The sequence below is a fragment of the Crinia signifera genome, chromosome 3 (genome assembly GCF_055691185.1).
Source record: "Crinia signifera chromosome 3, ASM5569118v1, whole genome shotgun sequence".
Taxonomy (NCBI): domain Eukaryota; kingdom Metazoa; phylum Chordata; class Amphibia; order Anura; family Myobatrachidae; genus Crinia; species Crinia signifera.
The window spans coordinates 186,428,517-186,500,605 of NC_139219.1; the positions used below are offsets into that span (position 1 = coordinate 186,428,517).

The window sequence follows — 72,089 nt, forward strand, 5'->3', positions numbered from 1 at the left end:
TTTTGAGAGCGTACCTCACTTACATTTGCATATGGGTGAAAAACACATGTAAAGGTTTCTTTTATCAAAGGGTGTACCCTCACTCACGATGTAATCTGGGGTTTTCAAACCTATCAAGGTTTCTTTACATGTACCTTTCACCGATGAATCAAATCGTGACGATCAGGTATATATCTATGTGGTTAATGACCTGATGACTCCAATGATCCAAGGTGCATAAAACATAAAAGATTTCCAAATGTAATTGGATGTAACAAAATTTGAACACCATAGATGGTTCAGACACCATAAACAATGGCGTACCTTACTCACCCCTTCTATTTAGGGGTAAATGCCCATAGCAGTTTCTTTTCCAACAGGTTATCACCAATGGGCGATGTTACCGGCCAAATTCAGAAAGCCAAGTTTGATAAAAAGTATTTAGGGGGATATTCAATCTCCGGCGAGCACCTCCCATCGTCGAGATGCCCACCTTGCCCTATTCAATGCTGTCTTCCCCGACAGCATTGAGCAGGGTATCTCGGCAGAACGAGCCCGACATCACTAGCTGTCGGGCTCGTTCTGCCGAGAACAGCCGGGAAGTGACGAGCTGCCGGCTGCAGCTCGCCTCTTCCCGGCCGCAACTCGCGGCCACGCCCCCTTTTCGCTCCCCGGCAGGCGGGACATTGAATCCCGCCTGCGTGTTCTCGGTCGAGCTGACCGAGAACGGGACTGGGTCACGGCGGCCGAGCAAGCTCGACTGCCGTGACCCTGACATTGAATACCCCCCATAGACTATATTTAATCCATAAACAATTTTCTGTACATGTCCCATATAAAAATCATGTAATTAAAATTAAAATTCAACTATTTGCATTTTCATTTAATTTTAGAAGTAGGTTTATAAAATGATTACTACAGGTGTATATGCCTTGCACTACAATATGGCATTATATAACTAGTGCAATAAAATTCATTGATGTCGTATAAAAAGTTCAGAATGGACATTCAGAGGGACAAATATTGACATTCTTAATTTCACACTGACATAATATCCACATTATGAATAACTGGACGTCAATATTAAAAATTTCTACATTCTGACAATGTCAATATTCCAGCCAAATATTGAAATGAGTAATTTTGACAATCTGTTCATGATGATAGTCAGACCATATTGATTATCTGAAAGTTATAATTATGATCACATACTGTATTCATCGGGGGAAATTTACTAAAGGAACTTTGTAAAAAAAATAGGTGTATTTGTATCCAGAAATACACTCATTTTTGACATTTACTATCCCAAGAATACGGCAATTCGTATTCGTATTGATGTATTTCTGGATACAAATACACCTATTTTTACAAATTACCTTTAGTAAACCATATTTACTTCTACATAACTAAAATAAGAAATATGTGCTACTGCTAGACAACTGCGAGCACGGTAAAAATACATTTATTTTTTTCTATAGATAATTTCAGAGCTCAAAACATATAGGCCCTTATTCTGGTTCACTCACAAAGGCAAATTCCTTCTCAAATGGACAAAACCATGTGCACTGCCGGGGGTAGGCAGATGTAACATATGCAGAGAGATTTAGGTTTGGGTGAGTTATTAGTTTCTGTGCATGGAAAATACTGACTGATTTATTTGTACACTGCAATATATATTTCACTTTGAAGTAAAACCCCGCCCAAATCTAATTCTCTCTGCACAAGTTACATCTGCCCCCCCCCCCCCTGTAATGCACATGGTTTTGTCCATATGAGAAGGAATTTGCCTTTGGGAGTGAACCAGAATAAGGGCCGTAGATCTAAGGCAGAAAGCTACAGCTTACATTCCAATAATGATACCACAAACCGTCACATTTCAAATTGATATTAAGGTTTTCTGTCAAGTATGCTCATTATCTGCGACAGGGTTGAATTTCTGACATGTAAACAACAAGTATAAGGCCTATTTTCTTCTATACACAACTCAACACTATTTCCTGAAGTGCCGAGTATTATAACCTGTCGTTTCTAATCAGTATTTCTGGATAAGGGATGATATAATTAAAATCTCTGATCAAACATACTGACACAAAGTATTTGTTATGCCCTCACAGTTTTCGTTCTGGAAGAAAGGAGAAGTGACCCATGGTTTATAGTTGTGAGTGAAGTGTTTCCTTTGATTTTCATGCAAATGACTGTAAAAGCCATTGTTTGTCCCAGATAAGTACTACTTACCGACACATCAATGGAGTCTGCCAAATCTGCAAAATAAGTATCTGACAACTATACAGAATAAGAGAAACAGGCTCACTAACAACGTGCGCAAGTTTCATTATCAGGGGGAAATAGAAGCCCCCTACTAAGCAAAACTCTATATTCGAATTGTTAGGAATATTGCAAACATTGAGCCTGATTCAGGCTTGTGCAGATGGCCCCATTTCTGATGGTGGGGGTCTGCGCATGTGCAAATATGCGCATGTGCAGATCCCCTTTGCTAATGCCTTCAGCGAGTATCACAGTCGCCGAGGCGTTCGCACTGACATGGGGGGGGGGGAGCAGGGGGACGACAGTAGAAGAATTTCCAGCTCGGGGTGGTGGCTGATGTCACATGATGTTAACTGACTTTTATTACTGAACCCGAGGGAATGTGTTCTCGTGCACATCCCCTTACATGCTAGCGAGAGGATCCGGGCGGCGTGGGCGGCTCAGGAGGCAGGGGCTGTGCATTCGGCAGGGTGGCGGGTGGCATGACCTGTTTGCTAGGCTGCGAGCCTAGCAAACAGGTCTGAATCAGGCCCATAGTTTCATAAAAATGTACTCCTAAAAATATTTTATATTTATAACTAACCCCAGAATCAGAATCAGCTTTATTGGCCAGGTATACTTACATATACTAGGAATTTGGTTTGGATTGCTGTGCAACAGCCAGGGTGGGAACACATGTAAAAAAACGTCACAGTACAGATGAATATAACACGTACAGATATGCACTAGATGTATCCTGATGAGGGACACGGACACATGAGGAACATACATTTACTGAGCTGCACAGCACCCAGGCAGCCTTTTAGTGGCGCCACTTGGTGATTGCACCAGCCAGATGGGTAGCCAGTAACAGTATAGATATAGGAGACATACAGATATGCACTAAATGCATCCTGATGGGGGACACGGACATGGGGACATATAGTTACTGAGCTGTACAGCACCCAGGCAGCCATTCAGCAGCACCACCTGGTGATTGCAACAGCCAGATAGGTAGACAGTAAAACAGTACTGATATGGGACACAACAGGGGTGATACGGGGTACATATTTGGCTAGTGGCACAGATCCTAGGCAGCCATCAGCGGTGCTATCTTTATGTTGCTGCTCAGCAGGCCAGCGTGGGTGGTAGTGGAAAGGGGAAGGAAGGGGGGAAGAGTCAGTGAGGCCGGGGGGAGAGTCTGTGATGCCAGGGGCCGGAGTTGGGCCCTCTCTGTGCTACCCATGATAGTATAGTAGTACCTCCGCCCTTGGAGGCCGCTGCTGCTGGGTTCACCGGAGCATCAGTGGGGGTAGACAGGCTCCAGCAGTCTGCTGCAGCACAGTGGCCTGGGGGCCTGCAGGCCTGAGGACGGCTTGTGCCATGGCCAGGGGATCTTGCTGGTGTGACTGGGGGATCCTGCTGTGCAAGGTGGACATCTCTTTCCTCATTGCCAGAGGCCGAGCTGATGCCAGCGTGTGTTGTCGCCGCAGCCGGGTGACGCGCACTCTGTCTCCATCTCCCGTCCTCCTCCTCTGTCTCTGCCTCCCTCCTCTCCCGTCTGCACGGCTCCTCTTCTCCAGGGGCTGGGAATGAAGGCTCCGGTGGATAAAAGCTGACATGCGTGCAACCATCCCCGGCGCCACCGGAAGCAGTAATATGTCCCCTTCCATAGGTGGTGGGCCTACATTTTTGGGACCCTGGAGCTTGAACTGGTATGGAGACCCCTTCGCAATTAGCAACAATATCGCAACATCCAACAAGGTCCAAATGTCTACCTCTCACAGTGCCCGTCCTCCTTCAATCACTCACATAACAGCGCCCTCGTTTATACAGTCTCCTCACAGCCACCTTCCTAAGATAGGCCCTCTCAGGCTCTGCCATCCCTGAGAATGTCAGAAAGAGCAGTTATGCAGGCTGTTGGGAATTGTAGTTTAAAACAGATACTCATTGCACGCCATTTACAGGGTGCAAATCACAGAGATAGTCTCCAGCTCCCAGCAGCTCCTGCGGTACTAAGCAACACATATCCAAGCTATAATAGCAGCTATGCTAGAAGCCTGGTTGTCATGGTGTTATTGGTGACGAGCTACAGTACAACAATACAGTACATAGGGCCTTATTCTGGTCTGTGCGTCCGGAGCCGAATATGCGGCCAGGACGTGCGTCCTAAACCCCGCCTTCCGTACGGATCGCTCACTCCGTCCGAATGCGGTAAGCCGCTGACCGCACGGAGCACGAGTGGATTTCTCATGTATACACCTCCTCCATCTCTGGGAACCCCTCCCCCCCATCATTCGATGGTCGCAGACCATCAAATGCAGGACCGAGTGGTCAGGCAGCTCCCGCGAGCTCAGACCACTCGGGCATTTCTCCGTGCAAAACCAGGGATCTGGGCGGGCAGCTGACATCCGGCAATGTCATATGTCCGCCCCCTACACGTGCGTCACGGCCGCATTACCATACGTACGCCCAGCGTTTTCATGGGAACGCCCATGAATCGCGGGGCGTATGCATATGTTAATGAGGCCAAACAGCCCTTCACGCCCCTCTCCTCCCCCTGTTCGTAGTGTAAACAATTCATGCGGAATTTGGACGTATGTCCCTTTCGCATATGCGCAGATATGCCTCAGCACATGCGCAAACACAAAACATCGGCGGAACGAACGCACGCGGACATATCCGCACCAACCAGAATAAGGGCCATAAACACAGGAGATAAAAATATGATTTTTGTGTTAAAATGCACAAGCGAGACAAATGACGATTCTATCATTAAAATAACATAATTTTAGTATCACACACTTAAATAACGCCATTGATTTTGTTGAAAAATTCACTCATTAAAAAAAATTCCCAGAGGGGCTGTGAGGCTTAGGGGGGTATTCAAAGTTGGTTCCCGGCTGTCGAGCTGGCCCGACAGCCATGACTCTGTCCCATTCTTGGTCGGCTCGACCCAAGATTCAATGTACCACCTGCCGCGGGACGATAAGGGGGCATGAATTCTCGGCCTTGTGAAGTCGGGCTCGTTCTGCCGAGATCCGATGTTCAATGCTGTCAGGGAAGACAGCATTGAAAAGGGCCCCGCAGCCATCTTCCCCATCGGGAGAGGGCTGTAGGAGATTGAATACCCCCCTTAAGCTTCATTAGTTATAGTAGATCAAACCCTGCTTCCATCAGGTACAGAATGCTCTGCACCAGGACTTATCTCTATACTTCTAACTGAATCATTATTTGGATATGGAATCCAGACAGTCAGAATTCCAATAATCAGAATTCCAGCAGCAGGATCCTGATGGTGAAAATGCTGCCAATTTGTTGTACATATTGTAAGATTAAACATAACACTAATACACACACAGTCCAGGGATTTGTCAAAAACACTGTGGGTGTATATGAGAGGATACTGTATGCTACACTTTATTACTGTATTCATTTTACAATCCAAGTGAGAAAATTTGTTAAGATTTCCATTGGGATTGTGTGTGTTAAAGCTGCTATAAATAGCCTTGCTCTATTTGTATTTATAGTATATGAACATATAAGAGAGAACAATGACCTAACCAGTTATCTTTGCTTAGGTTACACAGTATCACTGTATCAATATATTGGCCATCAAATTATTAATGAAGACTATCCATAAAGTTGTGTAACTTTGTCTGCTTATACCTCTATTTACTACAATTGTCATGTAAGTAGCATATACAAATATTCCTAAATTCACTGTTATATTAGTTTTAAGCAAATTAAAGTCCTCGGAACACATGTATGATATACTGTATATACACTACCATTCTAAAGTTTGGGGGCATAGGTGTATAGAAGCCCATTTCCAGCAACCATCACGCCAGGGTTCTAATTGGACATTGTGTTTGCTAATCGCCATAGAAGACTAATTGATGAAAATTATGTTAGCACAGCTGAAAATCAGTTTGCTCATTAGAGAAGCTATAAAACTGGCCTTTCTTTGAGCTAGTTGAGGATTTGTGGGTCTGATTATACTCTCAAAATGGCCATAAGAAGAAAACTTTCATGTGAAAATGGACAGTCTATACTTGTTCTTCAAACTAAAGGCAAGTCCATGCAAGAAATTGCCAAGAAAGTGAACATTTCCTACAAAGGTGTGTACTACTCCCCTCAGAGAACAGCACAAACAGGCTCTAACCAGAGTACAAAGAGAAGTGGGAGGCTCGGGTGCCCAACTGAGCAAGAAGACAAGTACATTAGAGTATCTAGCTTCAGCAAATGGTACCAGCAAAACGCCAGTGTCAACGTCGAGAGTGAAGAGGTGACTCCGGGATGCTGGCCTTCTAGGCAGAGTGGCAAATAAAAAGCCATATCTGAGACTGGCCAATAAAAGGAAAAGATTAATTTGGGCAAAAGAACACAGACATTCGACAGGGGGGAAGATTGGAAAAGGTGTTATGGACAGACAATTCAAAGTTTGAGCTGTTTGGATCACAAATAGTATGTACTTGGTGGGTGTGCGCCAGGGCAGCGGTGTTGCGGCATACAGTGCTGGACGGGGCACCTGGGTGGCTGCAGGCTGCGGGTAACAGAGGAGAACGGGGCAGAGGTGGGAGCGCCATGTAAAGTGCGAGGCGTTGTTGCACACAGCAACACCCCTTGGAGCCGGGCTGCGCCGTACAGCGCTGGACGAGGCACCTTGGCGGCTACAGGTTGTGGGTTAACATAGGAATGCGGGGCAGCGGCAGGAGCTTCATGTGTGAGAGCCGCAATATCGCATACATACATACATACAAACATACTCAGGGTGTGTATGTATGTATATATATTTATTGATTCATGACCAACCACCACCTTTCTGAAGTTTTGCATGTATCATTTGTAAAATCGGCGGCCAACAAAATACCTGTTGTATTGCACTTAAACCTACAATACCCCCAAAAATGTTTTGGCTTTCAGGGATCTATCACCTCCATTCCTACCAGAGGATCTAGTGCCCCTAGATATTTATTCATTGTTGAATTTATTCATTGTTGAATTTTCAAGGAGAAATATCTCTTATATAATAGCCCAGAACTGTCACTGTGACTGTGTAACGCTGGGCGGAGTCTTAGAGTGACAGATTGGTACCTGATAGGCTATTAACTCTATGACTCCGCCCAGCGTTATACACACACTCACAGAGTGACAGTTCTGGGCTATTATATAAGAGATATTTCTCCTTGAAAATTCAACACAGAGAAATAGATGATGCCGCAGAGAGAACCATGTTATCTACAAGTGATCTGTTCTTTCATTAACCGATGACAAAATCTCTTTATATATCATACACTGCATGTATATAAACAGCAATGTGTAGAGCAGTTTTGACCTATGAGCTACTCTTACAGTTCTATGTCTATAACATTTCTCACCACAGGGAATACATTTTATGTGATGAAACTTTCAGTAGCTAGCAACTCCCTTTGAAGATGGTGATGTTTCATCAAACAGCACTTCCTATACTCAATGGTAACTTGTTATTTCTAATACAATAATCATCACATTTTACTTGTCAAGTAACATTCACCCGCCAATTAACACTCACCCATGACACATTATCATTAAACATCACTCATAATTCCTCACATATCATTTGTCAATTATCCATCATAACTTGTACCTCATCATTCATTCCTCATGGCTTAACACTTAGGACCTAAATCATATTTGTAAGGAAAGCAGAAAAGCAAGTGCCGTAACTGTGTCTGGAACAAATCATGTTGACATGCTTGAGGAGCAAATACTTTTTTTTTTTTATATGTAGCTCACAAATGTTAGAGAGCATTATATTTACATGCAATTTAGATTTCAAATGTAAACATCTGCACTGGTTACATCTGCATGCCTCCCAGCATGCGCACAGTGTCTATTCATTGCAGAAAGGGGATAGGGGCATGGCCAGCAGCTCTCACAGCGCTGGCCATGCCCCCAACAGCATCTGCCCCACTTGCAGTGCTGCATAGTTTTGCCCAGGTGCTTGCATGAATAAGGGCCATAGTACACACATCAAGCTTGTTTGAGTCTCGCAAATTGTATTTACCATCTGATAATGACATTTGCTAGAGATTACAGACAGTATATCATGAAATGGATATTGTATTAAAGTGGCCATACATCAGAAAGATATTGTACCCAATCATACAATCTCAATTGATTGTAAGATGGATTGTATGCAGATTGTATGCACATCATGTGTACACAATCATACAATCACACAGTCTCAAAGCCCCAGGAGATTGGAGTATTGGTCCTCTGATCTGACGTGCTGCATGTCAGATCAATTGGGATCACTTGGGATTGGGAGCAGATTGCATGTGCTTTTAAGCACATGCAATCTGTCTTTAGATGGCTCATACAACCAGAGTCATGTGACACTCCCTCCCTGACTAGCAGAGAAGAGAGGTACAGCTTCCGGGCGGCCCGTGGCAGTGAAGATGCTGGGAGCCGCAGAGGTTTCCAAGCGGCAGATGGGCGGGCAGCTGAAGAGAGCGGTGGACGTCCTTTTGCTCAATTCGGTCACAACTCTGAAAACAGATTTCAGTGGATTGCTTCATTAGGGCTATTTAATAATGGCATAACACAGCGGATGTGAGCAGATTGGTAGTTGCTGGCAACCTGTAAATTAAAAAAAAAATGAAAAATGGATTTTTGGTACTCGTATCCTTTTGATCCTAGTAGGCCAGCCCCTATTTAAATGAAGCTTCAATCATACAATCATGCAGCAGATGGATTGTATGATGGATTGTATGACAGATTGTGAGTACATTGTGTGTCCAAAAACCACCAAGGACTGCCAGGGAATTGAAGAGAAATTGGACACAATCATGATTGTAAGACCGGTCTTTCTGATGTATGGCCACCTTTAGAATTTCAATTCAATAATATCCTCCTGGTTATTGTGCCACATTTTTTGTTTAATATCACACATTATTTTACTTGCTCTCACACTGATTGTACATATTGAGATCACTCTATTGAATTTATGTTGAACTTAATTGCTTGGTTTATTGTCTTATGGGAAAAACTATATCATTTTAGACAGACCATCCTTTTGCGATATCCTGGTCTACTATTCAACACCTATTCTACATGACTTCATTCCATATCTTGGACCAACTCAAGGACTGGGGTAGATGTAAGATTAGTCAACTAGGAGGAGACAGATGCTAGAGTTCCTACTATTGTCGATGGATCCTAATAGCACCGCTGGGAAAAGCTGCAAAAAAGCTGCTTATTCTGCCATGAAACCACTGACAATGAGCATGAGAGCCCTGACAATGAGCATGAAACCCCCTGATAATGAGCATGAGTTCCCTGACAATGAGCATGAAACCCCTGATAATGAGCATGAAACCCCTGACAGTGAGCAGATAATTTAAAAGTAATTAGAAGCCTTAATGTTAAGCATAAGTTGTAAAGGCCATTATTGTGTGTTGAGCATAAAATGGTGTCAGGGACATAACTGTGCGGAGCAGATGTGTAATGGGCAAAACTGTGTGTGACATCATGTGTAATAGGCATAACTGTGTGTAGCATAATGTATAATGGGCACAATGTGTAATGGGAATAATGGTGTGTGATATAATGTGCACAATGTGTAATGGGGATGACACAAAATTAAATAGAAGCCTTACTGTGGTGCATAATTTGTTAGCGGCATTATTGTATGTGGGGTAAAAAATTGTGTCCGGGTCATAACTGTGTGTGGCATAATGTGTAATGGGCATTACGGTGTGTAGCATATTTTCTAATGGGCATTACTGTGTGTGGCTTAAGAGGCATTACTAAAAGGTGGACAAATGACAAATAATGTAAGGTGCATGAATCAGGATTTTTTATATGCCTGTGGTGGCCAATGTCTGGGCATGCAGTTTCCATAACTGGGTTATAAGGTAGTCTTTTCCTTGCAGCAAGGTCACACACCCTTTTTCAGAATTTTTTATTTTTAAGATGTCTATGGGAGTGCATTTTAAACTGTTCACACTGGGAGCCAAATTACATTACATTAAATGGCTCTGTTTTTAGGCAAAATGTCATGAGGGGTAGAAACTTATTTAGTAGAGGGGAGCAAAATTTGGTATCAACACATGGTCAGTGTTACTGTTTCTCACCCATTTATTAACCCCTTCATGACAGAGCCAGTTTGTGCCTTCATGACAGAGCCCTTTTTTTCAAATCTGACATGTCTCACTTAAGTGGGGATAACTTTTTTTTGCTTTTACTTATCCCAGTGATTTTGAGATTGTTTTCTCGTGACACATTGTACTTCAAGTTAGTGGTAAATTTTCGTCGATACAGTCTGTGTTTTTTTGTGAAAAATACCAAAATATCGTGAAAAAATGGAAAATTTTGCAATTTGCAAAATGTTAAATTTTCTGCTTGTGAGACAAATAATCATACCACTCAAAATAGTTAATAACTAACATAGACCATATGTCTACTTTATGTTTCCATCATTATTTCAACTTCCTTTTAATTTTTTTGGACACTAGGAGGCTTACAATATGAATAGCAAATTCTCAAATTTTCAAGAAAATTTCAAACACTGATTTTTTTAGGGACCAGTTCAGTTCTGATGTGACTTTGAGGGACTTGTATGTGAGACACCCCCATAAATGATGCCATTTCAAAAACTGCACCCCTCACAGTATTCAAAACAGCATTTTGGAAGTTTGTTAACCCTTTAGGTGTTTCACAGGAATTAAAACAAAGTGTAGGTGAAATTTCAAAATTTCTTTTTTTTTGCAGAGTTTCAATTTTAATACATTTTTCTAACGAATACAGTAGATTTTACTAGAGAAATGTGACTAAAAATTGATTCCCCCAATTCTTTTGTTTTCAAAAATATCCTATATGTGGCCCTAGTGTGCACGTTGACCAAACCACAGGCTTCATAATAGAAGGAGCACCTACTTGATTTTGGAGCCTCCTTTTTATGAGATTTTTTTTTAGGCACCATGTAGGTTTCTAGGCACCATAAGTGCTAAAAGTTAGGAACCTCCCCCACAAGTCACCCCATTTTGCAATCTACACCCCTCAGGGAATTCATCTAGGGGTATAGTGTACATTTCAAACCCCCAGGGGTTTCACCAATTTTGGTACAACTGGGATGTGAAAATGAAAAATTACATTTTTTTACACAAACATGCAGTTCTGGCTCAAAATTTTTCATTTTCACAAGGAATGAAGGAGACAAAGCACCCCAAAATCTGTGCCCCAATTTCTCCCGAGTACGGCAATGCCTCACATGTGACCAAAAAATACCAGTTGGGTGCATGGCAGGACTCAGAAGGGAAGGAGTGATTTTTGGATTTTGCAGCACAGATTTTGGTGGAATGAATGGTGGGTGCTATGTTGCACCAATACAGTGGAACCCCCCCACAAGTCACCCCATTTTGCAAAGTACACCCCTCAGGGAATTCATCTAGGGGTATAGTGTACATTTCAAACCCCCAGGGGTTTCACCAATTTTGGTACAACTGGGATGTGAAAATGGAAAATTACATTTTTTTACACAAACATGCAGTTCTGGCTCAAAATTTTTCATTTTCACAAGGAATGAAGGAGACAAAGCACCCCAAAATCTGTGCCCCAATTTCTCCCGAGTACGGCAATGCCTCACATGTGACCAAAAAATACCAGTTGGGTGCATGGCAGGACTCAGAAGGGAAGGAGTGATTTTTGGATTTTGCAGCAAAGATTTCGGTGGAATGAATGGTGGGTGCTATGTTGCATTAGCAAGACTCCCAAAGCACCAATACAGTGGAACCCCCCCACAAGTCACCCCATTTTGCAAAGTACACCCCTCAGGGAATTCATCTAGGGGTATAGTGTACATTTCAAACCCCCAGGGGTTTCACCAATTTTGGTACAACTGGGATGTGAAAATGGAAAATTACATTTTTTTACACAAACATGCAGTTCTGGCTCAAAATTTTTCATTTTCACAAGGAATGAAGGAGACAATGCACCCCAAAATCTGTGCCCCAATTTCTCCAGAGTACGGCAATGCCTCACATGTGACCAAAAAATACCAGTTGGGTGCATGGCAGGACTTAGAAGGGAAGGAGTGATTTTTAGATTTTGCAGCTCAGATTCTGGTGGTTTTTTGGTGGGTGCTATGTCGCATTAGCAAGACCCCCCAAGCACCAATACAGTGGAACCCCCCCACAAGTCACCCCATTTTGCAAAGTACACCCCTCAGGGAATTCATCTAGGGGTATAGTGTACATTTCAAACCCCCAGGGGTTTCACCAATTTTGGTACAACTGGGATGTGAAAATGGAAAATTACATTTTTTTACACAAACATGCAGTTCTGGCTCAAAATTTTTCATTTTCACAAGGAATGAAGGAGACAATGCACCCCAAAATCTGTGCCCCAATTTCTCCCGAGTACGGCAATGCCTCACATGTGACCAAAAAATACCAGTTGGGTGCATGGCAGGACTCAGAAGGGAAGGAGTGATTTTTGGATTTTGCAGCAAAGATTTTGGTGGAATGAATGGTGGGTGCTATGTTGCATTAGCAAGACTCCCAAAGCACCAATACAGTGGAACCCCCCCACAAGTCACCCCATTTTGCAAAGTACACCCCTCAGGGAATTCATCTAGGGGTATAGTGTACATTTCAAACCCCCAGGGGTTTCACCAATTTTGGTACAACTGGGATGTGAAAATGGAAAATTACATTTTTTTACACAAACATGCAGTTCTGGCTCAAAATTTTTCATTTTCACAAGGAATGAAGGAGACAATGCACCCCAAAATCTGTGCCCCAATTTCTCCAGAGTACGGCAATGCCTCACATGTGACCAAAAAATACCAGTTGGGTGCATGGCAGGACTTAGAAGGGAAGGAGTGATTTTTAGATTTTGCAGCTCAGATTCTGGTGGTTTTTTGGTGGGTGCTATGTCGCATTAGCAAGACCCCCCAAGCACCAATACAGTGGAACCCCCCCACAAGTCACCCCATTTTGCAAAGTACACCCCTCAGGGAATTCATCTAGGGGTATAGTGTACATTTCAAACCCCCAGGGGTTTCACCAATTTTGGTACAACTGGGATGTGAAAATGGAAAATTACATTTTTTTACACAAACATGCAGTTCTGGCTCAAAATTTTTCATTTTCACAAGGAATGAAGGAGACAATGCACCCCAAAATCTGTGCCCCAATTTCTCCCGAGTACGGCAATGCCTCACATGTGACCAAAAAATACCAGTTGGGTGCATGGCAGGACTTAGAAGGGAAGGAGTGATTTTTAGATTTTGCAGCTCAGATTCTGGTGTTTTTTTGGTGGGTGCTATGTCGCATTAGCAAGACCCCCCAAGCACCAATACAGTGGAACCCCCCCACAAGTGACCCCATTTTGCAAACTACACCCCTCAGGGAATTCATCTAGGGGTATAGTGTACATTTCAAACCCCCAGGGGTTTCACCAATTTTGGTACAACTGGGATGTGAAAATGGAAAATTACATTTTTTTACACAAACATGCAGTTCTGGCTCAAAATTTTTCATTTTCACAAGGAATGAAGGAGACAAAGCACCCCAAAATCTGTGCCCCAATTTCTCCCGAGTACGGCAATGCCTCACATGTGACCAAAAAATACCAGTTGGGTGCATGGCAGGACTTAGAAGGGAAGGAGTGATTTTTGGATTTTGCAGCTCAGATTCTGGTGGAATTTTGGTGGGTGCTATGTCGCATTAGCAAGACCCCCCAAGCACCAATACAGTGGAACCCCCCCACAAGTGACCCCATTTTGCAAACTACACCCCTCAGGGAATTCATCTAGGGGTATAGTGTACATTTCAAACCCCCAGGGGTTTCACCAATTTTGGTATAACTGGGATGTGAAAATGGAAAATTACATTTTTTTACACAAACATGCAGTTCTGGCTCAAAATTTATCATTTTCACAAGGAATGAAGGAGACAAAGCACCCCAAAATCTGTGCCCCAATTTCTCCCGAGTACGGCAATGCCTCACATGTGACCAAAAAATACCAGTTGGGTGCATGGCAGGACTCAGAAGGGAAGGAGTGATTTTTGGATTTTGGAGCACAGATTTTGGTGGAATGAATGGTGGGTGCTATGTTGCATTACCAATACAGTGGAACCCCCCCACAAGTCACCCCATTTTGCAAACTACACCCCTCAGGGAATTCATCTAGGGGTATAGTGTACATTTCAAACCCCCAGGGGTTTCATCAATTTTGGTACAACTGGGCAGTGAAAATGAAAAAAATACATTTTTTTACACAAAAATGTACTTCTGGCTCAAAATTTTTCATTTTCACAAGGAATGAAGGAGACAAAGCACCCCAAAATCTGTGCCCCCATTTCTCCAGAGTACGGCAATGCCTCACATGTGACCAAAAAATTCCAGTTGGGTGCATGGCAGGACTCAGAAGGGAAGGAGTGATTTTTGGATTTTGCAGCAAAGATTTTGGTGGAATGAATGGTGGGTGCTATGTTGCATTACCAATACAGTGGAACCCCCCCACAAGTCACCCCATTTTGCAAACTACACCCCTCAGGGAATTCATCTAGGGGTATAGTGTACATTTCAAACCCCCAGGGGTTTCATCAATTTTGGTACAACTGGGCAGTGAAAATGAAAAAAATACATTTTTTTACACAAAAATGTACTTCTGGCTCAAAATTTTTCATTTTCACAAGGAATGAAGGAGACAAAGCACCCCAAAATCTGTGCCCCCATTTCTCCAGAGTACGGCAATGCCTCACATGTGACCAAAAAATACCAGTTGGGTGCATGGCAGGACTCAGAAGGGAAGGAGTGATTTTTGGATTTTGCAGCTCAGATTCTGGTGGAATGAATGGTGGGTGCTATGTGGCATTAGCAAGACCCCCGAAGCACGGTGAAATGATGAACCTAATAATCCATAGATGTGTGGTATATTTTAAAGCACTCCTTTATACATAGGCCGGGTTTGTCGGGGCAAGTTTCACAGTGGAAAATAGTTTCCTTTCTTATTCCCTTTTTATAACAAACTTTGCACCTTTTTTGTGTCCTGCCCTTTCTTGCAGTGGAGGGGATTTCGTTGGGAAAATGCTGCCCTGGTACAATACGGGGGCCAGTACTAGAAGTACTGGGGCCCTCTGCCTGCTGATTCCCAAATGTTAGGCTCTTTATGACTTCCTCTTGAAAGTGCATAAATGTCCCCCTCTGGCCGGTAGAACGGAATAGCACGTAAGCGTTATACAGTGCCATCTGGATGATATACACGGCCAGCTTCTTGTACCAGATATTTGTTTTCCGCAGGGCACTGTACGGCTTTAGTACCTGATCTGAAAGATCCACTCCGCCCATGTACTTATTGTAATCTAGGATACAATTTGGTTTGGAGGTGTGGGTACTGGTACCTCGTACAGGGATGGAGGTGGTACTGTCTCCATGAATTGTTGTCAGTATAAGGACATCCCTCTTGTCCTTATATTTGACCAACAACATATTTTCGGTGCATATTCCCCTGCTTTCACCCCTTCTCATTACTTGGGCAATGTGCGTTTTGGGGAGGCCTCTTTGGTTCTTGCGCACAGTACCGCAAGCTGCTGTACCTCTTGAACCAAGGGCCTTAAACAGGGGGATGCTGGTGTAAAAGTTATCCACATAGAGGTGATAACCCTTATCCAGGAAGGGGTGCATTAAATCCCAGACAATTTTTCCACTAACACCTACGAGGGAGGGGGGGCATTCTGGTGGTTCAATTCTTGAATCCTTCCCTTCATATACCCTAAACTTGTGGGTGTACCCTGTGGTGCTTTCACACAGCTTATACATTTTTATGCCATACCTTGCCCTCTTACTGGGAAGGTACTGGCGGAATTTAACCCTTCCTTTAAAATGTATAAGGGACTCGTCGATACTAATACATTTATCAGGGATGTATAGCTCTGCAAATTTGGCACTGAAATGATCAATGACCGGCCTGACTTTGAATAGCCTGTCAAAGGTGGGATCATCTCTGGGTGGGCACTGTGCATTATCGGTGTAATGTATAAATTTATGGATTGCCTCAAAACGAGCCCGGGGCATGGCCATACGGTGAAATGGGGTGCTGTACAGAACATCTGTACTCCAATATTGCCTAATTTGTGGCTTTTTTACTATGCCCATATGTAACACCAGACCCCAAAACGTCATCATCTCTACTGCATCTACAGGGGTCCACCTAGCAAATGATGACGTGGGGTTTTGAGCAATAAACTGCTGGGCATATAAATTAGTTTGGTCCACCATTAAATTTATAAAATCATCAGAGAAAAATAATTTGAAAAAGTCAATTTCTCTGAGACCTGTTGAATCAAATTGGATTCCTGGGATGGCCAAAAACTCAGGAACCTGGGGCTCAAAATTGTCTGGTGGTGGGGTCCATACGAGATCAATTATTGGGGGGGGGGTCTCAGCTGCTCTACGGGGGCGTCTTTGAGGGGGTCCCTCATCATCAGAGGAGGAAGAGGAGCTTAAGACAAATCCTTCAAATTCCCCGCTTGCCTCACTGGCTGTGTCAGAGTCAGATGCAAGCATGGCATATGCCTCCTCCACCGAATACATTCTCCTGGATGACTGGGACGACATTTGGGATGACATTTGGGATGCCATTTATATTTTTGTGTTACTGGTAGTGAAATGTTTCAACACGTGTATAGTGTAGGGGGGGGTACAAACTTTATTTCAACCCAGGGGGTATGTAGTGTGTATTGTGTATGTAGTGCAGAAAAAAAAAATACAAAAAAAAAAAAATTGAAGGGTTCAAAAAAAAAAAAATGGAAGGGGTTAAAAAAAAAAAAAATGGAAGGGGTTAAAAAAAAAAAATGGAAGGGGTTAAAAAAAAAAAAAAAGGTCCTGCGCCAAAAATTGAGCACAGATGTTGGTCAGTAACGTCCGTCACTGAACAGCGCTCAAAGGCAACAGGAATTTGATCAAAAAAAAAAAAAAATAGATCAACCCTGTGCCGAAAAAGCTGATCAGTGATGTACGTCACTGATCAGTGCACAGTGGCCACAGGACACACACAAAATCACAGTGTGTGTAAAAAAAAAATGTAAAAAAGACCCCACAGCACTCACAAAAAATAAAAAAAGGTGATCAGTGATGCGACACTGATTACCAGTGAGGGGCAGCAGGTGCACAACCTTTGGTGGTACTGACAGGTATATATAAAAAAAAAAAACCTCTGTACCCCCAAAAAGTTGCTGATCACCTCAGATATAGTGATCAGCACAAAAAGGCGGGGGCAGCCGACACAAAATTTAGCACTCTATCACTATCTCTCTCTATCTCTCACTATCTATCACTCTATGACACTGCAGCAGTTATATAAAAAATATATAGCACAATCTGTCACTATCTCTCTATCTCTCTCTCTCTATCTCTCTCTATCTATCTATAGCTCTATCACACTGCAGCAGCACAAAATATAGCACTAGGCCTCTCTATCTCTCTCTATCTCTTTCAGTTATATAAAAAATATATAGCACAATCTGTCACTATCTCTCTCTCTATCTCTCTCTCTCTATCTCTCTCTATCACACTGCAGCAGCACAAAATATAGCACTAGGCCTCTCTATCTCTCTCTATCTCTCTCTATCTCTTTCAGTTATATAAAAAATATATAGCACAATCTGTCACTATCTCTCTCTCTATCTCTCTCTCTCTATCTCTCTCTATCTCTCTATCTATAGCTCTATCACACTGCAGCAGCACAAAATATAGCACTAGGCCTCTCTATCTCTCTCTATCTCTCTCTCTCTAACTCTCTCTAACTCTCTATCTATCTAATAAATCGCAGCAGCACAAGATGCAGCACAAGATGCAGCACAGGATGTCACAAAATGTCACAATATCAATGATCAATGATCAGGTAAGGGTTCTGGTCAGTATAGGCGGCAGGTGGGGCACGGTGACCGCACTGCACGCTTTTCCAGACCGGAATGGCGTCTGCAGTGCAGTCACCGTTAGTTTAAACCCCCCTCCACGGCTGTGATTGGTCCGTCGGTCCGACGGACCAATCACGGCCTTTGGGGGCGGGCGGGGTGAGGTGGGGTGACACCAGTGTCACCCTTACACCCCGCGGTGATTGGTGCTGTACTTTACAGCACCAATCACCTCCGATCCCGTGTCACCGGCGAACGTTATTCGCCGGTGACACAGGAAAACGCTGTGAATGGCTGTTCACACTGAACAGCCAATCACAGCGATCGGCGACGGGGGGGCGGCATCGCAGCCCCCCCTGGGCATGCAGGGACATGTCTGCTGTCAGGGACAGCAGACATCGTCCCTCTGTCACTGCGTCTCTAGACGCAGTGACAGTTTTAAGCCATGACGTATATATACGTCAACGGTCGGGAAGTACTTCCCGGCCATGACGTATATATACGTCAATTGTCGTGAAGGGGTTAATGTGCCAGTGAGTGGTATAGGACAGGGACACTATGGGTCCCTTAATTTCCACAGTGCTATCTTTCAGATAGCATGCTGCTATGTTGGTCAGTGGCACTTTTTGACAGCTTCAGATGCTGATGCCCATTCACCATAGCAGGGACAGCTCTGTCCCTGGCTGCAGCAGCTGATGCATTATGGGTGTCTGGCATAATAATAATAACCAGATGGGGGGTTTCACTCCCCCATTCCAAGATGTTCATACATTTTGCTGTTTCACCACCAGTGATTCAGAAAAGTGGAACATTCCTTAAGAATGTTGTAAGTACAGTAGTTCTCTCCATCTCCTGTTATTTGGGTTCGCAATTCAGACAAGTAAAGCTTTTTTATGTAGTATAATAAAAACATACCTCATGTGATACCACATTAAAGACTCAAGTCTCCTTCCTAAATAAAGGGACTCAGGTACCGTGTCTTTTCTGCGTTTGGGATCCTATGTGCACTCATCATTCTCTCCTTCCCCTGTAGAAGTATAACCTAACCTCACAACTTTTTGGGAACTGATTATGGAGCATTTGGGTTGCGCTCAGAATGCTGTATACTTAATGATATTGGCACTTTGAATTTACTCCTGAAAACCACCAAGAAGTGTAGGCTTGGAAAACCAACACTTCATAAATACAGCCCATAGCCTCTTGTATCCGCCCCTAACTGAGGGACACACGGAGCATATGTAATAGGGGTTTTTTTTTCATGTGAAGGGGGTGTGGTCACATCAGTGTGGTTAGGCCACACCCCCTGAAATACTGGTGCCCGGACAGGGTGTCTAGAGCCCTTATTGTGGCATGCAATTACATGCCCATTTCCCAGTTTATTTAGAAAGTTCAGTATACTGTACACTAGTGTGACCATTTATTATTTTGTACCACATAATTCCAAGTATCTACACCATATATGTGACTGCAACACGCAATACTAGCTACATTTTTAATGCTGCACACATTGCAAAAACAATAAAACACCAAACGATTTACATAAACACATTGCAGATTACATTTGACAAGATCAGTAATTTTATGAGCTTAAAGAGAAAATCAAGTATATGCATTGGTGTATAACTAGGGAACATAAAATTCAAAGACATCTTGTCTACCTTAAATAAACATTTCAAATGAAATAGTCTGAATGCGTTTTTAGGATTTATTCAGCTTTAAATTTAGAAATATAATTTGCATACCATTAAACAGAGTTAAAAAAAACATTTTGCAGGGTTTCTTTATTATATGATCACAACAAACAATACATATTTGTTTCTGTTGACTGAAGGCATCTTCTCCGATCTTCTTGATAAATTTCCAGGTTTTCTAGAGTGTAACGAAGACTTGGTAACATGACTAGCATTGCATAACTGCCATAGGATGCCTGAAATATGTTGTGTTTTAAACAATCTAGTCCTTTATTCAATGTTGATGACAATAATAAGCTATAAGATCTTAATACATAAAACTCTAATTGATCATATAAAAGGCCAGCAAAAAGTTAATTCATTTATCTTTGCTTCACAAATGAGAACATTAAGTTTTAATCCACTCTTGGCATTTAGAGTTCAAGGATGTGGAGATAACAAAATTGTAAACTATAATGAAATATATATTTTTGAGCTGTAAGATGAGCGTAACTGTAGTCTAGATTCTGAGGCTGACATTTTGTTTTATCCTTACGTCTTGACATTCTTGGATATTCTTACAGTATATTGGAAAGTGATAGTTATTACAAATATGTGTTGTATTGTAAATGTGATCTCAGAATGGCAATTGTTACATTTTACAGTGCTGAAAACTATAGTTATCTGTATTATTGCTTATTATCTGACAGTGTTCCGCAGTGGTCCCTCTTGCATACAAATCCTAAATGATTAAATCTAAAATTAATAAAACTGAGCCCAAAACATTCATCTATTTATACTATAGGTATAAAAATGATGGAGTCAGACTGTGTCTATGGGCAAGACCACAAATTACACGCCACCCCCTGTCAGAACCTCTGATCAAACAAGAATTTTTCTTCCAGCCTAAATCCCAATGTTTCATGTGCAAGCGCCTTCAGAAAAAGACCAGTGTGTTTTCCGCATTCCTTCTTAATATATATTGCATTTATAGTGGTTCATATGGAAAGTATGATTTAATGTTACAATTTATGTGTCAAATATAAAATCTAAATAAATGTACTGGGGTTCCGACATGTTAGGATAAGCATCATGTTTGATTAAAAGATAAAATAGGATAGCTGATTATAATTTGATTTGCACATAAGATATGTTTGACATTTAGGATTTGTGGTAGAGGCATGTACTGCAATGGCATGCTGTATGATTTTCAATCTTCAAAGTACCCATTAAAGTGATCTGTAAAACATAAAATTGTCATACACTTGTCAAAACAATAACAAATTACAGATGGTTAAATCAAACGGTATTTGTTTCCTAGCACGGCGCCCATCGCATCGTATACCATAAGCCTTACAATGGTATGCGATGCGATGTGACAATGGCACCTGATGTTATACAATTTAAAATCATATACCATGTATATGGCATACAATGGCATATAATGCGATGGTATACGATTTTAAATTGTATAAGCAACCTAATGGGTGTGTTCAATGTTAAATGGCCCCCTTATAAGATTATTAATTCTATAAGCACCGTAATGGGTGCTTACAATGTTAAAAGCTCCCCCACGCCACCCCCAGTATCAACGCCAACCCGAAGCGTGGCGAGGGGCGGTGGTACGCGTCCACCGACCTTTTCATACCCCCACTATCCACGTCGGCATGGAGTTGACTCTATATAGTGTGGCGAGCGCAGCAAGCCACCAAGCCCGAAGCGTGGCGAGCGCTGCGAGCCCCGCGAGGGGACGTGGAATACATGTAAAGTAATATACGGGAGCTCCATGTTGGCGTTCTTAGTGGGGGTGGCGTGGGGGTGGCGTGGAGGTGCATTTAACCTTGTAAGCACCCATTAGGGTGCTTATACAATTAAAAACCGTACAGGGGGGGGGGGGCAAAAATCGCATTGCATCGCATGCGGCTATATTGCATGCAATGCGATACAAGGCATAAGATGCCATACGATTGAAAATCGTGGGCGCCGTGCTAGGAAACAAGTACCAATCAAACTACGGGCTAATGCCGCCCAAACACGGAGCGATGTTAGGGTGCGATGCGATGTGGGCTCCCATGCACATCACATCGCACAGCACATAAAGTATACACTGCACGTACTGTAGCACACACTGCTGTAGCACATCGCATGTTTTGTGTGCTAGACGCAATGCGATCTAGTACAAAAAGTACGGAGTACATCGCTCTGTGTAAGGGCATCTTCAGTCCTGCTATTTCGTAGAAACATTATTGATACTGGGCAAATTGTTTGTTTAACAAAATAGGGGCAACACTTGGAGAGAGATAAACTGAAGAAAGATAAAGGGGCATATGTGCTTTGGCATGTACCCAATAAGATGCAATCATTATTTGATTGAGAAATATGGGCTATATTAATTGAATATAGTAAATTCTGCTTTTTAATCAAGGTGTCAAATATACATTTGTACAGGAAAGTGCTGGCTATATATACCTAGATAGGGATATACTGTAACATAGAGCCACCACCTGTGTCATGGTATAGTGATAAGCAGGGCTGGCATCAGTAAAGGTAAATACTACAGATGAAATATACAGGGCCTCCCACATCCTCCCCCTAGTGTCCAACCTGATGTATGTAGAGGTCTAACAAGGATAGATATATATATATATATATATATATATATATATATATATAGATAGATAGATAGATAGATAGATAGATAGATAGATAGAAAACAGCAAGGGCCGTCACTCAGGACTGAAATGAGCTGGAGTAGTAGATAGCTTGCCCCGGTGCCAGCTTACAGAAGGCAGCAGCATAGAACTGCCCACAGAATATATCAGAGCAATGAATGGGCACTCAGGGACTCCAAGATGCTGGTGAAATACGTATTATACCTTGTCTGCATCTTGTCCTGACGACGGGGGTCCGGCCCCCGAAACATTGACGCCTGTGAGACCACATATGGAATAAACTTGGTCTTTTTTGATTTCACCAGCATCTTGGAGTCCCTGAGTGCCCATTCATTGCTTATATATATATATATATATATATATATATATATATATATATATACACGAGGCGAACAGCTGGCACTTGCTTTCAAAGCTTGCTGGGGCGGGGGTCCGGCCCCCGAAACATTGACGCCTGTGAGACCACATATGGAATAAACTTGGTCTTTTTTGATTTCACCAGCATCTTGGAGTCCCTGAGTGCCCATTCATTGCTTATATATATATATATATATATATATATATATATATATATTGGAGAAAAAGGGCACTCACCAATTTGATAAAAAGTCCAAACGGTTTTTATTCCATATGATAATTAGATGCTGACATATCGACGTGACGTTTCGGTCCAAACCGGACCATCATCAGGATATAAAGCAGCCAAGAACAGAATTCTCTTCAGACAACCAACCTGGCATCCATCCTCAGGAGAGGATGCCAGGTTGGTTGTCTGAAGAGAATTCTGTTCTTGGCTGCTTTATATCCTGATGATGGTCCGGTTTGGACCGAAACGTCACGTCGATATGTCAGCATCTAATTATCATATGGAATAAAAACCGTTTGGACTTTTTATCAAATTGGTGAGTGCCCTTTTTCTCCAATATATACTCTGATGTTCATTCATCTGTAGGAGCACCCCCCAGTCAACCAGATACTAACTAGAGTGCGGACTTTACATAAAAATTATATATATATATATATATATATATATATACACGAGGCGAACAGCTGGCACTTGCTTTCAAAGCTTGCTGGGGCGGTGCGCGAACGGAGCAGGATACATACAGAAGAGTATCGGCACTCACCCACACTGGAACAAATCTCAGAGACTTAAAGGTGCGTTTGCAACGTTTTGGGTCTTTTTATTAAACCCGTCGTCAGGCAGTACAATATCAGATATTGTACTGCCTGACGACGGGTTTAATAAAAAGACCCAAAACGTTGTTCCAGTGTGGGTGAGTGCCGATACCCTTCTGTATATATATATATTGACGTTTCGGTCTAGTGCAGGACCTTTTTCAAGACCCCTTTCCTGCTCTCTCCACTGGAGAGAGCAGGAAGGGGGTCTTTAAAAAGGTCCTGCACTGGACGGAAACGACGACCTGTACCCACTATAATGCACTAATGTACTGGTGAGATTAAAATAAGCTTCAAGCAAGCCCGGTGAGTGTCTCCATTTTTCTCTGCATATACTTGGAAGTACCTGAACCTTTGGGACTTTCTGGATTATGGCACCCTGGCAGATGTTGATACATTTAGAGAGTGCTATCCCCAACATATGGATAGAAATATATATATATATATATATATATATATACCGTATATACTTGAGTATAAGTCGACCCGAATATAAGCCGAGGCACCTAATTTTACAACAAAAAACTGGGAAAATGTATTGACTCAAGTGGGACCCTCACTGGAATATAAGCCGAGAGGGGGCTTTTTCAGCATAAAAAATGTTCTGAAAAAGTAGGCTTATACTCGAGTATATATGGTGTATATATATATATATAACATTAAATAGGACATATATCTGCCATTATGACATTAATGAAGATTGTGGTTAAATAAATATTGGTGTAAGTAACTGAAGGTGCACAAATCCTTCTGTACTTATGGGAGTAAGCCTGCCCCATCTCCTGCACATAAGCCACAACTGCCCCTAACTGAATCAAAAGACATATTGGGGGAAATTTACTAAAGGAAATTTGTAAAAAAAAAATAGGTGTATTTGTATCCAGAAATACACTTATTTTTAACATTTACTATCCCGAAAATACGGCAATTCGTATTCGTATTGATATGCTATCAATACGAATACGAATTGCCATATTTTTGGGATAGTAAATGTCAAAAATAAGTGTATTTCTTGATACAAATACACCTATTTTTTTTACAAATTTCCTTTAGTAAATTTCCCCCAGTAAGTCTGCTTTATGACAGGTTACTCCTGACCTCAAATGATCAAGGAGATAATAAGTGTTTTTTTTTTCACCGATTGCGGCTCAAGATAGCAGCTCTGAACACTCACTTCATTAGGCTTCAACACTCATGATATTTTGGGCAGGCCCCTATGAACTAGGGAGCCTGGCGTGCTATCGCACACGCATACATCTCCCGAAGCCGTTGTCAGTTGAACGGTCCAGCAATCTACCATCTAAGGTCCTATTACTAAACCTTACTACTAGTGATGGGCATATTAGTGGTGTATTACCACTGTGCTGTGAATGGGACTAATGATGTGCAACTCCTGATGGTCATATTGATGTAAATCTAGTAAATCTGCATTTTTATTCCTCATGGAATATTAGGGGCATATTACTACTGATATGTACATAATGTTAAATTTATTAATTATGGACATATTACTGCTCATATTTCTGTTGCTGTACATATAAATGAGGACATTTATCCTTTTGCTATTGCACATAGCCTAGGCAGCATATAGGCTGGACTAATACCTGATTATGGTGTATATTGTAGCTGCAACAATAGATACATTTGAGGCTGCATGCTACAAGGGCAGTTGTGACAGCACTTTTTGAAGTTATGTAATATGGGAGTAGGGTGGCCAATCCCAGGATCAGGATTGGGGGGGATCCTGGGATTTGTCCCCCAAAACACCGGGATTTCAATCCCGGGATTGGAGATTCCAATCCCAGGGTTTCAGGATTAGACTGCGGGGCGGCCAGGGTGGTTTTTTTATTAGGAAAGCCAGTCCCGGGAATCCCGGGATTGAGCATGTTTCAATCCCAAATCCCGGGATTGAAAAAATGCCCCGGGATTGGCTTCCCTATATGGGAGCTAGTTGCAGGGTGGACAAAATATGTGAACCCTTGGCTTTAATAGCTGGTTGACCCTCCTTTGGCAGCAATAACCTCAACCAAACATTTCCTATAGTGGCATAACAGAGCTGCACAATGGTCAGGAGGAATTTTGGACCATTACTCTCTACAAAACTGATTCAGTTCAGCATATTCTTGGGATGTCTTGAGGTCCCGCCACAGCATCTCAACCGGGTTGAGGTCAGGACTTTGAACGGACCACTCCAGAAGGTGTATTTTCTATAACCCATCTTCTGTTGAGCTTCAATTGGTGAACAGATGGCCTTAATTTATCCTGCAAAATGTTTTGATAAACTTGGGAATTCGTTTTTCTGTCGATGATAGCAATCTGTCCAGGCCCTGAGGCAGCAAATCAGCCTCAAACCATGATGCCCCTTCCACCATATTTCACAGCTGGAATGAGGTTTTGATGTTTGTGTGCTGTGCCTTTTTTTTCTACACACATAGGCCCTTATTCAGATCTGATTGCAGTACAAATTTGTTTGGAAAATGTGCACTGCAGGTGGGGCAGATGTGCATGTGCAGAGAGAGTTAAATTTGGGTGGGGTGTGTTGAAACTGAAATCTAAATTACAGTATAAAAAATGCAGCCAGTATTTACCCTGCACAGAAACAAAATAACTCACACAAATCTTACTCTCTCTATACATGTTACATCTGCCCCAGCTGCAGTGCACATGGTTTTGCCCATTTTCCAAACAAATTTGTACTGCGATCAGATCTGAATAAAGGCCATAGTGATGTGTGTTCCTTTGAAACAACTCGACTTTGGTTTCATCTGTCCACAGAATATTTTGCCAGAAGTCCTATGGAACATCCAGGTGCTCTTTTGCAAACTTGAAATGTGCAGCAATGTTTTTTGTGGACTGCAGTGGCTTCCTCAGTGGTGTCCTCCCATGAACTCCATTCTTGTTTAGTGTTTTACGTATCGTAGATTTGTCAACAGAGATGTTAGCATGTGCCAGAGATTTCTGTAAGTCTTTATCTGACACTTTAGGATTCTTCAACTCATTTAGCATTCTGCACTGTGCTCTTGCCATCATCTTTACAGTTATAGACAAATTGTCTTACCATGGACTGATAAACATCAAGGCTTTTAGAGACACTTTTGTTACCCTTTCCAGTCAGCAATTCTTAACCGTAGGTCTTCTGAGAGATCTTTTGTGCGATACATGGTTCACATCAGACAATGCTTCATAAGAATAGCAAACTTAAAACTGGTGCATGTTTTTTATAGGGCAGGGCAGCTTTAACCAACACCTCCAATCTCGTCTCATTGATTGGACTCCAGGTTGGCTGACTCCTGACTCCAATTAGCTCTTGAAGAAGTCATAAGCCTAGGGGTTCACATACTTTGTCCACCCAGCACTGTGAATGTTTGCATAGTGTGTTCAATAAAAACATGAGAACATATAATTGTTTGTGTGCTATTAGATTAGGCAGACTGTGTTTGTCTATTGTTGTTACTTAGATGAAGATCAGAACACATTTCATGACCAATTTATGTCTAAATCTAGGTATTTCCAAAGGGTTCACATACTTATTCTTGCAACTATGACCACTGACCACAAGAGATGGGGGAAGGGGAAGTTTTTGTCCACCACTTAGAGATATGCCATCTAAGGCACAGAGGGCATGTTATTAAATCATTGAATGTGCTCCTTACTGCTATCTCACTGTAAAGGTCTCTTTTTTTAACTATCCTAAGCCGCAAAGATGGTAAATGCATTGCTCACACCAGTGGCAACACTGGCAGCTCATGGGGACATGTTGTGATGGGGGCATGATGATGCTAGTCCTCTACTGAGGCCACTGTTATGATCTTAGTGTAATTAGTGGGGGCTGGCTTATGCCTAGGAAAGCTTTGTTTGGGCTTTAGTTTAAAGAACTCATGGGTCTCGAAAGGAATGCACTGGCCCGAGCACATTCTCAAAAGAGTGGGAGTACCTGGAGAGGTTTGTAAGGTCTCTGAATAATTTGGCCAAATGTTTAAATGTAATGCCCCTGGGCCTGTCATCAGGGGCGTAACTCCCAAAGGCAATGGAGACTACTGCCTTCGTGCTCCAAGCCCTAAAGGGACACCTGCTGGTTCACAATGGGTTACTGCAGAGTTAATCATCTCTGTCCCAGGAGCCCTGATAACACCTGCAGTAGGGGAAAGGATGGTTCCTGCCTGGGACTGCGCTGCAGCAAGCAACGGGGCACACATAATTGCTGCTGGACTGTGAAATGAGACCTATTGGTCAAAGCTGATTCATGCTGCAGACAGCTGAACGTGTGAGTTTAACCCTGATCCACCAGCCATTTTCACAGCTGTTTTTTTTTTAAGGAGAGGAGGGCACCAAATGTAGGCCTGCCTCCAGGCCACTAGGATGAACTTATGACTCTTCTTGTCAGTATTCTTTTGGGACGGGGCAGGGCCGTTTCTAGAGGCGGACAAGCCGTGCAGCAGCCCGGGGCGCCGCATGGCTTGTCCACCTCTGAAACAGCCAGGGCGCCCGGCAGTCTCCCCTCCAACACCCCATAGCCGCCGCCGCCGTAGCCGCCGCTGTCTCCCCGGCCGGCCCAACTCCATGCTGGAGAGGGGAGGGGAACGCATCGTGCGTCTCTCCGTCCCCTCGCTCACGTCACTGGGCTGCCGCTGTCAGCCAATCAGAGCTCGGGCGCGAGATATGAATGGCTGACGGCTCAGCTCAGGTATACACACTGAAGGGGAAGGAGAGAGGCACGATGCGCTCCCCTCCCCTCGGAAGCAGCGGAGACAAAGTGAGTTTGGCACTGTGGGGGCATATGTGTAGCACTGTGGGGGCATATGTGTAGCACTGTGGGGGCATATGTGTAGCACTGTGGGGGCATATGTGTAGCACTGTGGGGGCATATATTTGTGGCACTGTGGGGGCATATATTTCTGTCACTGGGGGCATATATTTGTGGCACTGTGGGGGCCTATATTTGTGGCACTGTGGGGGCATATTTGTGTAGCACTGTGGGGGCATATGTGTAGCACTGTGGGGGCATATATTTGTGTCACTGTGGGGGCATATATTTGTGTCACTGTGGGGGCATATATTTGTGTCACTGTGGGGGCATATATTTGTGTCACTGTGGGGGCATATATTTGTGTCACTGTGGGGGCATATATTTGTGTCACTGTGGGGGCATATATTTGTGTCACTGTGGGGGCATATATTTGTGTCACTGTGGGGGCATATGTGTAGCACTGTGGGGGCATATGTGTAGCACTGTGGGGGCATATGTGTAGCACTGTGGGGGCATATATTTGTGGCACTGTGGGGGCATATATTTCTGTCACTGGGGGCATATGTGTGGCACTGTGGGGGCATATCTTTGTGGCACTGTGGGGGCCTATATTTGTGGCACTGTGGGGGCATATGTGTAGCACTGTGGGGGCATATATTTGTGTAGCACTGTGGGGGCATATGTGTAGCACTGTGGGGGCATATATTTGTGGCACTGTGGGGGCATATATTTGTGGCACTGTGGGGGCATATATTTGTGGCACTGTGGGGGCATATATTTGTGGCACTGTGGGGGCATATATTTGTGGCACTGTGGGGGCATATATTTGTGGCACTGTGGGGGCATATATTTGTGGCACTGTGGGGGCATATATTTGTGGCACTGTGGGGGCATATATTTGTGGCACTGTGGGGGCATATATTTGTGGCACTGTGGGGGCATATATTTGTGGCACTGTGGGGGCATATATTTGTGGCACTGTGGGGGCATATATTTGTGGCACTGTGGGGGCATATATTTGTGGCACTGTGGGGACATATATTTGTGGCGCTGTGGGGGCATATGTGTGGCGCTGTGGGGGCATATGTGTGGCGCTGTGGGGGCATATGTGTGGCGCTGTGGGGGCATATTAGCAAACGGCATCAGTTGTGCAGCAGCGGCACATGGGGCATAATGTGTAATGGGCATTACGATGTGGGGAGTATTGTGTAATTGCCATCACAGTGTGGGGTCTAATGGGCATCTTGGTGTGTGGTGTAATGTGTAATTGGCATCACGGATAAATAGTGTATAATGATTTAAGTAGCCTGTCATTGTTTGGCCTTGATCTGTGAGGCGTACTAGGTCACTGTGTGTGGCCTTCAGCCGGCCAACCTAAGTGCGGGAGGACAATAACAATTCCTGCAGCAACCAATGTCTGGTCATGCAGGTTGCAAAAGTGTGATATAAGGTAATTGTTTTCCTGCTAGACCACGCCTTACATTAAGCCACACCACCTTTTAAAATTAAGCCACACCCCCTAGTTCGGCGCGTGCCTTCGGCGCGCGCAATTTCTATGATACCATGTTATGTATTGGGGGGGGCACATTTTTATTTCTTTGCCCTGGGAGCTAAATTGTCTAGAAACGGCCCTGGACAGGGGACATTATAAACCACATTATATAAACTGAAGTAACATAACCAAACATTTACCACTGCAAAAGGTACATAAAACTAAGATAAATCACTGTTAAAGCAGAGTCATATTACGGAGTAAGACATGTATTTAAAAAATACAAAAAAAAATATTTTTTGGAACCCCCTTTCAAAATTCCTTTGTTTGGCCCTGGTGACCCAGCAGGCTACATTAACTATGATTGACTGAACAATACCACCACCACAAAGGAAATACCAAGGTGTGTGGGGGCCCTGGACAAAAAGGTCTGTGGGCTCCCCCCATGATCTACCCCCCCAAAGAGACATCATCTACCACCGTCCTCCGGATGGAGCCATGTGTTTACCTCGGTCTTGCAGGGGCTGGGGTGGCTGTCATAGATGTTGCCACCGCTCAGCACTCTCCCCCAGCCGACTCACGCTGCAGTCGCCACCGTCGCCGCTGCTAACCCCTCCAGCAGCCATTTCAAATATGGCTCCAGTTTGTGAGCCAACTGGAGCTCACTGTGCAGCGCAGGCTTTCTCCGGCTATTTGGAAGCGTCTATTCGGTATGCGGCAACGGGCGCCAGCCAATCAGAACTCATGTTCCGGCAGCCGTGCGGTGATTGGCTGCCGGAACACGCGTTCTGATTGGCTGGCGGCCATTGAGCGCATACCAAGTAGACGCTTCCAAATAGCCGGAGGAAGCCTGCGCTGCACAGTGAGTGGTGCGTAGGGATGGGACATTGAAAGAAAACATCGGTCAAATGATGTTTTTCAACATTGGTTGCAAAACATCATTTAGACTTAAACATTGGTACTGTGAACCCGATGTTAACCGATGTTAACCGATGTTTCAATATTTTTTAAAATAAACTGGTTACCAAAGCATATAATACACTAATAAGCTTCTGAAATGATAAATAATCCCTCTATTAAGTTTATCTTGTTGGAGGCTTACAGTTTATACACACACACAATGGATATATGATTCATGTTTTGTGGTAAATCAAATTTGTTACGGAAGGAAAAAAACATGAAGTATTAACTATTAAAACTTTATTGCAACAACTCACAATCTGCTATTTTTACCTAGATTTTTAACTGTAGCAGCAGGCTAATAACTTATGTTGATCATAGAAAATAGCAAAAAAAACTGTACACACAGTGCAACATATAACATACTACATTGTTGCTTAGAATAACCATCAGAACAAAGACGCTGGAGCCAGTGCAACTGCAAATTAAGGTTTGAAACACGTCTGCATTTGACAAACCAGCCCCCATCCCCTCTCTCAAATAGAAACTACTGTACCTGTCACTCTGTATCTGCATCCGCTGTTACTAATAAATCACTGCACATGTGCAGTGTGACTGACATTGCATGTCAAAGAAATAAACTGTGCAAATGTCTGCATCCACAACTGAATCAGGCCCTTTGTAAGGTGCTGTGATATGCTTTCTGCATAATAATAAATCAATTGATAGATTGTAAGCTTGCGAGCAAGGCCCTCATACCTTTGACTGACAGTAAATACCCAGTTTGTTGTATCACTGTCTCCTATTGTAAAGCGCAAGTGAATATTCTGCGCTATATAAGAAACTATTAATAAATAAATAAATATGAAGGGAGTTCACCACAATGTCACTACTAGTGACTATCGTATTATACTGTTCATTCTATCACCCACTATCTTTGAAAACCCATGCAGTTCCTCTTCCCTGCCTGGAGTGTCACTGTCTGCTGTAGTGCTTCTAGCACAGTGTGGTCTGTATATCAGCACTGATATGCCTGTGCTAGAAACACCACAGCAGACAGCGACAGTGACTCACTAACAGCACCAGTTGCATTGTGGCAGTCCTGTGTGCTGCTGAATGGCTGGCCAGACTGTCTTTCACTGTCAGCTACCACCCACAGCAGCAGCACACAGCCACACACACATATGAAAGCCCAGCCAGCAGTGATACTGTCAGTTTTGTTAATGTTTTTTTTTTTTATCAGTCTCTTAAGTTTTTAATGAATATAAATCAAGGAGAGAGTGAGCTGGCTGCAAAGTATTGAAAGCAGCACACATTGACACACAAAAGAAAAAACATTGGAAGATTGAGAAAAACATCGGGGGAGAAATCTAGCGATGTTGATGAAACATTGGATCCTCAACATTGCAGGGTTGAACATCGAACATTGGAACCATAAATCCGATGTTACCGATGAAACATCATATGATTACCCATCCCTAGTGGTGCGCTTGTATAGTAGTGAGCGCAGGGGGAGGATGGAGGTGACTGCTGTGACTTGAATCAAGTCGATGTGGCAGCGGCCCAAGATACTAGGTAACAGAGTCCCCCCGGCCCAGCCTGCCCCTGCCTGTGGCGTATGTGAAATAAGCAGCAGAGTCCCTGCAGCAGATGGGAACTAGTAACTAGTTCCCATCTGCTGCAGGGACCCCGCCGTTCACTTCACATACGCCGTGGGGACCCCCTGCCCGCCAGCGCTACCCACCCTGCGCTGCAAGACCGCGCTGCCTGCCACCCGTCACCTGCCACCGCAGCAGTGTGGTGGCAGGTGTAGGGGCCCCGGGGCGACTGCCCCTATCGCCCCGTGGTTAATCCGCCACTGCGCTGGACAAAAAAAACCAGTGTGTATGCTCCTTAAGATGCAGATTAGATTTTGCAGCATGTTAAATACTGTAGAATACTTACTTTTGTTGATTTAACAGTCTATCTGTAGTAATGTTGTTTTTTTTATATGTTTCCTTCTGTTTTCCTAGTTTAATGCTGGAGTAATGCTGACACTGATTTTAAACTGCCACAACTAGACATGTCAAATACTAGACACCCTGACATCCTAAAGGACTAACATGTCCTATACTGAATAAGTAATATGGCTACAGAAACATGGTTTCATCCTGATTACTACCCCTATCCCAATATACTAATCCTCCAAGTCCACCAAAAGGTGTTAATAAAACCTAACAATTGTAATATTTTGTCCAGAAAGTTTGTCTTGTGCTTTAAGTTCTTTTCATATAAAAAATATTACAACCATGGTGGACAAGTAAAGAGCCCCCTTTCAGCCTCTGCGGCCCCCAGGCACATGCCCATTTTGTCTTATGCTTCATGCAACCCAGACTATACACCTGTCAGTTTGTATTATTAAGCACCATCTTCAGCTAAGGGAGCAGAATGATTGGTTTACCTTGAATGTAATACACAAGCACTAATCAGCTTTGACCAGGTTACATGAATGTAAACAGCTGTTTGCTGTACATTATAACAGAACTGTACAATTGGAATAAACAAGACAAGACTGGTTACTCATAATGACAAAAATATGCTTATTACTTACATAAATCATATCTTGCTTTGAGTTAAATATGAATTTCCCATAGGGGTATGTAGAAAATGTTATTATGGTATGCATGGCCAGGGGAAGCGGATCTAGAGCCTATCGGGAATATCTAACTCAGCCTTTTGGGCATGTCTATGATTACTGTATGTTATTTAATGCAGTCCTCAGATTGCTTTAAGTACTTTATTGTCTATGGAGGCACTTACAATGTTGTGTCTGCCACACAATATAGATGCAAAGAAAATATATATTAATTATTGCCATATAGCATTTTTTGTGACTGTTCTATAATATAGAACAGATTATTTACACATCATTTAATTCAGTGATCATTTTTGACACTGTCACAAAATTAAAATTCTATTTTTAAGAGTGTCATACAGCACAGAAGAGTTTACTAATTGCCACCATGCAATGTAGACATACTTTTTATGACAGCCAGACAATACGGAGAGCATTCTAGTGACCACTAGACAATATAGGGGGATTTTATTGACCACAGACAATACAGAGAGCATTTTAGTGACCGCCAGACAACACGGAGAGCATTCTAGTGACCACCGGACAAAATATAGAAATTTTAATGACCACAAACAATACAGAGAGTATTTTAGTGACCACCAGACAATACAGAGAGCATTCTAGTGAACGCCAGACATTATAGAGAGCATTCTAGTGACCACCAGACAATATAGAGAGAGTTTAGTGACCACAAACAATACGGAGAGCATTTCAATGACCACCAGACAATACGGAGAGCATTTTAGTGACCACCAGACAATACGGACAGCATTTTAGTGACTACCATACTGACAGGACTTTTGTGACCACCAGACAATATGGAAAGTACTGTACAGTATATTAATGAAGACCGCACTTTTGAGAGAAAAAATATGTTTACATTGTGGCACCCCACTTCCACGATTGAGCCCCTTAGTACCCCTCAATATGGACCCCCTTCAAGATGTGGTGGAGATAAGCAAGGGAGCAATTGCACATGTATATAAATGTGCCAGGGACTCATTGGTGGCAATGGACACTGATGGGTAGATGTATGACCCAGCGATATGAGGGGGATGTAGTATCAGCACAGGTTACTGTATGTACATTGATACCACCTCCACCAGTGTATTATAGGGGTGATGTGTGTTAGATGACAGAGGCGCCATGCATCCCTCTCATTATCTACGCTGCTTTTTTTTAGATATTACACTGATGCGCAGAGCAATATATAACTGGTCAGTTGTACTACTACTGACCATTCTGACACCTGCAGGAGACAATGCCCATACACTGCAGCAGGAAAAGCTCTGTCTCTGTCAGATCCGACAGCCAGTGATTGTGCTACACAAAAACAATAAGGTTTTTGTTTAATAACCGCTGGTGCCACTAAAGGATTTTTCTCCGGTTAAAGCACTTGAAAAGAGAATGTGCACTTCAGAAGATAGGCAGAATTATAATACATACATTTTATTTATAAGGAACAACAAGTGATTTGTAGCACTGTACCAGTGGTGTAACAATAGAGGGTGCAGGGGATGCAGTTGCTATGGGGTCCGGTGGCTGGGGGGGCCCGGGGCCAAGCTAACATTCCCCTGCACCCTTTTAATTTTTTAAATAATGCTGCGGGCAATGACAGGCTGACAGCGCTGCTGTCCTGGGTTCCAGACACAGCGCAGCACTGTATAAGCAAAGCGATAGTCCAGACTCCAACACTAGCAGAGCCGGCCCTAGGCATAGGCCAACTAGGCAATTGCCTAGGGCATTTGGAGTGCATAGGGGCAACAGCAGCTTCTGCTACTTAAAATGATATGCAGCATGCCTATATTCTGTGTTTGAGTGAGGCTGTATCTGCATATGAAATAGTGTATTCATGGAAATCACTGTAACATTGCATTCCGTATGCAGGTCCAGCCACAGTCGCACACAGAATATAGGCATGCCACATATCATTTTAATCATCGGAAGCTCCTTGTGTGTACTGGTCACATAACAATGCAAATAAGACGAATTATTAGCAAAAAAGGCACCCAACTTTAGCAGAACCAAAGTCTGATGAAAGGGCCCAGTGGGGGCCCCGGGCCCCTTCCCCTTAAGTGACAGCAGCAGCTGCAGCTCTTCACCTCTGCCCAGCACACACTGCTTTGTGCTGGTTTGCAGTGTGGCCATGGAGGTGCTTAAAATACAATATTTTCTCAGGATTTTTTCTACGGGTATAATGTGAATAATGTGAGGATGGATTCAGTATGAAATCCCGGCGGTCGGGATCCAGGCGTTCAAAATCCCGACGCCGGAATCCCGACCGCCGAAATCCCAACAAGGGGGGGACGTGGATCGCCCCCCCCCCCCCTTGCGGACTCGCTGCGCTCTCCACGCAGCGGGCCCGGTGCCTCGCTACGCTCGGCATGCTCATTTATTCTCCCTCCAGGTGTGTTGTGGACACCCACGGAGGGAGAAAGTGTCGGGATTTCGGCGGTCGGGATTTCGGCGGTCGGGATTTCGGCCGCCGGGATTTAAACTGCGTCCCGTGAGGAGTAATGTACATACGGTGAAGTGGTACTACTGTGTGATGTAACGTGAATAAGGGACACCATTGCATGATATAATGTGAATAAAGTTGCACTACTGTGCAGCATAATTTGAATTGGGGGTACTATTGTGTGGCCATGCCCCTTCCCAGCAAGAACACACCCCTGTTTGGGCTGCGCACCGAATGTGTGCACTGTTTCTATTTAAAATATTGCGGGCAGGAGCACCAAAATGATGACTGCTATGATGAGGGTTGATGGTGTTGGGAAAGGGGAGCAGGGTCAGAGGCGGAACTAGTGGTGATGCTAGGGGGCACCAGCCAAAATCTTGCCTAGGGCATCATTTAGGCTAGGGCCAGCTCTGAACACTAGTCATGCCTTGGTCTCTCCTCCTCCTTTGTTCTGGGGCTCAGCATCACTCTAGAGTCTAGTGACCAGCCCCAGCGTGTCCTCCAAAAGCGCCTGTGCACTGCACAGTTTCCGGCGCTGATGTGCTGTTTGGAGAGTCCGGCGCGGTGATGCTGACTTGGGAGTCCCAGCACTTGTGCAGCTTCCAGCTCATGATGCAGAGACCCTGCGTGGCGTAGCGGAGACCCAGCAGGGTGAATTGGTGTGCTGTGGAGCCCCCGACGGAGCAGAGACCCGGCAGGGTGAAGTGGTGTGCTGTGGAGCCCCGAGGGAGTGGAGACCCGGCAGGGTGAAGTGGTGTGCTGTGGAGCCCGGATGGAGCGGAGACCCGGCAGGATGAAGACTCGTGCTTTTTGCCAGGAGCTTCATGCTTGTTGACAGGGATTTATTGTGCAATGCCAGGGGTTTCTTGCTTGCAGGAGCGCAAATATTCCCCGAATTTGGCATCTCCAAGCGCCGCCCCCTGTACCGGTGTGCAGTGTAAACGGTGCCGGCATGGGATTATTCCGGGTCGGCACCGCAGTGTAAATGGGAAAATCCCAGATCCGACCCGGAATGGAACCGTGTTTCAAATGCCGGGTCGGATCCCTGTCAACAAGCATGAAGCTCCTGGCAACAAGCATGTACCCCTGGTAATGAGTAAGAAATCCCTGGCAATGAGCATGTAAGCCCTGGTAACGAGCATGTAACCCCTGGTAGCAAGCAAGAAATCCCTGGGAAAGAGCAATTAGGAAAAATAAATACAATTAATGTGCCAGAAAGTTTTTTGGCAGGTGGGTGCAAAATTTCTAGTTATGCCACTGTGTGTGGTGCAGTGTGAACAGCACCAGTGAACAGCAGCAGTGAGTGGCAGCGAGCCCCTGACCAACGGAAAGGTTCAGTGCTGATGCTGAGAGGGCTTTTATGTCCAGCAGAGCTGTGCTGCGTACATCTAAGGAACAGCAGCTGGAATAGGGCGAGCTGGAGGTAGGTATTAAGGTGGCACATGAGCAGCACATATTCAGGTTATATTGTTGTGAAAAGGCTGTCACCTTACAATCAAAATATTCTCACACTCTGGGATAAATGTAATAGGGTGTGAGAACCAGAAAGTGGGAGATTTTGGGAGAGTTTTTCCAAGCGGCATACATTAACACTGCAAAACCAGATTGATTTTGCCATGTAAATGATTGCCGCTTTTAAAAAATGAAACTTTCTCCAAAAATCTCTCACTTTTTGATTCTCACACCCTATTACATTTGACCCTCTATATGTGTCTGCTACCTTAAGCGCCTCCTTTTTGTCTCTTTCACCACATGGGGTAAATGTAATTTCAGGTTGGCGAGTTGGAAATATTTTCAAGTAGCAATCATATAAAAGGAATAACCGTGACTTCCTCATTAATGGTATCTTCCTTTTGTCTCTGTCTTCTACTTTTTAACTTTCTTGTTTGCTGTCTGTCTTCTCCCATCTGACCATACAACCCAAAACCAACAAGCTTAGATAACAGTAACTGATGAAACAGTATGAAAGTATGGCCCTAACTGTGTGGAGTTTGTATATTCTCCTTGTGCTTGAGTGGGTGTCCTCTGGTGGAAGCGGTCATCTATTAGAATGAACTTAGGTCTACAGTCATTAGGTCGACCCCACTAGGTCGACTGGCAGGAAGGTCGACCTGACTTAAGGTCGACATGGGCCAAGGTCGACATGACTTAAGGTCGAATTTGCATAAAGGTCGACATGAGGAAGGTCGACTGGTCATAAGGTCTACATGGGTTTTTCACTGTTTTTTGAGCCAACATGTGCCGACAGGCGGTATTTCATGCCCTACCATCCACTAGGGCGTGGAGGAGGTTATTAAAGCTGTGGCGAGCGAAGCGAGCCACCGTGCCCGAAGCATTGCGAGCGAAGTGAGCAATGCGAGGGTCCGATTCTCACTGCCAACTGTGTCCATGTCGACTGTGTCGACATTCGGGTAAAAAAACAGTGAAAAACCCATGTCGACCTTATGACCAGTCGACCTTCCTCATGTCGACATTTATGCAAATTCGACCTTAAATCATGTCGACTTTGGCCCATGTCGACCTTAAGTCAGGTCGACTTTCCTGCCAGTCGACCTAGTGGGGTCGACCTAATGACTGTAGACCTAAGTGTGGTCTGACAGATGTACCGATTCCCCTCTGGTTACCCTGGTTTCCTCCAACAATCCCAAAAAATAAAGGAAGGTTAACTGGCTTCAACAAAACTATTGATGGGTGAACGTTTGTGTGTGTGTGTGTGTACATGTGGTAGGGAATATTAAGCTTTTAAGGGAGTTGTAAGCTTCACTGGGGCAAGGACTGATGTGAATGGCCAAATGTTATCTGTAAAGCGCTGTGCCATATGTATGATGAGTTATATAAATAATTGGTAATAAGATATAAGAGGTAATAGCTGTCAGCTCAGTTTTCCCCACCCACATACTGCCCCTTTTACATTGTGCAACACATCTTAATGCCCCTTACACTATACAAGACATACTGAATTGCTACTCACAGTATACAACACACACCATAATGCCACTTATAGAATACACACAACACTGTAATGCCCCTTACACATTATATAAAGCTGCAGGGTGTGTATGGTTAGGGTAATAGGCTGCGAGTGTGTATGTATGGTAGGGTTATATACTGCGGGGGGGCTGGGTGGTTAGGGTTATAGGCCGCGGTGGGGTGTCTGTATAGTTAAAGTTATAGGCCGTGGGGTGTATGTGTAGGGTTAGGGTTATAGGCTGCAGGTGTGTGTATGATTAGGGTTATAGGCTGTGGGGTGCATATGGTTATAGGCTGTGGGGTGTGTTTTTGGTTAGAGTTATAAGCTGTGGGGTGTGTGTGTATGGTTAGGGTTATAGACTGCCGGTGTGTTTGTGTGGTTAGGGTTAGGGGCTGCAGGTGGGTGGTGAATGGCTGGGGGTTATAGGCTGTAGGGGGGTGTATAGTAAGGGCTGGGCGACAGGGCAGTGTATAGTTAGTTAGGCTGTGGGGGTGTGGGGTGTATAATTAGTTAGGCTGTGGGGGTGGGGGCTGTATAAATAGTTAGGCTGTGGGGATAGGGGTGTATAGTTAGGCTGTAGGGGTGCGCGGATTATAATTAGGCTGCAGGGAGGTGTATAGTTAGTTACGCTGTGGGGGTGCAGGGTGTATAGCAGGGGCTGGCTGGCAATTTTCAGCCTGGGGGGCAACACAAGCAAGTGGCCCACCACCATCACCATCGTTTCACCACCCTACCCTCTCCCCTCTATCTAGTATGCCACAATCATTAAACAATCATTCCCCCACACACACACGAAAGAGGAACAGCCCATTCCACATAAAACTAACACCGTAATGCCCATTAAACATAATGCCACACACCGTAATGCCAATTAAACATAATGCCATATATATATATATATATATATATATATATATATATATATATATATATGATTTTTTTAATAACAAATAGGAGGCATTATACAGCAAGCACAGCAGCTGGAATACTAAAAACAGTGGGGAAAAAGTCCTTTAGTCCTTAAGTGGGTGATAAGGAGAGGGTAAGGGTAAGGGTGACACAGTGAACGTAAGTGTGACACAGACGGTCTTAAGGTGGGGTTTTGCGCTAAGTAGGGGCTTAGAACACAATTAATAGGAGAAAATGGGGGGGGGATCTCCCTGTGGGAGATTGGGAGGATGGGGGGTGATGATAGAATTTCTTTTACAGACACACAGGGCCAGATTAAGGTGTGTGGGTGCTCCGAGACAACTGCATTGTGGGCCCTTTCAAAAAATGATCCCTTGCCTTGTCTACAGTGCTCAAACACACCCTTCACCACCCCAAAACGTGCCACCTGGGTTTTACCTGCCGGTTGCCGGCGTTTTTGGCCTGGCAATTGGAACAGCGGCTGCCTATGATCAGTTACAGCACACCATAGAACAGCCCTGAGTCCCTTCATCATCGACATGGTAGTGATGTGGCATGTGCTGTTGATGAGGGGAATTGGGAGCTGCCCTGCGCTGTATGCATAGTGAGCTTCAGCAGCCGCTGTTCCAATTGGCAGGCTAGAAACCACAGCAAGTGATACCCAGGTGGCACTGTTTGGGGGGAGGGCGGCAGCTGCTGTCCTAAATACAAAGTCAGATTACCCTGTGTACCCCTGGAGACGACCACCCCTGCCGCCCCCTGCCGCCCCTCCCTTAATCTGGCTATGCAGACACATGCTTACCAACTCAATAAAATGCACCTGGAAGGGACACTGCAACATATATGTCACTCACAATACAGAATTTCCGATGTCCGGGGAGGGGAGGGAGGGAGTAGCTGCAGCCCCCAGCCTGTCACTGTCTCTGGGTTCAGGCAGTCGCAGATCACTGTGCCTGCACCTCCGTGGAGAATCAGATGGCTCCCCCCCGCTGCCGGTAGGACTGCGAGTGCGGACCCATACGCCACTGCTGGCAGCGCTGTCATCCAGGCTCTGACAGACACTAGAGGTACAGCAGTACCTCTAGTGTCTGTCTCCTCCAAGGCGGCGTGCATTTTTGGAGGGGCCGTCGCCATACATGGAGCTCTGTGTGCGGCAGGACCCGGCAGCAGGGCTGTGCAAGATGCACACAGCCGGCCCAGCCACTTCATACCGGCCCAGGGGGCATGTGGCACCCTGCCCCCCGCCCGGCCCAGCCCACCCCTGGTGTATAGTTAGTTAGGCTGCGAGGTGGTGGGGGGTGCATAGTTAGGGATGCACTACAGGGGGGTGTATAGTTAGCTAGGCTGCGGGGATGGTGGGGGTTTATAGATAGAGCTAGGCTGTGGGGGTGTATAGTTATGGTTAGGCTACAGGGGGTGTATAATTAAGTTTAGACTGGGGGGTGTATAGTTTAAATAAGGGTTCTAAGTGGTACTCACAGTGCCAGGGGCTACGGGCTCAATAGGGCCAGGCAGTAGAAGAGAGGGATGTGTGTGAGAGAGAGAGAGGGGTGAGAGAGAGAGAGAGGTGAGAGAGGAGAGAGAGATGGATGTACCTTGCTTCAGCAGCGCAGGGCTGCAGTTACCGGGTGTTCGGCTCTGGCAGCAAAAAGATCTCCAATGCCACAGAAATCACAGGGGCCAGGGCTGCCTCTCCCCAGCTTCACTCGATACCTGGCAACAGGCACTGCAGGCACAGTTGAGGATGCTCTTCCCGCGCGGCGCAAAATACACTAATAAAAAGTGTCACAAGAAAATCACGCCGCTGCCCGTCTGCCGCCTGTGTCTCCCGCTGTCCTGCTGCGCCCCCGCCTATTAGCGTGGTGCTTAGTGCTGGGGACAGCAGCACCTCTCCAGGGCATGTACTGCGGCCCTAGCTCAGGCTGACAGGATGATGCCTGCTGGGGACCTGTGGTCAATAACGTAACAGGAAGTATACCCTTTCCTCCCCTGAGTCCCCTCCCATCTATCATCGTCCTCACTGCGCTGTGGGCTGCAGCAGCAGAGCGCCAGCATGGGCACTGGCAGTGCTCCTGCGCCCCTATGGCAAGGGCCGCCCACCACTGGTCCCACCCCTTCCTCTAATTTCCAGACTGAGGGCCAGATGCACTAAGCTTCAAACATGATAAAATGCAGAGTGATAAACAGCCAGCCAATCAGCTCCTGTCTGACATTTTTCAAACAAAAACTGTGACATGGCAGCTAGGAGCTGATTGGCTGTCTGTTTATAACTCTCCATTTTATCACTTTTGAAGCTTCTGGCCCTGTGCACTCGAATTACACATTTTCACTCTGAGGTGTAAATGTAGCTTTTAAAAATGAAAAGAGGTGATGTTGCCCATAGCAACCAATCAGATTCTGTCATTTATCTATTGCATCCTAAAAAAATGATAGACAAAATCTGATTGGTTGCTATGGGCAACATCACCTTTTCTCATTTTAGGAACTTTAGGGCCAGATGCACTAAGCTTCAAAAGTGATAAAATGGAGAGTGTTAAACAACCAACCAATCAGCTCCTGTCTGACATTTTTCAAACACAGGGCCAGATTCTCTAAGCTTCCAAATTGATAAAATGGCGAGTGATAAAAAGCCAGCCAATCAGCTCCTGTCTGACATTTTTCAAGCACAGGGCCAGAATATCTAAGCTTCAAAAGTGATAAAATAGAGAGTGATAAACAGCCAGCCAATCAGATCCTGCCTGACATTTTTCAAACACAGTCTGTGACATGGCAGGTAGGAGCTGATTGGCTGGCTGTTTATCACTCTCCATTTCATCAATTTTGAAGCTTAGAGAATCTAGCCTACAGTCTGGGACATGGCAGGTAGGAGCTGATTGGTTGGCTGTTTATCACTTAATATTTTATCACTTTTAAAGCCAGAGTAAATTTACCGCTAATAGTCAGTTGAATGGTCTCTAATAGCTGATTAAGCCTCTATTTGGGCTGACCGCAACACCTATTATAACCAACCACATGGCTCAAGCATAGGCACCTACCACTGCATTCCTCCAGTGGGCCTTTCTTGCCCCAGTACAACACTGCTCTCAAGTTATTATAGGATGGTATTTTTTAGATTAAATATACAAACGTGTTTTTTTAAGTGTGGAAACACCCTTTTAAAATTAATTGAGTAAGGAAATATGAATCCATATGATTAGGGTACATTATCAGTGGGGTAACCATCTTGAGTCGGCCATCTTGGATGCAACTCAAATTTTTTAATTGGGAAGGTAGTCATGAGATATATCAAGCAGATGCAGAATTACCTAGGAAAAACAATTATGTTCTTCATTTTTAACCCGTCTTTATTCACTCTCGAGTTTTAACTTTTGCAGGTAGTGACAATAATGACAATGGGGGTTATTCATACCTGATCACACAACTTTGAATTCGCAGGCGGATGATATTTAAATGACTGCGCATGAGTACGGCTCATTGTATGCATGCGCTAAGCCATCCTGCAATAAAATCCTGCTACTTTTTTTACGCAATTTGATTGACAGAAACCCAACGCTTGTGGGTGGTAACCAGACGTTTTCGCGGGTGTCAGGGTAAACGCAGATGTGCCCAGGCATTTGGAGGGAAGTTGTGTGACTTTACCTCTGTCCCCGATCAGCCTGCTTCTATGTCACCCATTGAGTAAGTCCTGGGCTACGCACAGACTGCACACAGTGGAAATCTTATTCAATGGTGAGTAATTGTGAATGGATTTGCAGTTAATCGTAGGCTTATTATAGCCTTGCACACAATAGGATTTCACTCTGGCTGGGCGGCATATACCTGATTGCTGGGCTCTGCAAAGTAGCAGCCAAGAGATTATGGCCCTTATTCTAATCGGATCGGTACGGCCCGCGTGCGGCCGTACCGCCGATGTTTTTACTCTGCACATGCGCAGAGGTGAATCTGCGCATGTGCAGCCCCCTTCGCCGCAGACGGATTTCGTCCGCCGCAAAGGGGGCGTATAGGGGCGTGAGAGGCATCATGCCCTCATTTCCCTATGTGTACGCCCCGCGTTTCATGGGCTTTCCCATGCAAACGCGGGGCGTACGCATGGTAATGAGGCCATGACGTAACTCATGGGGGCGGAAAGCTGACGTCGCCGGATGTCAGCTTTCAGCCCCCATACAAGCTACCACACGGACGATTGTCCGTGTGGTCTCAGCTTGCGGGAGCTGCCGCGGCGTGCGGACCTGCCTTCGATGGTCGACGACCATCGAATGCAGGGGGCAGCTCCCACCATGGTGGAGGTAGCCTCCACCATTTTTATGCGGTTCGCCAGCCGTCCGTGTACGGACGGCCGTGGCGAACCGTAGGGTGGGCGGGGATTCGTCTGGTGCGGTCGGAGCCGCATATGCGGCTCGACCGCACCAACCAGAATAAGGGCCCAGGTCTGAATAAACCCCCTATGTTTTTAGAATATTTTTCAAAATCAGATTACTATTTTTAATCCTTACCCTGTTTTGTTTTTTTGCCACACAGCACTTTGCTTCAGATGTAATGTTCTTAGGCACCAACATTGTCTTCTTTGATCTCATTGGTGTAGGGTATGCCCTAGAAAAGCAGCACCCATTGCACTGAAAAATTGGGCCTTTTCCCGAATTTGAAAAAGCTGTATTTTCCTTCAGTCTGCACTCAGGACACCCTATGTACAAAAATAAATAACATTTATTAATAGAGCAAGTAAAGTTTATACAGTATTACCCGTTTCACATCGCAAAAACATGTCCGACATGTTAAACCCTTCTTATAACCTGAGCTGAAATGCCGGGTTGGTGGACCTGGGATAAAAGGTTTGATGCTTTGACACCGAACCTCGACCCGGGTTGACCCGGCAACAACCCTGCTCTGACCCAGGTTATTTTGGCAATGGAAAAGAGGTCTATATGACTTAAACACATATACAAACCGTACACCACTGATATGAATAATATACATGGAATAACTGAAGTGTTTTGCTCTTTTATAAATGTTGTCTCTGCCATGCTGTTTAAGTGCTCACAGTGTTTTGCCATGTTAGGGTAAATATCTGCCAACCAACTACAAATTTCGGACAAAGGTACAAATTGGCTGGATAGTCCCCCCATTATGTTATGCAACTCTGCAATATCTTGCATTCCTGATCTACTTTGTGTAGTGGCCATGAATCTAATCTGGACTTAATCAATGTCCTCTACCTCTATTATGTTATGCAACTTTGCCATATGTTGCTTCCCTGACCCACTTTGTGTAGTGGCATGACCCCTTTTTGGGCCCCCAGCGGGGTCAGGATTTGGAGTCTAAGTACTCAATCAATGTCCTCTACCCCCTCAATGTTATGCAATTTTGCCATATCTTGCTTCCCTGACCCACTTTGTGTAGTGGCTAGGGCCAAATTAAACCTTCGGGGGCCCGGGTCACTTTAGACAGGGGGGGCCCCTTGCACTTGTCATTACTGCCCGCAAACTGAACACGGGAGAATATTACACTGTCAAAACATAGAGTAAAGGTGGTAAAAACTTGTTCAATGGGTAACTGCAGGGGGGATTAATCTTTTATATATATATATGGCTGTGCGATGGGGTCGAATGTGGCCCCATCGTACGCCAACGCCTACATGTATATAGTTGAAGATGACATTCTATTTAGCAGCCGTTTATTTGTTGACAACACCATCTTATACACTAGATATATAGATGACCTGTTCATCGTCTGGTCTGGTGAACAGGAGGGCCTTGAGAATTTTGTGAAAATTCATAATGCCACTGGACACCCTGTCCAGTTCACTTATAATATCAGTCAATTAGCTGTTAATTATCTTGACGTTAATGTCAGCATATCAGGTAATCTGCTGCATACTGAATTGTATCGTAAAATAACAGATAGAAACACCACACTTCATGCAGCCAGCTTTCATCCCAAGAAATTGAAATACTCACTCCCCTATTCACAGTTTTTGCGGGCTGTAAGAATATGCTCCGAGAAAGATCAAGCAGTCAGACACATCGACAGGATGATTGTCGACTTTTTGGATAGGGGTTATAATAGCACTCAACTTCAGTTAGCTAAAAACAGAGCCCTCGAACGCTCACGTGAGGAGTTACTTGGACCTTCTTCCAAAGCGGCTCGCATGAAGTGTATGCCTTGGGTCAACCATTTTAATGCCAAAAGTCCTACTATTCAGAGGATAACCAAGAATGCCTGGCCAATAGTCAGTACTGATCCAGCCCTTAAACTTCATGACACACGAATTATGCTGTGTTACACCCGCGGTAAAAGCATACGTGATTGGGTAATGAAGACTGACATTTCAGGTTTGAGACAGTCTGACTCTGAACAGAATACCTTTTTGAAATTAAGAGTTGGATGTTTCAGGTGCCTAAATTGCATAGTGTGTAGGTCCATGAACACCGGTAGTGACTTCCCACATCCCCACACGGGCGCACGTATCCCCATCAAACATCGGGTGTCATGTACCACCAAATTCATTATTTATTTAATTACGTGTCCGTGTATGTTATGTTATGTCGGCAAAACCGACAGGACATTAAGGGAAAGAATTGCCGGCCATAAATCTGTTCTGCGGGCGGCGATAGCCAGTGGCTCCAGTGACCAACCCGTGGCTCGCCACTGGGTGACTAAGAAGCACACTATTGCTATGCTAAAATATATCATCATAGACCATGAACCCGCGACCTTGCGGGGAGGCGACAGATCTCTGCGCCTACTCCGTAGGGAAGCTCGTTGGATACATTCCCTTGGCACGCAGGCACCTCACGGGCTTAACGAGTCTGCAGGATTGCATTGTTTCCTGTGAGATGTAGCAGAGCTTGTCTACTCAGTAGGTCGACACATTCAATGTCGACACTTGTTTTTTCATATGACCGTTTTTTCTTATGACCTCTTTTTCCAGGGTTGCGTCTTTGATTTCTGCTGATGTGTAGTCTATTTTCTTACTACTTAGTATCTACATTAAACATATATAGTGCAACTGTTGCACTTCATTAGTATATAGTTAGATGTTATCTACATAGTATCTTACGTGGAGTTGTTTATATGTTTTTAATTCACTACATTCATGTATCTGTTTTTGTAATGTATTTCTGCACTGTTTATAGTTGGTTGCCATAACCACCGTCTCCTGCTGATTGCGTCATAATTAGATGCGTCAATTAGGAGCTGTTGGCGGGCAACCTCACGTGATGGGGGATGTCTTTATAAGGTGTGTGTTTAAGTTTGTTCACTTATCCTGATGACGATGTTTGTATAACATTGAAAACGTTTGATCACGAATCTACCTGCGTGTATTCTTCATTTTTTTGACTCCGAGTGCCGCTTCCTCTCTACTCCATATTTGGGACCGCCGAGTCCGTACCTGAGGGCACCGGGGCACGGTAAAATCACCGGAAAGGTGTGCTGTCCTTCAACTACCTTTGTATATATATATATATATATATATATATATATATATATATACCACACAATAGTGTCTTCAGCGCCCTATTTCTGTAATGTCCATATACCATATACAATAAAACAATAATACAATAATAAAATTGAATACACTTCCGAAGTAGTTCTTTTGAAGAAATTTTTCTTTTTATTTTGAAGACGTGATCAAATACCCAACGCGTTTCGCCTCGATAAGAAGCTTCATCTGGGGTTTGTGATCTTTTTATTAAGAATGCAACATTTAATACCCTTCAAAGTCAGGTCCTATTTGATAGTGGACGGATAGGATTTATCTGTGTTGGCCCAATGGGTTTTTGACCCAAATAGAGCCTTATTTGTACATAGAAATTAAATGGGATTGTAAATTTCTTTCAGAAGAACATCTTTAAAATATGGTGGACTTTCTCCTAGAACTTAGTAGGAAGCATGTCCAATGTTAAAATCAAATCGTATTAGATCCATAAAATAATTCGATCCATAGGTTTAGATTTCCCAACTATAAATTTCTGAGGTCATAAACTTTTTTATGGAATAAATCTGCTTGGATCCCTAGGAGAGCACACATCCCCCACACCTAAGGGATTTATTCCACAAAAAAGTTTATGACCTCAGAAATTTATAGTTGGGAAATCTAAACCTGTAGGAGACCTAAAGGACTGTAGGAGACCTTACAGGCTCTGTGCTGCCTCTGATTAAAGTCCCTCCCATGTTGAGACTGCTGCTGCTGTCCTCCATGGGCATGAGAAGCATGTAATGAACTCCACCAATCAGAGCTCAGCACAAACCTCTCAGCCTCTGCCCTCTTGTGCAAAGTGTCATGGGACTTAGTCAACTCCCAGTAATGCACTGCCCACTAGTGACTGGACCCCCATCGGGAAGCTAGGGGTCTCTTACCCCCACAGTATTTTTTAACAGTTTGTAAGTCATATGTGTACCAAGTTTGGTGTAAATTGCTCCAGGCATTGCAGACTTGAGCTGGAACATAATTACACACATACATCCATTTTATATAGATAATTTCTCATTAGATCATGAGCTTGAGGAAAGGTTTGTGCTTGCATTCTTGCTGCTATGGCTACAAAATTGCAGTCTATAAACACCCCTGCTGCACAGGTACTTGTAGTGCCACGTAAAAAAAATTAAGTCCAGGAAACCGCTCTGAAGAACGGTGTATCTGGCCATCTACATGTAGACATGTACATGGGGTGACTAGGGACAGACGTACGGCAAACCGCTATAAAGATGGGGTGCGCGTCTACATGTAGACAGGTGGCAGTCTGACTAGGGACAGGTGTACGGCAAACCACTATAAGGATAGGGTGCACGTCTACATGTAGACAGCTGGTGGGGTGACTAGGGACAGATGTACGGCAAACCGCTATAAAGATGGGAGGAAAATATAATGAGGGAGAGGTGAACGCTTCTTGTTTACATGCTGTCCTGTAGGAGAGATCATGCAGCTAGTCAATGCCCACATGGGCGTTCCTGCTTTGGGGGTATAATTGCAAGAACGGGCAGCATATAGATCGAACGTGTGTACACACTGCACTTTTGTTCCAATATGGGCCCTTCTGGTCAGATAAATATTAAACAGCACTGAACCTTCGACTGACGGGACAGCGTACACACCTATACAATCGAACGGCTGTTAGTCCCAGATCAAAAGAACGGCCCGACGATTGTATAGATTAGAGATGTGCAGGCTCTGATTTACTCTGATTTCAAAGCAGGATTTTATTGGCTATCCCAAATCACATGACAGTTGTTGACAGTTGATAGCCAATAAGATCCTGCTTTGAAATCAGAGTAAATCAGAGCCTGCACATCTCTAGTATAGATGTGTACTCAGCTTAAGGCAAGTTATTGTGAAAAATCACCACTTTAGTAGAACCCAATTAAATACCCCCCATCCATAGGAGTAAATTTACTAAAGCTTCTAAAAATGTAATGTGGTACTGTTGCCCATAGCAACCGATTAAATTCTAGGAAGAAATAGAGAAATGATAGATAGATTATACATCATTACCTGGAGATAGTAAATTGTCTTCAGGGAATGCATGAAGGACATGCATGCAGACTGACATAAAGACCAGAACAACTGCTATGTATTTCCCATAACAATCCATAGTGCTCCTGTAATACAGAAATATACAAAATATACAAACTGTGTTTACATTTGAAACTATTTTATAGTATAGGTCAGTAGTATATTGTTACATCTGGCTAACACAATTATTATTATTATTTTATTTATAAGGTGCCACAAGTGTTTTGCAGCGCCATACAAACAGAACAGGGAGACAAAACTTGACTCTGTACTCTATTTTTGTTATACATTGTATAACTAACAAAAATAGAGTACAGGTAAAGAGCACCACACTTCAATACACATTACAGCTTAAATATAGGAAGGTGAGGACTCCATCAATGTACTACTAGAGGCTTGTGGCCAATGATGGAGATGAGTATATGCGGACAAAGATGGTCACTGAGTATGGGAGAGCTGTGAGTGAAATGTGAAGAGAAGAGGGCTTTGACAACAGGAGGGCCCTGCTCTGCAGAGCTTGCAATCTAGTAGAAAGGGGAGACAGACAGATTACATGAGGTGCAAGCAAGTGGGCGGTGGCTTGATAGCAGGATGTAAGCAGGCAGGGGGTTGGAGAACCAGCCTCAGGACTAGTTTATGCAGCGGAAGGGTACGCTTTGATAAATAGGTGAGTTTTCAGTGCCCATTTGAAGCTTTGCAGGGTCGAGGAGAGTCTAATGGAGCGATGGAGAGCATTCCACAATCAATTATAGTAGCAATAGTATTGGACTTTAAGATTACTTATCCTGATAAAATCACTTTCATTATTACCTGAAGAAAGAAAAAAACACCTAGTTGTCCATTTTTTTATTGGTGCTTTGATTCAAGGAATCTCCTATATAATAGCCCAGATCTGTCACTCTTGTGTGTGTGTGTGTGTGTGTGTGTGTGTGTGTGTGTGTATAACGCTGGGCAGAGTCATAGAGTGACAGATAGGGCTAATAGCCTATCAGCGCAGCACTGGCCTCCCTCCCTCTGTGTCACTGTTACTGTCCCACCTATGGCTCTCCCCCTCAGATGGCTAGCCAACAGCCAAGCTGCCCTGCTCAGCGGGTGGGCGGGGCAACAGGGACCTGATGGGGGTGGGCTAGAGGGGATTCGGCCAGGGGGAGGAGCTACAGGTAGCTGCTGCTTCTATCTCAGCATGAGGGAGAGGAGTGGTTGCTGTATTCCAGGCCTGCCCAGCCAGCCTGCCCTTCACTCTGCAGATACTGTAGATAGACTGAGTGCTGTATTTGTGCATATATGTGGGGTGGTTATTGTAAGGCTGGGGGGGAGAGTTAGGCCGCAGGGTACGAGGGTTAAGCACTAGCAGGGAGGTGCAGAACTATCATAAACAAGGTGCAGAATTAGCCTGCGGGGGGTATGGATGGAGGGTTAGGTAGTGCGTCACTGTGATAGAGCACAGGCCGTCGGGTGAGGTAGTGCGTCACTGTGATAGAGCGCAGGCTGTAGGTTGAGGGAGTGCGTCAGTGTGATAGAGCACAAGCCACAGGGTGAGGGAGTGCATCAGTGTGATAGAGCGCAGGACTTGAGGTGAGGTAGTGCGTGAGTGTGGTTGAAATTTGGCCCCAGGGTGAGGTTGTGCGTCAATGTGATAAAACGCATGCCCCAAGGTGAGGGAGTGTGTGAGTCTGATAGAACGCAGGACGTGGTGTGAGGGAGAGCGCGAGTGTGCTAGAAATTTGGCCCCAGGGTGAGGAAGTGCGTCAATGTGATAGAGAGCAGGACGTGGGGTGAGGGAGTGTGTGAGTGTGATAAATGGTCAGCTGACACCTTCTTCCGCCCATATCTACCCTCTTTCTGTCACTGTCCTAGGGAAGGATTGTGTAAACAGACTTTTTGCACAGACCCCTCTCCCAGCGGCAATCCACTTTGTTTGCTGTGCATACGCTTGCTCAGTTTGGACCTGATTGCAGTTGTGCAAAAAAAAACATATTTCACGCAATAACTTTACAGGTTAAGGGAGCGGAGCCCCTTATGACGGTGTGAAGAGCGCCCGTAGGGCCGACGAATCACCTAGTACAATATCAAAAGGCAACAGAATGACTACCAACAAAACAATGCTATAGTATAAAATGTGAAGAATTGATACTAAAACATGAAAAACTTATATCATTCCTATATCAATGGCTTAACATCAATTTGGTTAGAAATTCTCAGCCCAGAGCAGAGCAGTGGTGAATAGACACTATGCGCATGTGTTGGGCGTGTGCAGGGGTCTGTCTCCATAACCAAGAAAGTTAGGCACTATACATACCTGTTGTGGTTATACTAGCAACTAGGGACTTTATGACATTATACCAAAAGTACACAGTCTGACCCTCTATGATTATTGAACAGCAATAACCAGATTGTGGAATCTTCAAGAGACTCAGCACTTTTTAACACATGGCTGCTAGTGTCTGGCAGAGGGGTTTATTTACTAAGATGGGAGTTCTATTTCAAATGGGATGTTGCTATGGGAAACCAATCAGGTTCTATTTATATATTTTCTAGAAAGTGCTAAATAAATAAATAAGAAGTAGGATCTGATTTGTTGCCCAAAGCAGCATCCCATCTGCAATAGAACTCCCATATTAGTGAATAAACCCCACAGTGTTTTAAACCCCCCTCATGGCAGAGGAACCCACATTCGTAGGGCTAATACAGAATTGAATGGCAGAGGGAATGCTGCATAATTATTTGTAATGGGAAAAAAATCTTGAGTTTCTCAAACGAATAAAAAAAAACACATTTTTAAACATTTTTTACAGAGCTTTGCACTTTTCTATAATTTATTATAACTCCTCCCAATGATTTCTCCAGCACGCGCAGATCAGAGACACCTATACGGTGTCTCTTATCTGTGAGCGTCCTGTGTGGGAAGCAGGCAGGCAGCTGACATCCGCTGGTGTCAGCTTGCCCTTCCCCCGTACCATCACCGGATTTCTCTAGGAACGACCAGCATTTTCATGGGAATGCACATGAAATGCTGGGCATTCCCAGGGGCTGTGCCCCCTGCTGCTGCCCCACGCCTGCACTGCTGGGTGCAAGCAGGACGGCGAACATGTAGTTCGCTGTGCTCGCTTCACCCTGCATCTGGAAATGCGCAGAACGCACGGGAGAGTAAATCAATCAGAATAATCCCATTCGTTTCCAAACTCATTTTCTTTTACCCCCTCCTACATAAGCATGGTTAGATGTTGAAGGTTTTGAGATTAATAAGTAAATTTCAATAAAAGCAACTATATTAATGGTTATTGGCTATTAATATCTCTACAGAAGCCCTTTTTTTAAAGCATTTTATAGGTAAACAAGCCCCATTGAATTATTCCAGAGAACACAGTTTCAGCAGAAATGTGATGCCAATCCTATGTAGAAATTAAACAAAGTCAACATCTGTAACAATTTCTGTCTGTTTCATTTGTGATTTATCTCATTGTAATATTGCAAAAGCAATACTTGTTTTATTTTTACATTTTGAGCATATTTTTTTGAAGAAAGGAATGGCTGCCACCTAGTGGAACAAGACAGTAGTAGTTGTCTTCATTGAATAGTTTCTTTTCTGGAAGTGGTTCTCCGACTCGATCCTCGAACCCCACACAGTTCACGTTTTCCAGGTGCATTCATTATTGACTGACACATTTTTAAAGATCCACAGGTGGAGCTAATTATTTCACTTGATTCTGAGAGGAGACCTGCAAAAACATGCACTGTGTGGGGTCCTGAGGACTAACTTTGAGTACCTGTGTTCTGATTGTCATACATAGTTTACAATAAAGGATACGTAAGCTAAAATATAAAAGAGGGGATATTTTTTCTGCAACTACAGTATGTCTTCTCTTTAATAAAGTCACAGAACTGAGCAACATATAATAGCTTTACACTCAGGTACTGTACATAAAGCTCACCAAGCAGTTATGTGTTCATATATAGCAGACAGAACACTAAGGCATACTTGCCTACTTTTGAAAATTAGTTTCAGGGAGATTATAATTGGTAGTAGAATTTTGCATAGCGCTCCATTGAGGGGACGTGCCATGCTCCACCCAAAGGGTGTGTCTAGTTCCATATATGGAGACATTGTGAAAAAAGATTGTCAACAAAGCATCTCAAAATCATGGGTGTGCACTGCTATATCTGAGTGGAATCTTTTAAAATTACGGTACTTATGTAGTATCTGGGCGTCCGATTTTGTGATTGTATGCCTTACCTTAAGGCATACCATCAGATGCGATGCGATGCGATTCGATGCGATTTTGCATAGGATTCAATGTTAAGAAGGTCCTGTTCATTTCCCCACTATCCAAGTGGGCATAGAGTTGATTTTATATAGCGTGGCGAGCGCAGCGAGCCACCGAGCCCGAAGCGTGGCGAGCGAAGCGCGCCCCGTGAGGGGACGCATATTTCTTAAAAAGTATTCTGTGTCCCCTCGCGGGGCTCGCTACGCTCGCCACAGGTTTATATCCAACTCCATGCCCACTTGGATAGTGGGGAAAGGAAAAGGACCCCTTTTTCCCATTGAATTATATGTTAAAATGGACTCAGACCATTTTAACATTGAATCCTATGGAAAAATCTTGACCATCGCATCGCATACGATTTGGTCGCATGCGATGCGATGCGATCCGATCCGATTTCTAAATCGGACGCCCAGATACTACATAAGTACCTAAATTACTTATATCCAAATGTACATGAGCCCCAAAACGGTTAGTAAGAGCTACTATACTTGGTAAAGTGCTGGGAAATGGCGCTGATGATTCAATGTAGATGTATCTGTCTCTCATTCCTTTTTTCCTAAAAATGTAACAGTGTAATGTGGGCTAGGTGAAATGAGGGAGATTGCTAGACTTTCAGGGAGTCTCCTGCAGAATGCAGGAGGGTAGGCTACTATGCACTAAGGTGACTTCATGTATAGTTAATGTACAGGAGGAGTATTTATTATATAATGTATTATAATAGAGTCTAAAGTTAAATAAAATTAAAAACTATGATCAGGGATGTAACAAGATACATAGCAAAATATTGAAAGGGTCCCTCATTACAACACCACCACTGTCACTACAATGCCCATCAGGGGAGAAGAAGAAAAGAGTGAGGGCAGTGAAAGACAAAGAGGGTGTAAGTGAAAGAGAGAGAAATGTGGGGCAATAAAGGAGGGAGAGAGGGGTGGTCAGGGAATTAAGGAGGGCTTCATGGGAGAAAAAGGAATGAGAGGTAGAGGACCGAGAGAGAGAAATAGGGTTTCAGAGAGAGTAGGTGGGAGGAGCAAGAGGAGGTGTGCTAATGCGAGTGAGAGAGAGAATGTCAGGAAGGGAGGGAGAGAGAAAGAGGGGAGCAAAACAGAGTCAGAGTGTCAAGGAGAGGAAGAGAGGGTGTGAGCAAATGAGAGAGGATGTCAGAGAGAAAAGGAGAGATAGAGGGTGAGATAGAGGGTCAAGGAGAAAGAGAGAGTGCACCAGGAAGAGAGAGAGGAGAAGAGACTGTCAGTGAGAGAGAGAGCAGGAGAGAGAGAGAGAGACCATGTCAGGGGGAAGGAGAGAGAGACCATTTCAGGAGGAGAAAGTGGGAGGTTGAGGGTGTCAGAGAGACAGAGAAATAGTCAGGCAGAAAGAGTGTCATTGAAAGTGAGAGAGAGAGAAATAAAGAGAGAACATGTCAGGGAAAGAGGACAGAGGACAGTATCAGAGAGGGGGAGCGAAACACATGGAGGGAGAGCAAGCAGGAGAGACACTACCTGTTCACAGCATATAATTGGGATAGGGAGGGCATAGACGGACAGTTGATGGAAGGGGATGGCATGGGGCAGTACGGATGCTATAATGGTCAGCTTTACTGCCTCACAGTACTGAGGTTATGGGTTTTCACCATGGCTCCAACTGTTACATAATTTGTAGTCTCCCCGTACTTGCGTGGGTTTCCTCCAGGTACTCCTAACAAAATTAACCCTAGAATGAATGTGTGTGCATCTACATGTGGTAAGGAATATAGATTGTACGCTCCACTAGGGCAGGGACTGATGTGAATGTTCAAATGTTCTGTGTAAAGCGCCACGGAATATGTGTGCGCTATATATGGACAGACAGATGGACAATGCGCCATATGGTGACATAGACGGGGAGACAGCCAAATAGATGAATGGACAGACAAACAACGCCATATGGGGGCATAAATTGACAGACGTACGGGGGCGGGGGAGGGGCAAAGATGAACAGCATATGCTGCACTTAACGCTGGTTAACTGGGTTAATAATGTTTTTTTATCATGTATTATCAGCGCACCTAACGTTCTCATACCCCCCCCCCCCTCACCATGGAGGCAGCAATGGGTCCTCTCATCTTCTCTCTTCTCCCCCGCCCCCCCACACAGAGCAGCTCCAGGACAGCAGCGGGTCCTCTTGTCCTTTCTAGTGCCATGGAGTGTTTCCTTGCAGCAGCAGGTCATCTTCCCCGCCACCGCCATCAAGGAGCACCAGCGGCTCCTCTCTGCCCCTCCCTCCAGCAGCTCCTTCCGAGCAGCAGCTCCGCCTCTCTTCCTTCATCAAATGTACACTGGACCCGAACACAATTCTAAAGGGTGCAGGGGATTTGCTGCTGGACCTTGGGGGCCCCAAGCCACACCCTCTGTAGTTGCACTACTGACTATGAATACAACATATTACAGGACTAATAGTGGTATTCCTCTTCTAAAACAACATATCAATGATAGAACTTTTTAACATTAGATACCATGCTGGTTGTAATTCTACATGAATAAATGTGTCAGAAAAACTTCTTTGGTGCCATTGACCCAAACCAGAGCTGTTCTGAGTCACAGAAGCGCAGTTATGCACTAATGGCCAGCAGGGGTAGCATTACTGTATATAGCTACAGTATATCATATGTTATGTGCACTACAGTCTATAAGATAAATAATGCAAGAGTTGCATGTCATCATAAAATTAATACAACAAGCAGGAATAAGGGAGAAAGAATGATGTGTCATCATAGTGAAACTAATGGGCATGACGAATCAGTGAGGATAAAATATACATTTACAGGATAGCTGTAACTATAGTTTATAGGAGGTGACATTGGTGCACAGAGTGGAAGTGGTTGCGCTGAGAGAAATGGATCACTGGTGCGTTGGGGAGGGTAAAGGACACTGGTATTCTAGGAAAGGTAAAGGACCACTGCCGTGATGGCGAAAGGAAAACAGACACAACTTGCATGGTGCAATAAAGGAAGCGCGCCTGTAAATGGGCTTTTATGATGGTACTCAATGATACAGAGAACTAGCACCTTTTTCCCCCCCCAAAAAACAGCTCCATTACTAGTGGGTTAATTAAGCAAACCTGTTTGGAATGTGTATCATTAGACTACTCTGTTCCAGCTACTTTATAGATCAGCGACAAACTAACCCGGCCACAGGACCTTCAGCAGTTAAGTTGAATTATAATAAAGGCTGTGGGGTTAGAGTCAGAAATTTTGTGAGGAGTCAAAGTAGGCAAAAATGTACTGAATGAAACTTAAATGAAAACATGTATATTTTTTATGTATAAATAAGTGATAACATTAATTAATTTATAGGTTCCCATGATTCATGATTCCACAATATCTCATGTATTCCTACAGATATCAATATAAACAATATCAAATAAATGGAGGAGAAAGCCAAAACAGTGTTGTTGGACAAGACAAAAACCAAAAGAAAGACCAGCACAACTTTGTAATGATGCATTTCCATTGTATGCATATCAACTGAATACAATTACAAATGATTTCAATTATGAACTTATGCATGGTAGCATACATAGTAGCATAGTAACATAGTTGATGAGGTTGAAAAAATATACATTAGTCCATCAAGTTCAACCTATATTGGATCTCCTGCAGTGCACAACTTATGTTTAGAAGTTACTACTTAAATGTTTTATTCTTGAGACCCTGATAACCACAAATGGCTGTCCTATCGTTCTTTTGTTCCCTATTAAACATTGTACTTAATGGTTATAACCCTGGATATTTATTCCTGCTAAAAATATGTCTAAGACATTCCAAAATGTATCAATTGAGTCGGCCAGCACAACCTTCTCTGGCAGAATATTCCATTCCTTACTGTAAAGAATCCTTTCCTTTGCTCGGTGAGAAGCCACTTCTCTTTTCTAATGTAAACATACCTATCCTTGCTAACCTTTCCTCATAGCCCAGAACTGTACACTGTATTCAGATTAGACCGTACCAATGATTTGTACAGTGGAAAGCGTACTCTGTGTTCCTTTGCCTGTATGTCCCTTTTTATGCATGGTAATACCTTGTTAGTCTTTGCTGCTGCTCCTTGACATTGAACACTGTAGCTAAATCTACTGTCAATGAGCACCCTAAAAATTTTCTCCATTAAAGATTCCCCTACATTTTCCCCATTTAAGTTATAAATTGCACGCTTGTTTCTGGTCCCAAAGTACATAACTTTATATTTCTCTATATTAAACCTCATCTGCCATTTTCCTACCCAATTATCCAGTTTATTTAAGTTGCTCTGATTTTGCTCTGTTGAGAAACTACGTCCTGATCTGATTTTATTACCTTACACAGTTTAGTGTCATCTGCAAAAATGGACATTGCACTCACCAGACTATTGCCAAGGTCATTATTTGTTAAAATGAAGTGGCCCTAGCACAGAAGCCTTAGGTACACCACTTAAGACTTTAGTCCAATTTTCCATTTACCACAACTCTCTGCTCCCTATTCTCCAGCCAATTTTTGACCCAAGTACAAATGTTGTTTCCCAGACCCAATGCCCATATTTTGTAGCTCAACCTCATGTGAGGGACTTTATAAAAAGCCTTACCAAGATTGAAGTGTACCAAATCTACTGTGCTGCCATGGTCTAAATTCCTAATCACTTCCTTGTAGAAGCTAATTAAGTTAGTTTGACATGACCTAACCCTCACAAATCCATGATGGTTCCTACTAATAGCCCTATTGCAAACCAAGTACTCCTTGATGATATCCCTTACTATACCCTCATTGATTTCCTTACTATAGATGTCAGATTTACAGGTCTGTCATTTTATGGCTGTGTCTTGCTTCCCTTTTTTAAATAATGGCACTACATCTGCCAGTCCCTTGGTATCGTGCCATTGCAAATCAGCAATCCACAAAGATAAACCCGCAGTACAACATTTTCAAGGAATCATTGGGTTAAACCTGCTTGTCCAAGTTTCTACAGACATTGAAATCAAAATCAAACATTAGTAGTACATAAAGAGTTATTGACATTTTAGAGTGGCATATCTATAGAATTAATATATCGAAACAAGGGGTTGGATTTAATAAAATCCGAGTTCGGCAGCCATGTGGGATTCCAGCCGAACACATTCTTTTTTAAAGAAGTAATCATTTATAAGGCACAGCGTAGCCTTGTAAATGATTGCCTCTTTAAAAAATGTCCAAGTTCACTGCCGAACTTGGACTTCATTACATCTGGCACAAAGATTGTATATGCTTCTCATCTTTATATCTAAAGCAAGATTTAGATAGAGGTTACCTTTATCTTCTGGTATGGGGAATAAGAGCGTGGTTCGATGATCACTTGATGTCAGACTGAACTTCTGTAGCTGCTGATGTTTTGTCTTTCGCCTTTTATACCAGTTGCATGTATAACGTAACATCTAACAGGTAAGCCAGGGATCAACTCCCCGTCTGTTGGCTGCAGAGAACCTATTGATGTAATTACTTTTGTATCCACTTAATCGTTCCATGATTTTAAAGTTAATTAAATGCACCTCTAACCATATGGTGGTGTCAAGTTAACATCAACAAGAACAAACTGAGAATTAATTTTTGAATCATCTTTCCACATTTTGTCTTAATGTGTATTTGTTTCTGAAACTTCCTGAGAGATTGAGCAAGCTGCCTTTTGTATAATTGCAGATTTTCTACTTTTAGATTGATTACAAACTGTTCTGCTTGTCAGAATGCCTTAATAATATGATGTAACTAATATCTATTATGAGGGGGGTATTCAGTTGGTTCTGTTTTTTCGCAAAGCTAAAAAATGGAACTAATTCAATCGCCAATTTTTCAATTGCTCCTGTTTTCTCTACTATTTAAGGCATTTTGCCCAATGCCTCTTCACTTTTTATTTAGCAAAAAGTCATTGGCAAAAATACCTTAAAAAAAATAAAGAAAACAGACTTAATATTGCAGGCAACTTGACAAAAAACACCTGGATCGGCAGCTAATTCACTTAAGCATTTTATACCTGGGACGAAAAATCCAATTGAATAGGGCGAATTCCCATTTGCCCTAAAAGGTTTACTATAAAAGTATAAATAACTTTCTTAATTCATACTACAGATTTAATAATCACCTTCTACACGACTTTGCCCATCCTAAGGTATGTACACACGGTGCAATTGGGATCGAATCAGGATTGAATCTCGAACTAATCGAAAGGTAAAATGCATTCGATTTTGACTATATAGTACAGATCTGTACTATATAGTCTTGCCTGCACAGTCTATTTTACTGTTCGATTTACACTAAACGCACCTCGAGATCAAATCGGCATCGAATGAGCCTGGAAACTGTTCGATGTCCATTTGATTTCGATTCAATTTTGACTATATAGTCAAAATTGAACACCAAATCTCACCATGTGTACACATCATTAGGTTACAGCGCATATATGCTATCATCTCCAGACACAGATAGACAAACACTAGTGTCTAATTTTTGCTGTCTTCAATGTGCAGTCATTTTACATTTTCAAATGTAAGATATAAAACAAAACAGTAGTGACATGATTACAGTTTACAAGGTTTTTTGCTTTTTAAAGGGCAGGCTGTATAACTATAAATGCCAGGAAACTTTCCTAAGGGTAAAAGTAAGTAAGTGTTATGATGCCCACGGGGACCTTGGGTATAACAGCTGGTGATGAATGCAGGAGGTCGGGCGTGAGCCCGTAGCCGGGACCGCCGGTTAGGACGGCCACAGCGGATGCTACTCTAACTCTGTTGAGACCCTGAGGCAGATGGTAAACCCCTGCAGAGCTAGGCTTCACCTGTGGCCGCCGCGTCCGAAGGAGCGAGTTAGGCCCGCTCCAACCCCGATGCAGCTAGGTCTTATGTTATGGACAAAGGGTAGACGATCGCCACAGGGTACTCAAAATGACTGCTAACTACTGGGCCTAGCTGGGAGATAAGTCCCTGGCTGCCGGCCTCTGGCCAAACCGGGGAGCGACCGAGTCGCAGACACAAGTGGGCCAGAGGAGGAGTCCCCAGCAGAAGCACAACAGGGAGGCCGACTCCTCAAAACACAGAAGACCAAACGGAAGGTTCCCTGCCTGAAGAATCCTAATAGGTGGTACAGATGTAGAGACCCCGGAGGGGTAAATACAACAGAACCCACGGAGGGGCACGGCCACGGCGGGCCACGGGAATTTGCTGGACAATAAATACTGAGCCCCCAGAGGGACTAGACCACGGCGGGCCACCGACTTCAAGAGAAAGAGACCCATGCTCCACAGGAGCCTCACGTGACCCACGAGAGATGTAAGATGAGGGACGACCGTAAGTGCCCACTGATTCTGGATCCAGGAAGGACAAGGACACCGGAGCACTGGATACTGAAGAACCAGATACTGGAACGCTGACAAGGAAAAACTGGAACACAGGACAATGAAAACTGGAACCCTGGAGATGGGACAAAGAACACTGGGGAACAGGATCAAAGGATCCGAGACCTAGGGAGCCTAGGGGAACGGGTATGCAAATGGGGCACAGAGTATATGACTCTGGACACCTAAGGCTATAACCGGCGTCTGTGCCCAGCAGACGCCGGCTATTTATTTAAAACTCGCGCCGCCTGATTGATGTCAGGCGCGCGCGCTTGCGTCCGACAGGCGGACGCTCGGGGACGTTGCCTGGCAACATCCCGACGCCTAGTCCCAGAGCGAGGCTTGGAACGCTGCCCGGCAGCGTCCACGGCCTCCTCGCTCTGCCCGACGTCCGCCGTCCATCCGGGTGTACTGTAGCCCGGACGGCGGCTTGCAACAGTAATATTGTGCAGAGGTGGGTGGTGGTGTTCTGCATATTCATAATTGTTTTCCTTATTTACATGACTGCCAGAATATTGAGTCTTCAGTTATATTTCTGAACTTCTGTTTATGTGATCGACCGTGCACCTGTTAGACTCGTTTAGACTACCCTGAAGTCTCCCATTTCTGACCTCAACTAATCTCTGTGGACTATGGGCCTGATTCACACCTGATTGCATGGATGCTAATTTTCAGAGCTTAGCGATCAGGTATGCGCCGCCCCGCCAGAGTTAAAATCACACCCCATGCAAGCCTGCAAATTGCTTAGCATGGCTTACGAAAATATAGCAGGCCTCCGAATGATTTTTCTAGTGTGCGCAGTCTGTGCATAGCCCAGGACTTACTCGGTGGCTGTGATAGAAACATGCTGATCATGGCCAGAGCTGACGTCAAACGCCTTCCCCTTAAACGCCTGAGCACGTCAGCATTTTCCCTGACATTTCCATATAACAGCCAGTTACCACCCCCCAAACGCCGGCTTCTTGTTAATCCACTCGAGCCAGTTATAATAAAGATTAGCATGATTTTATTGCAGGATGGCCTCACGAATGTGTACTGTGGGCTGTACATAATCACCCGGCTTGTGGAGTCACAGCCATGCAAGCAGGTCTGAATTATGACCAAAATCCATAATAATACTGGATATCGGCATCAATCACAGTACCCCCAGGGATCAATTAGCCATGGTAATTTCCTGCAGCTAACTGAATCCTCCTCTTAATTGGAAACATATGACCCCATTTTAAATTCTCAGTGGTTTTTTTTGTTGATAGCCATGGAGCTTGTTTTTGGTGATCCTTATTCTATAGTTTATGTCAGGGGTTATTCAGACCCTGGCAAGTTTTAGAAGTGCCTGCGATCACCCTACGATTAGATTGCCGCTGCCCAGTCTGAGTGAAATCCTGCACTGAGCAAGCCTGCCAATGGCCTGCGAAAATATTGCAGGCCTCCAATCAGCTGTAAATCCATTTGCAACTCACTCACCATGAAATGATTTTCCCTCTGTGTGCAGTCTGTGCAGTCTGTGCATGGATAAAGAAGGGGGGTTTGGATCCGCACAGACTTTAATCATAAATTAGAACATTCTAGAAGAACATCTATTGGACCAATATGTTGGACTACTTTTTGTAAATTTTTGTAGTCTTTAATTGGTGGTGCGCCCAACACATTCAGTATTTGTAACTGAATAGAAGGGGGTTTGTTTGCAAGAGGCAAACGATAAGACAAATGTGCCTTTTTGGGCGCACTCTTTATTCTATAAGTTTTATGATTTGATTATTTAGTTAAAACATAACTTTTAATGGACTTCTTAATGTAAAATATATGGAGCATTCATTAATTATTGATCAGTCGTTTAACACATTATGATTAGACTGTCAACCAAACAACACGCAACACAAAACAAAACGAGGACATACATACATAGATACACATGATTTTTTTGTCTTTTTGTGTGATAACCTTATTTATGACTTTTCACACTTTTTTTGTACACTCATGTGTCCTGTTTCAATCGCCTCAGCAAATAACATTACTTTACATTACTCGGCTTCGCCAGCTTGCCCAGGTAATCCCACACACTTATTTAAAGATACTATGGTTTTAATATTAGTTTTTGGTGCTCTATATAGGGGATAGTGGTGTCCCAATCCGATAGATACTAGTCGTAAGCAAAGTCCCACGTGAAAAGTGCTCCCACAACCGGTGGCTCCTGTGTATCTACTGTTTGATCATCATGCCTGTGTTACCATACCAGTTGTTCACCAGGGGTCTCCTCTCTGGTTGGTAGACTGGCCCCGTATTGGCCCTGCTGGATTCTGGCCTGGGTTGGGCTATATAGGTAACGTACGGCAATAGTGTCAAAAGAGAGTATCAGGTTGGTTGTGCAGGGGAACTATGATACAAGTCACTTCTGCTTTCCAATCCAGACTGTTAGGTCACCCTGATGCTTTTCAGTATTGCAGGGAGACACTATAGGCTGGATGGATGAGAGAGTGTTTGAGAAGAGTGGGTCACAGTGGCAGAATGTCAGTTTGCCCAAATGTTGGACCTCTGCTTTCAGAGATCTGCTTTATGCATCGAATCAATGATGAGAGAGTCCTATATTGATGGGCTTACCACTGACAACGAATAAGTAATCAGATTCAGATAGAAAAAGAAAACAGTAAAGAGTACCAATCTCATTACAAGAGTTGTCAGATATTGGGTTGCTATTGTTCAACTCGAATTGTCGTCCAATAAATCACCCAGTATACATCCAATTTATCACAGATTGCACCATGTGTATTCCACATCTATTATCTGTCCCCAATTGTAGACTAATAAATAGGATTTTTTTGCTTTATTTTCAGCACACAGTTAGCAACAGCATGTATACCTTAGTGCTCAGTGGATACAGTTCAATCACAATAGGTGTTCATGTGTTACTTGCATCACTACTCAGTTTTTTTGCAAGCCTTTTCTATATAGCCATACACAAATACAATTTACCGCTCAGTGTCTGCAATTGACTGGTTCTTTTGTCAAAGGTTTGACCTGTCATGCAGTACAGGACCCGATAGAGAAGGACATTAAAATATCCTTACTTCTCTATTCCTGGCTATATCAAATGACACATATGAAAACCCAACAGAGATTATCAGCACACATGAGCTATTCATACAAAGTAACCATTAATATGTTACCATTGGATACAATCTGGTCACAATACACGTTCAAGTAACACTAGCATTGCTGCTTGGTTTTCTATATGGTAGCAGAGCTGCTTTATTAAAGTGAAGGTGAGCAGAGATTATCGGCACAAATTAAAGAAACAGGCCCTTATTCTGGTTGGTGCGGTCGAGCCGCATATGCGGCTCCGACCGCACCAGACGAATCCCCGCCTACAAGACGGATCGGCACGGCCGTCCGTACACGGACGGCTGCCGATCCGCATGAAAATGGCGGGGCGTACGCCTCCACCATGTTGGGAGCTGCCCCCTGCATTCGATGGTCGATGACCATCGAAGGCAGGGCCGCACGCTCCCCCCGCTCACGCAAGCTTAGAGCACACGGACAATCGTCCGTGTGAAAGCTTGTATTGGGGCGGGCAGCTGACATCCGGCGATGTCAGCTTTCCGCCCCCATCACTGGCGTCATAGCCTCATTACCATGCATACGCCCCGCGTTTGCATGGGAACGCCCATGAAACGCTGGGCGTATACATAGGGTAATGAGGCTATTAAGCCCCTCACACCCCTATACGCCCCCTTTGCGGCGTCTAAATTTTTTACTCGGCGAATTCCCCTGCACATGCGCAGAGTGACCTCTGCGCATGTGCAGAGTGTAAACATCGGCGGTAGGGCCGCACGCGGGCCGTACCGCTCAGATCAAAATAAGGGCCACAGTCTGCTCGCACTCTGTATGCACTGCGGTGTAAATTACTTTGCTGGAGCAGCGTGTTGAAATGCTGTGTGGGATACAGCAGGGGGAGACCGCACGCTCTTGATGAGCTGCAGCGGGGGTTACCTTACTGGAGCCGCGTGTTTCTCACCAGCCGGGGGTGGCAGGTCTGGATGCAGTGGCTCGTTCGTCTCCTCTGCTGTCCTGGGGCAGTGTGTGTTAGCTGGCAGTGGCTGGAGGCTGGATACGCGTTTCACCTATCCAGGGCCGGCTCTACCACTAGGCAGCTTTAGGCAGCTTCCTAGGGCGCCAGGATCTTGGGGGGCGCCATCAAGTCTACAAATCAAAAAATCAAGGATGTCTATGAGGATCCTTGTTGTCCTTAATGCAGGTGGTGGCTGTGGAACTTCTAAGACCTCTGTACTTTCCCTTAAGTCATACTTCCTACATTGCTGCCCCCTCCTCCTTGTACTCTGTTGTGGGTGGCAAAGGGTAGGGTGCAGAGTACCTCAAGGGAAAGCAGGGGACTTGCCCACCTTCCCAGGGGGGGAGTAAGTTGAAGTTTTGCCTAGGGTGCTGAGAAGCCTTACATCGGCCCTGCACCTATCGCCTTCTTCAGTCCGCCATTGTGACCAGATTGTATCCAATGGTAACATATTAATGGTATCTTGTGTGCTGATAATCTCTGCTCATTTTTTACCTTAAACAAAGCAGCTCTTTCACTAGAAATGGTAACATATTAATGGTTACTTTGTAATAACAGCTGTATATTGAAAGTCAAGCAATTCCATTTACTTTCACTGAGATAGCATTCTGTCTAATTTGTTAAGGTGCCCATACACGTTACAATTATTGTATACAATATTGTATACAATATCGCATCTCATCGCATATCGGTTTTGCGATGAGATGAGATCTAGTACAAAAAGTATGTTCTGCACATACTTTTTGTACTAGATCTCATCTCATCTGATCTCATCACGAAACCGATATGCGATGAGATGCGATGATGTATACAATATTGTATACAATAATTGTAACGTGTATGGGCACTCTTAGACACCAGGGGCCTTATTCTGATCGGAGCGGCCAAACGTGCGTACGTTCGCCATTACCGCACACTAGCCGTACGCGGCCGTTGGGGTCAGGTCCACCCACAAATCAGCCGCTTACGTACGGCCAGAAATACCGTAGAAGGGGAGTGGCGTACAAATGAGCGTACGGCAACGTACGCGGACGGCTCAGCCCTTGCACTCCGACAACAGGCGTACAACTGAGCGTACGGCGCCGTTTACGGCCGTCTTTCCTCCGTCTCCCCACCGACTTCTTGCGGAGATCTGAGCGTACGCCACTTTGCACGGACGGGTCCCTATTGTTTTCAATGGAAAACTCAGCTTATGTCACCGCTCGTGAGAGTGAGCGTACGTCCGTGTACGCTGGCATACCCTTCACATATATGGACCTGCAAATCTTGCCTCTCAACTACTAATCTGACAATTGATTAATTAATCTATTTGTTATTCAATTATTGTTTTCTATTAACTCAATTGTCTACCTTAATAAAGACCTAATAAAACTACATTTGAACCCACATTACATGTATATTTGTTATGTTCTAATGTGGCATTTTAATCACTATCTATGTGTCCCCATATTGCTGTTACTTTTACATCAAGTTATGTTGGTGTTTCTGTATATGTACAAAATTATGTCCATAATTACTTTGTCCACAATGTGTAACATGTATACCTACCCTGATGTTATGTGTGATGTTTTAATCTAACGTTGACACATGTCGACTTGTGTAGATTGAGTGTGCTACTGCGTAAAGTCGATTAAAGCACGTAGTGAATGTGTCTGTTTAGCAAATACCTACCTTAGCGTATAAAAAGATTCTTACCTTAAATTAAACAAACCTTTAATTGTGGAGAAGTATAGAAACATAAGCTTCCAATGTGTTTGCGTGCTGTGTGTGTGGCTTGCAGGTAGTGAAATCATGGTTTGGACTTAATAGACTGCAGCATTGCTTATTACATTCAGGTGTATGTGTTTGAGTAGTAATCAGCGTTAATTAGCCAACTCAGGCGCACGCTGGCATGCGGTATCTGTAGGGGTGGTTTGAGCTGGCGGTTGGCGGCCGCCTGTTTGGTGTCCGAAATGAACGGTGCCTTAGTCGATTGTGCGGTAGTAGCACCGCTCATTTCTGGTGCACACCCCCATGTACGCCCATATTTACGCCCATTTTCCCTCATTATTTCGGCCGCTCCCATCAACACGCCCCTATGCCGCCCCATTACCCGTACACTCGCGTACAGGTTTTTTCGCACGTTGAGACACCGGCCGTAAGCGTTGTGGAGTGTTCGCGCCGGCGCATTAGCGTATCTGCACATGCGCAGATCATGAAAAACCCCGGGACGTACGCGTACGGCCCGGACGCTCCAACCAGAATAAGGCCCCAGATGTGGCTCCAATTACAATAGATAATCAGTGCCACAGCATATTCGGAGTGCAAGTGGATTTTTGTACTAGTTGGGTTTTCATATTTGTCATTTGATATAGCCAGGAATAGAGAAGTAAGGATATTTTAATGTCCTTCTCTATCGGGTCCTGTACTGCATGACAGGTCAAACCTTTGACAAAAGAACCAGTCAATTGCAGACACTCAGCGGTAAATTGTATTTGTGAATGGCTATATAGAACAGGCTTGCAAAAAAACTGAGTAGTGATGCAAGTAACACATGAACACCTATTGTGATTGAACTGTATCCACTGAGCACTAAGGTATACATGCTGTTGCTAACTGTGTGCTGAAAATAAAGCAAAAAATCCTATTTATTAGTCTACAATTGGGGACAGATAATAGATGTGGAATACACATGTTGCAATCTGTGATAAATTGGATGTATACTGGGTGATTTATTGGACGACAATTCGAGTTGAACAATAGCAACCCAATATCTGACCACTCTTGTAATGAGATTGGTACTCTTTACTGTTTTCTTTTTCTTTTTCTATCTGAATCTGATTACTTATTCACTGTCAGTGGTAAGCCCATCAATATAGGACTCTCTCATCATTGATTTGATGCGTAAAGCACATCTCTGAAAGCAGAGGTCCAACATTTGGGCGAACTGACATTCTGCCACTGTGACCCACTCTTCTCAAACACACTCTCATCCATCCAGCCTATAGTGTCTCCCTGCAATACGGAAAAGCATCAGGGTGACCTAACAATCTGGATTGGAAAGCAGAAGTGACTTGTATCATAGTTCCCCTACACAACCAACCTGGTACTCTCATTTGACACTATTGCCGTACATTACCTATATACCCCAACCCAGGCCAGAATCCAGCAGGGCCAATACGGGGCCAGTCTACCCACCAGAGAGGAGACCCCTGGTGAACAACTGGTATGGTAACAAAGGCATGGTGATCAAACAGTAGATACACAGGAGCCACCGGTTGTGGGAGCACTTTTCACGTGGGACTTTGCTTACGTCTAGTATCTATCGGATTGGGACACCACTATCCCCTATATAGAGCACCAAAAACTAATATTAAAACCAGAGTATATTTAAATAAGTGTGTGGGATTGGCTACAGAAAGAGAAGGGATTCAGCGCCAAGATAAGAAAAAACAGTGCGAGAAATGCAAGTCTTATGTCCCAAATAACAAAAAACGGTACTTGTGAGTTATCCGGACGCCCGATTTCAAAATCGGGTCGGATCGGGCACATCGCATCGCATCGCATGCGACCATCGGATGCGATGCGATGCGATGCGATGACCCGATTTTTCCATAGGAATCAATGTTAAAATGGACTGAGTCCATTTTAACATGGAATTCAATGGGAAAAAGGGGTCCTTTTCATACCCCTACTATCCAAGTGGGCATGGAGTTGGATATAAACCTGTGGCGAGCGTAGCGAGCCACCGAGCCCGAAGCGTGGCGAGCGTAGCGAGCCCCGCGAGGGGACACGGAATACCGTCCCCTCGCGGGGCTCGCTTCGCTCGCCACGCTTCGGGCTCGGTGGCTCGCTACGCTCGCCACAGGTTTATATCCAACTCCATGCCCACTTGGATAGTAGGGGTATGAAAAGGACCCCTTTTTCCATAGGAATCATTTTAACATTGATTCCTATGGAAAAATCGGGTCATCGCATCCGATGGTCGCATGCGATGCGATGCGATGCGATGCGATATCGCATCGCATCGTATCTGATTGTATGCCTTAACTTAAGGCATACAATCAAAAAATCGGGCGTCCAGATAACTCACAAGTACCCAAAAAACTCCCCCTAAGCTATCGGGGTGTCAGCTCGAGTCTGAGAAAAAAACGGTGGTGGGCCGTCTAAGAGCCGTGGGATATGGTAAGGGTTACTCTCTGATCTCGGCGACTTTTGTTACAAATTAGGACTATGAATAGGTATATAATAATACAAAGAATTTATTCAATGAGGGGGTTTACACACTAAAGGGGATACAGGTTCACAGTAAATAAAATAAAATTCAGGGTTACAAAAAGGTTGAATAAAAACCTGAATAAAACGGCTGTGTTTTTTTTAAAAAACACAATGCATATGCTGAATAAAAAACGTCTATTAATAAAACACAAAGTAAGGTAAATAAAGTGTTTAGCTCATAGGTAGAAAGTGAGGTAGGTCTTAGAAGCTGCCCAACATGTTTCATCTATATCACTTCCTGTTCTCTCATTATTCAATTTATTATTTACGTGTGCTAATGCGCATTTAACTGCTTTGTTTTTGGTTAATTCTTGGGCTATGTGGTGTGAGACAAAAGACCATGCAGTACGAGTTATAGGAAGTGTGGGTGGGTCAGATCGCACAGGATAGATATCTCAATTCTTTCAACATAATCAGTAGAGACCCCCCGTTAGCTGTGTGCATAAATCTCTTGCGTAGTGCTAGGGGGTGTGCTACCACTGGGACAAAGGTTAGAGATAATGGAGGGGAAAAGGACAGTTTGTCACGGTAGTGGTGCACCACAGTAAATAAGAACGACTTAAAAATTAACTTTTAATATTTAATCACATAAAACAGAGGATGCTGCGAAATATGACAGACTACATATAACATATAACACGGACAAGTGAACAGATAGTGCTAATTAAAAAATAGGGCTCATGCGACGTCCCTTGCACTACAGAATCCTGTTTATCATAAATTCGTCTCTATCCTGTGTATCGGCTGAATCGCCTCTTGACACCAGGGGGACGTGTTAAATTAGTGGAAATAGTCCTGTCTGTAAATACGTCTGTTATGTCACGATGTTGTCATGTGCAGATGTTTATGATTGGTGCCACAGTATTAATTACTCGCTATGGAGGTACAGCGTGAATCACAGGTCTAACCAGCTAGTAATAGGATAGAATAGAGACTGGAGATGGTAGGTTCTAAATTGTGGTCATACAGCGGGCAGAAGTTGCCAAATATGTGCTGCTGCTCTATTGTAGGTAAATAAATTAAGCTGGTATGCTGTGTATCGAGTTGTAATAATTAGATAGGAAACCCTGAAGTGACCAAGCGCCAAGGTATAATGCAGTAACAGGTAGTAAATCAATGCATGCCGATATCTCCTTTGATTAACTGTGGCCGACCGTACCCAAATCCACAGGGTCTTACCCGTAAGGTCGGCCACAGTTAATCAAAGGAGATATCGGCATGCATTGATTTACTACCTGTTACTGCATTATACCTTGACCAGCCTACTAGAGAACCCACCACAACTCTGGTGTAGAGTGATTATTGTGGAGTTCCATACGGCACCATCTGATACTTACCCTATATTTGGCGCTTGGTCACTTCAGGGTTTCCTATCTAATTATTACAACTCGATACACAGCATACCAGCTTAATTTATTTACCTACAATAGAGCAGCAGCACATATTTGGCAACTTCTGCCCGCTGTATGACCACAATTTAGAACCTACCATCTCCAGTCTCTATTCTATCCTATTACTAGCTGGTTAGACCTGTGATTCACGCTGTACCTCCATAGCGAGTAATTAATACTGTGGCACCAATCATAAACATCTGCACATGACAACATCGTGACATAACAGACGTATTTACAGACAGGACTATTTCCACTAATTTAACACGTCCCCCTGGTGTCAAGAGGCGATTCAGCCGATACACAGGATAGAGACGAATTTATGATAAACAGGATTCTGTAGTGCAAGGGACGCCGCATGCGCCCTATTTTTTAATTAGCACTATCTGTTCACTTGTCCGTGTTATATGTTATATGTAGTCTGTCATATTTCGCAGCATCCTCTGTTTTATGTGATTAAATATTAAAAGTTAATTTTTAAGTCGTTCTTATCTACTGTGGTGCACCACTACCGTGACAAACTGTCCTTTTCCCCTCCAGTACGAGTTATAGGTAGTTATTCCTTTTTTAAAAAGAGACTGTCCAGGTGCGGCGATGTGGGGCGCAACGTCACTTCCGCCCCACATCCGACGTCCTCACCGTGCTTCTGCGCACGTGTGTGTGGCGTCTCAACGTGGTGGCGTTCTAGCAGTGGCTTTAGCTTCACTGCGCATCCTCCCTGTGGGCGGGCCGGAATGCGGATGTCCTCCTGCTTTTGTGTGAGACACAGTGGAACGCAGGACAGGTCATTAACGTGATGTCCGTCAGTAAGGTGGGCGGACTGGGTCACGGGCTTCCTCTTGGCTGTATATGGAACACATTTGGCACGCAGGGGGATCTCGCGTGGATCCTTTGAATAAATTGGCACTTTGACTTTTTTTCTCGTGCAGTCGGGGTCATATCAAAATGTAACAGAGAAAGGAAACAGTTATTTGTACAGTCATAGATTTGCAAAAAATGAAGGATTGTTTATACACAGTGGGTAATCACTCTACATGAGAGTAAATGCGATATTTTTTGTACAAATTCTCTAAGTATGTGAGACCTGAGGGTGTTTTATATCTAGCAGTCAATTTTACTGGTGATGTAATATATGTATAATATATCATTTTTAATTTTTACAGAGTTGTAGACTCTGTGATATCTGTGACAATTTATTCTGATCTCAGTTATGCTTGTTTTATACCTGGATATATTCCCTGGGGTTGTAAATGTATTGGACAAAAAAGGGAGATCATTTCATATACTGTGTTAGGTACGGCTTGATTTATAATACATTGTTGCATGTGATGGAAAACAGGCGAATTGTGGTGCAATGCATACACCAAGGAGCAATGTATACACCAAAGTTTGGAATAATACAAATTAGTGACGGATATATCTCATTATGCTCATAAGAGAAAGGTTGTGGCGATTACAAATATGTGCGTTGCAAGGACTTCTCTACCTAGTG

At 44.0% G+C, this 72,089-nt stretch overlaps 1 protein-coding gene across 1 annotated transcript; it reads right to left on the minus strand.

The window, feature by feature from the left end:
• Window positions 1-19,535: 19,535 nt before the first annotated feature.
• Window positions 19,536-58,877, minus strand: CGA (glycoprotein hormones, alpha polypeptide). The gene is made up of 4 exons (XM_083177090.1): window positions 58,811-58,877; window positions 49,237-49,343; window positions 44,237-44,424; window positions 19,536-21,040 (listed from the first exon to the last, which is right to left on the minus strand). The coding sequence occupies exons 2-4, from the start codon at window positions 49,334-49,336 to the stop codon at window positions 20,963-20,965; spliced, it is 366 nt and encodes a 121-aa protein (XP_083033216.1). The 5' UTR covers window positions 49,337-49,343; window positions 58,811-58,877; the 3' UTR covers window positions 19,536-20,962.
• Window positions 58,878-72,089: the final 13,212 nt, after the last annotated feature.

What these genes read in the sequence shown, in the direction of transcription:
- CGA (XM_083177090.1), bottom strand. Translation starts at nt 49,336, where the DNA reads ATGGATTGTTATGGGAAATACATAGCAGTTGTTCTGGTCTTTATGTCA. An exon ending in AGACAATTTACTATCTCCAG is followed by an intron (nt 44,425 to 49,236) that starts GTAATGATGTAT and finishes TTTTGTACATAG; the next exon opens with GGTGTCCTGAGTGCAGACTG. An exon ending in TGGCAAAAAAACAAAACAGG is followed by an intron (nt 21,041 to 44,236) that starts GTAAGGATTAAA and finishes TATGTTTTACAG; the next exon opens with ATCACTTTAATGGGTACTTT.